Genomic DNA, 54714 nt, shown 5'->3' on the forward strand with positions numbered 1-54714 from the left:
TTGGAATTAATTGGAGGGTGAACCAAACAAAGGACTGTATGGCTAATTGAGTTCGACAATTATTTTTTTGGGAGTGGTAACCAACAAAAATTAATAGTCATAATCACAATCTGGGCAATTTGGCTTTCAAGAAATAAACTAGTGCATGAAGGAAAGCAGCGATCTAAGACTGAAACTGTTACCTTCATTTTGGGATACGTTCGTGAGTTGGAATTGTTGACCGGAGAAAGAGTTGAACAAGCGGCAGAGGAGACGGTGGTGTGGCGGTCTCCCTCGAATCCTTTCGTACAAGTAAATTTTGAAGCAGATTTCTACAAGGAATTAGAAATAGCATTAATCCGATAATTGGTGCAACTTGCCTATGGAATAGATGTGTACGGAATGCCTTGGTGGCGGAGACATTGGCTGGTACCTAGGCCAAGAGTTGGGATTTTGGGCAGTGGTGGTTGAGGGGAATTCTTCAGTGGTTAAAACGAAGCTTTAAGCAACATGCAATAATTGATTTAAAATTAGCAACCACATATGGGAAGTGAAATAAATTGTGTTGGATTTCAAGAGATGTAAATTTTAACATATTAAGAGAGGGGGCAATCGGGTTGCTCACCTGTTGGCCAAAGAGGGTTTTTGTTGGAAACAAGATGTCTAGTGGGTGGAGGATGGCCCGACGGTGATTCAAAGACTAATGGAAGAGAAGGGACAGTCCACTCTTCAGGTCAATTGAGGTCCATTGGTAAGGTGATAGAAGAGGCTAAAAAACTCAATTATAGCTAGTACGGTCAAATTGTTTCAAATCAAAGCGATTCAATGTCGATTTTGGATATCTAAAGTAGTATATTGCATGTGGTATGAGAGGAAAGGCCGTTTATTTAGACTAGCAAAGTCACAATTATTTTTGTTATTTAAAAGCTTTTTTTAGTAAAAAATTCATCTGAGTTTACAGTAAAAAAAAAAAAGGAAAGATTTTGCAAATTCTGGTCACAACCAGAAATTTTATTTAGGACTCCTATCATGTAAAAATGTCATAGTTGATATTTTATCTTGATTATTTTAAATATTTTATTTAATTAAATTTTTGAAAAATGCATTCAAAATTTATTTTATTTAAAGTTTTTATAATAATTTTTTCAAATTTTATCTATAATAAAATTTAAAGAATAATTTATCAATGTTTAAAAATTTGACCACCAAAATCAAACTAATCAAACTGTGACAAAGTTTAGTAGGACGGTAATAATTTTCTTTATTCACCTTTAATTTTAAAAAAATATAATTTTGAATATAAAAGATTTCTTAATATTATTATATTTTAAAATAGTATTTTGAGTTATTAAGCATTTATATGATCACTTAAAATAAGGATGAACTTGAATTGAAGCAGTATCTTGCACTTTTAATGCAAATTGTCTCGGACTCAAACTGCAACTCAAATGCATTATTCAATGGAAAAGTTCCCACAAACATTATTCAGAGCACTCAACTCACTTTGATATTAAAGTTAAGACCGAGCATACCGGACAGGAATACGGCGCTGGATGAGACTCCGACAGGAAGGACAGTCTTTCATCCCTTGTTTCTTGTGGAGCTCATTGCACGTAGTGCAAACAACCTGATGCGCGCAGGGGACAAAAACCACAGACATCTCCTCCGACAAACACATCACGCATTCACGTTCACGTTTCACACCTCCCTCCCCGGAGAAGTCCTGGAAATCTGTCACCACTTCTGAGATAAAAGGGGTTCGAGATTTCTTCTGAGTCATGCTAATATATTTTACATAGCTTCCATCAATGCCCCTCCGAAGTGCAGCTATTTTTGAGGAGTCCATCTTCAGTCTCAATCGAGAAATTTCTTGTTCAAGTTTCTGAATACCCTCTTTGTATTTTTGCAAACTGGTTTCAGCTTTGGACTTAATCATGTCATCTTGTAGTTTTGTTGAAGCCTCGATTTGTTCTCTTTCCTTCCTTACCAAACTAGCCTGAGTAACTACTTCTTCCTTTGCTTTCTGTTCCTGTTGCCATTTAACCTGTCATAGTTTTCCAATTTCAGTGAGAACAAAGTTATCATAGAAAAAGCCATAATTACAGAGAAAAAAAAGCACCCATTTGGACTGCTTTTATTGAACTGGTAGCATACCTTAATACTGATACAAGAGTTATGGGTTGAAATCATACAACTGATATTGTTATACACAAGCGTATACCAATAGTCTTTGATGCACTTAAATGATGTAAATGTCAAACCAACACGAAATACATGACACCCTGAGATGTCCATGCAAAAGATTTTATATCAACATTCCTGCTTCAAGTGGTTTGGAAACTTTTTTTAACCATTCAAAATACGTAAGATGCCAAAAAATATGAAATCTTATCAGGTAGATTCTCGGAAATCTGAGCCGTCTAATGAAACAATGGATGCCTTCCTCACCAAGTCTCATTTTTACAGAACTTGTAGAAGTTACTGATAGAAGTTTATGAAGTATATCAAGGATTACTACTGTTTTCTATGAGAGACAAAACATAAAAAATGCTTGAAAATTATACATTCCTGAAGACACATACCTCAAACTGTTCTTGGATAACTTTAGCCAGCTGTAATTCATGTAGAAGTTGGGTGACCTTGCGCTTTTCGGTCATGAGCTCTTCCTGGAACAAGTTTTTTTGCTTTTCCCAAGACTGAACTTTCATCAGAGTTTTCTTCTCCCTCTTTGATACCTCCTGACAACTAGCTGCCGACTCTGCAGCACGTAATTTTGCAGCCTCCATTTCCTGCCATAGTGCTGCATTTTCCACCTCAAGCCCGCGGACAGTAGCATTAGCGCGTTCCACCTGCCCGCTAGCCTTGGACAAAGCAACATCCATCTCGACGAGCTTCTTCCTAGTGTTTTCTTCCAAACTCAACTTCTCTTTCTTAAGCCGTTCAACTTCTTCTTTCTCTTGCCTCAAAGTCTTAAGTTCAACTTTGTCTTTACTCAATCGACGAGCGGCCTGCATAACCTTTTGATTAGTCCACTCTGTCCAGTCTTGGAGCTGATTTTGCAGTTCCCGCACCCTCGGTACCAGCTTCAAAATCATCTCATCCTTATTATCCTGAGGGACCCAATCCCCCAGTGAATTACCAAATGGCATCCCAACATAGCTAGGATTAGCAACCTTGAAATGTGAAACAGGAGGCACTACAATTGAATTGCTTTTGGTAGGCAATGAAAGGGAAAGCTCAGTATCAGTAGTTGATATTGTAGGTGGGTTATTCATAGGTAGTAATTCAGGTGGCATGTTTACTGGGGGAGAAATAGTCGCTATATCGGTCTTAGGCACTGCAGAAATATTACTATCATTATCTAAGCAAAATGATGTAGAAGAAGACGGGCCCAAATTAGCAAAAAGATGACTCCCATTATCTTGAGAGACATCGGTTCCCATTGCCTTAATTTTCAAAGATGCGCCTTTTATATTAACAGTAGAAGAATTGGAGACAGATTTTAATTTCTTGTCCAAGACTAAACCTCCCAAACTGCTCATTTTAGCTCTCGATGACCCTTTAGATCCATATGTCTTGTAGTTTTTCTCCAGATGAAGTGACTTCTGCCGAAGAAATTCTCTCTTGGTAGAGTGAGTCTTTCTACAAGCCACAAACTTCTCTTCCATTGCTGAAAACTGAGAGGTTCCCACCGCACTGAAAGTTTTATCTGCACTATCAGCAGTGGAGTTTGTTCCCTCTTTCTCCGAGACTATACCACTTAGACCAACAGAATTCTTCGATTTTGTTGTGTTGCTGATTCCCATAGAAGGTACCTCAGGTGGAGAACTATGAGAACAAGGAAAGGATGGAACTGGTCTACACGGATTTGGAAGATTCAATTCAGAAGTTTTGGCTTCAGGCTTCAACTGGGGTTGGTTTGAAGAAAAAGAAATCCCATTAGAACCTCCATCACCAGCAAAACCACTCAAAGGATCACCATCCATAGCACAAGCATGCGACACATTCATATCACAAATCAATAAGCACCACATAGCATCCCCAGTGCTGAAGAAAGGCCGGACTTCTCGAAGAACACAAACCAGTTCCGTTAATATATACTTTTCCATCTGCTGGAGATCCTCGAAATAGTGGTCTCTTGAAGGATTATAATCTTGGCCACTTCTTAGAAATGCTAAGGTATTATCCACTATATTTGAGACCATGTCTTTACAACCATAACAAAGGCCTGATCTCAAGACTGCCTTAGTAGCAATTTCTTCTGTGTAACCGTAAGCAACGATTTTCTTTATTGCACTCTTGAATATTGTATCCAAATTGCTTAAAACAAGTTCTTCTAGCTGAGATTCCGTGAGATCACTCCAATCTGCATCTTGGAATTCATCTGCCTCTAGTTCCTCTTTAGCCCGACTTGCCTCTAGTTCCTCTTTAGCCCGACTTGGCCCAACCTCTGAAGAACCTAACGTGCTAGACAATCTCAGGTCGAGTTTCAATCCGCCGGAATGATCTTGGCTCACACTACACAAGTCGCATGCACTAGCTTGACCATGGACAGGGGTGATTTCGAACTTCTCAGCACAAAACTCATAACTCGGACATCCACTTTGAGGTGTAGTTATAATCTTATTTTGATCACCTAACGGCAGATCAGCACAGAATTTTCGCTTATTTCGGCTACCTTTTTCTTGAATTGACAGCAATGGAGATACATGATTACCACTGCTACTGCTACTACCTTTAAGAACCATTGACGCCATTTTTAAGCTGCATTGGGAATGAACAACAATATCAAATCATAGCACTCAATGCAAAAAACTAAACTATCCAATGACCCATTCACCAAACCCAATCAGAAACACAATTCAAAATCCAAAATTAAAATTTGAAACAATTACATAATAAGCTCATTAGATCATTCACTAGTAAATTAAAAATAGTGATAATTTCATATTAGATATTAGAAAGAAAAAGAAAAAGAAAATTGTACCTTATAATCTCAACTATCAAATTTGACAATAGCAATAATCAAAATTCTGCAACAAAAAGAAAAAAAAATCAATTGAAAATAAAACAGTTCAGGTTCCAAAATTAATTAACATACCCAGCAAGTAAAACCGCAGAACTTGAATTCAATCTATCAGTATCCTCAATTACAATCTAAATTTTAAAAAATAGATCAATGAAAAATTAAAAGATGATCATAATTTGAGTTACTGATGAGGTAACAAAGCATCGTTTTATTTGATAAATGATCATATTCCGATGATCGGAAAACACACCTACCCGATTCAAAGTTCATTCGATTGAGAAAAAATCACCAATCTCAAAGCATCGGTGAAAAGAATAAGAAAATATATAAACATAAGCGACGATTTTTTTTTCTGAGGCTTTTTTTTTTTTGATCATTTATTGTGCATTGAACGTTTTTTAGTCACTCTTTAGAAAAATAATTTTTGGCTTGAGAAGAACATTTTATTTTATTTTATTTTATTTTCAATTAAATATATTGGCACGCTTTTATGTGGTTAAAAATATTTTTAGACGAAAGCTTTCTAAATTCTTACATAAAAAATTAAAACTTTTTTGTCACTATGGATTAAAGGATGTCTGAAGAGCCATTGTTGACTGTTTTCGCTTTTTTGAAATTAATTAAGGTTGGTGAAAAATTAGGCAAGTATTTATTAGTATTATTTAAATTATTTTTAAATATAAATATATATTAACTTGTTGATTAATGGTTAACAATATTTGCTCACATGGTGGAGCTCCACGTATACAAAATTTGTAACTACGTTAACGTATAAATTTAAATTACAATTTATGTGTTTTAAATCTTTTAAAAATTTAAAATTAATAAAAATTAAAGTGATGTTTTATTAATTCAAAATATTTAAAATTTTTAAAAATTAAGAAATTTTAAAAAATTCAAGATATATAAAAGGAAAAATTGGAAAAAATACTTTTTTCGTTTAATTAAAGAATTTGAGGGATATATTTGAGTAATTTAAATAAGAATTTTATATAACTTTTAAATTTATTATTTAAAATATATTAAAAATGAGAAGAGTTTATTTTATTATTCTTATATTTTTAAAGACTATTTAAATTTAACTTTAAAAGGAAGACATAATATACTAATAAATCAAAAGTTGAAAAGCATTTAATTTGGTGCGGCCAGCACCCTTTTTATCAGCCAATCTAAAGGGTAATTGTTTTATCAAGTTTCTGAACATTTTATATAATCACACTTCAATTTAGTGTCACCAATTTATCAGGCTACATTTTAAAAAAAGCCTCACATTTCATTGTTATATGATAAGTAAAACCTTTAAAAGTTTTTTTTTCTTTTATTATAGAAAAACCTTTAAAAGTTTAAGTTCTACAATTACATTGAATTTGGTGACAACTTTAATGATAGAGTTTTACTTTTTGATATAACACTTAAAATTACTTATAATTCCCTTAAATAAGAGGATAAAATATATGTGAGCACATTCAAACCCAAACCCTCAACAATGCCAATGTTAACCAAGCTAATACTCAATTAGCTTTAGTAGTAGAGATGTTCAAATGGTCAGTTTGGTTAATAATTGAACCAAACTACCACTAACTAAATTAACCAACGCTTTAAAATCCTTGACCGTTAATTAAACTGAATTTTTAAAAAAAAATAATAAAGCAATATTTTAGGTCTCAATAAATAATAATTATATACTATACTAATATTAGGTCATTGGCTGAGTTGGTTTTACGAATTTACCAAACACCAACTCAATTAAAAATTATTAAGGTATCCCTTTATTTATAAAGTAAATTATATTATTATGAGGGTATTTTGTCATTTTATATTTTATAAATCAATAAAAGTTCGATCATAAATGTAAGATTTAATCCCGTGACGTAATATAATTTAAACATGTAACTTTACCATTTTAACTAAAACATTATCTTATTTTTATACCAACCTTTATAAATATATTTATAAATATATTTGTTATATAATTTATTTCACCGTCACGGGGATGGTGCCATAATTATTGACCCAATAAGAACAATTTGCATTTGTGGCTGTCAAATTTAACATTTTCTACAATTTGGAATGAAAATGAAAGGGAAATGAAGATTTAGATTGGATTTCAGCTATGTTAAAATTCGCCATTTTGTTAATACATCATCACAACAAGCATTCAGTTTGCTTAGACACCACCATCACCTGTCGGATACATGAATTACACAAACATGCAGGGTGAAAGCAAATCACAAAATTATATATGCAAATCTCAAGACCATCTTAGCTTAAAATTCATTTCCAGTGGCGCTAAGGCAGCACCATTGTGGTAGCATTGTTGATGAATCCTGGCGGATAAAATGAAACAGCTAAGACAGATACCATTCCTGTAAGGAACCATATGGCTTCTACAACAACTCTCTGTTATCCTATAAAAATTTTATCTGCAAATATGTGAGTAACCTCTGCCACTTGCAATTGATATACATCTCAATGTTGGAATGACTGTGGTGATCAAATAAAAGGAGGTAGGGAAAGGAGCTTACCATAACATGAAATCTCACCGATGAAACTTGATACAGCTCGATTACAAAATCCAGATACAATAGAGATTGGAGGTGGTTTACATGACGAAATGGTAGGGAATTTCAAGACCATGATTTTGGTAAGTTAATTGAATCAAATGAACCCACAGCTGGATTCTGCAGCATGGTTAAGACTGCTAAGATAGAAAGTGGATGAATTCTACTGTATCACATAAAGGAAAGGAGCATACCGGTCAGTCTGTCGATGAAAAGCTTACAGCAATGAACTTCTTGCTTCAGTTTAAGAGCTGAAAAGGAATATCACCCAACAGTTTTATAACACATAAACACATACATGAACACCACAAAACAGACAAGCAAGCCTGCAGTCCAAGCCTTTGCATATATGAATAAATATCTAATAGTAAAACACACACAATCCCACCCACCCCCACATATATTTCCATAAATTAGTGTAAAACCTATACTGAAAGCAGCACAATGAAGTCACACGATACAGTGGAAACGAAACAAGAGAATGAATTCAATTGTATATTTGACCTGGAGTGCATATTGGGTACGGATATGATGAATACTTGTATGCTTAATTTTTCTATGATTTGTATAGAGGATCATAAATCTAAGTGTAGACACAAATAGCTTCAGAAACAAGAACGAAACAAAGAACGAAGAGTCCTGATAATATAGGCTGGGATTGACATTTTTATCACTTTCAGAAACAGTTTTCTATCCTTTAGAGTCTGGATATACATTACGTATACAAGGGTGTCTTATGGAGTAAAAATATATAGAGGCATCTTACACAAAGGAGATTGAGAATCAGCTCGATTTAATTTTTGTTTTGAAAACTCTGCTCTTTCCAATAACAAAGCTTACACAACTTTCATGGATATATATATATATATATAATGATTTGAAAAACATCATTCAAACTTATACATATCAAGAATGATGAAATTCTACTATTTCAAAACTCAAAAGCCATTCCATACCTATAATCATTCATGCAACAAAAGATCAAAGATGGACATGTTTCAGCTATTTACATGATCGCATTCTGTTAAAAGCTTATATTTTCATCATCAAATTCGAAAACTCGTCAAGGATAAACACTGAAAAATATTGTCAAGGATAAACACTTAATTAAAAATGTTCATTAAAAAACCCAAAGCTATGTCACTCAAAAAACCCAAAAAGAAAAAGAAAAACGTCAACGAAAAGATCAACATTTCTAAACAAACCCGGCTTAAAATGAAAAACCCACATGATCTACTTACAAATTTATTAAGTACCAAGTATCAGCCTCTGGTTTTCAAGAAATAACCCAAGTGTTGCCGTTTACCACCGCTGGAATTTCTATCATTTACTTGTGTAGAAGATTGCCATTTGAGATCAATTTGATCCAAATCTTTAGGGCTTTTTGTTTGGGTATATATCTGAAAGAAAAATTGTACTAAACCCCCACATGCAAAATAAAGAAACCGCAGCCCACCGGGAAAGCCCATTGACCACCGGGAAAGCCCCTTTGACCAGCATTTAACGTTCAGATATCAGGAAACAGAACAGAATAATTGCAAACACAAACGTGGGGATTAGGTTTTTTACATCTTTGCCCATTTTTTGCCGCCTTTCTGCGAGTAAACAACAACTCCATTCAAATGCCCCGCCGGAAAACTATAGTTTAACGGTCATATTTCAAGAACTATTACTTTTACCTCAAGCACCCTTTTCTTATTTATATACATTAGATAGATATATAGATAGAAATTACATTTATCCCAAGAAAGCAGCATTCTCAGTTTCAAGCAAATACAGAAAATAATTTGTTTTCGGTGAAAACGATAAGATGATGGAGCTCCTCAGCCTTGATGATTTTAAGGATACAAAGATTGATCCCAATTGGGGTCCTTTTGATTACTTGCTGCACGTACTCCATGTTGACCAACAGAAATTGCAGAAAAGCCAGAATGCACCCCCACCACCTCCAACCCTTTGCAAACAAGACCATACGGGTTTCAAGCTGAGGTCCAAGTTCAACAACAGCGTTGGACTGAAAAGGAAACGCAATCTCAAAGCAGTAGAAAAGGAAGACGATGGCGATCAGGTAGCACCAAAACTGAAGCCGAAGAGAATCAAGAAGCAAGAGAAATCCGTTTGCCCAATCCCACCACCAGACTTGCCTCCCCTATTCAGACAACTCATAGTTGAAGAGATGGGTGGTAGGGGTTTGGTTCTGGTCATACAAAAGACCATCTTTTTCTCCGACATAAACCCTACTGCCAGTCGTTTCTCCATACCCTTCTCGCAAGTCAAAACTCATGACTTTCTCAACGAGGCAGAGGCTAAAGAGTTAGATGACAAAAACTCCATGCAGGTGTGGTTGTTAGACCCATCCATGAGGGAAACAAGCATTACATTGAACAAGTGGGTTATGGGATCAAGTTCGCTCTATGTCCTCACTAACACGTGGAACCCTGTTGTGAAGAACAACCAACTCAAGAAAGGCGACATGGTGCAGCTCTGGTCTTTTCGGGTGAATTCCCTGCTGTGCTTCGCACTCGTAAAGCTCTAGTTTCCGATCATATTTGTCACTTTATACAACATTAGGGTTTTGACTTGTTAGTACTCGTTTTTGTTTTCATTATTGCCAAGCATGTTTGGTGGTTAATAGTTATTGAAGCTGCGTTTTACTAGCTTTTTTTTTCTCAGTATAGTTGAAAATTCATTCAAACTGTCTGATATATACTGCTGCTTCTATATATATAGTGTTAAATCCCTTTGAAAGGTAATTATAGATTCCCCAAAGTTTTATAATCTTGAGAATAATGGACAACCATCCATAAGTTTTAGAGAATGCTCATTGTGATATTACTTTGCTCAACAAAGTCCAGTAGCTAAGTATTGTTGCAGTCATGATAAGGGTGATTGGGAAGGGCAGAGACATCAGTGGCAAAAGATTACATATTCATATCTCCAATGCCTCAAACATTGAGTTTGTGTTGTGTAGCGACAAGCTCTAAGGTACTTACATTCGTTTTTGTGTACATCTAATCTATATCATGTACCCAAAAAAAAAATTGTATTTCTCATTAGTGATATTTGTATGTAAGGTATGCAAAATTCGATTCTATTCGAAAAAAATTAAAAAGTATTTCGAATTTTGAATTAATCGAATCAAGTTATTCGAATTATTCAAGTCCACTTGAGTAACTCGATTCGAGTTTCGAATGGGAGTCGTGTTGAATTTTACAATTTGAATAATAGATTGGTGTAAATACTCTTTTGGTCCCTATCAAATATGAAAATAAGAAAATTAGTCTCTCTCAACAAAAATTACAAAATAAATTCAAAATAAATTTCAAATATTCAAAATAAATTTTAAAATTCAAAATATGTATAAAAATTTCAAAATTTATATTTAAAAATTATAGTTTTTTAATTATAACAATATATGTAAGTTAAATTTTAAAAATTTTCTAAAATAATTATCATACTCTCATGGAATTAGTTGTACTGAAATAGTATTTTTATTTGATATGTTTAATTTTTTTTAATTTAACTCAGAACAGTTTCACTCGATTCGATTCGACTCGACTTGAATTTCATTTTACTCGATTCGAAAAAAAATCAAATTAAGTTAGGATGATAAAATAAGACTCGAAAGAACTTGATTAACTCGAATTTTTTAGCTCGATTTATCAAACCTCACCCTATTTATATCTATATCTATCTATTTTTTAATTTTTTTTATATATCTTAACTATTAAAAGTGAGTTATCAACACACTCTTTAAAAATTTAAAACTAACCTATCTATACATATGTATTAATATACTTCAAAATGAATAAATTTAAATATAAAATTTTAATTAGTTTATTTAAATTTTAAATTAGTAATTGTTGTCTATTTAAGTGTGTTCGTAATTAATTTAATTAAAATAATATAGTTCGTTAACGTATAATTAAGCTATTAAATTCTAAAGTTTTAAATTGATAGAAAGTTATTTTTAACATTGAATAATTTATGAATAAAATTATTTTTTATTAAAATGGATCAAAAGCTGCTACCTCGAATTAACAAGTATCAGCAAATATAAGTCAATAAATATCACTCAGATACTTCATGTTACAAGGAAAGGTACATTGTTTGTTAATAGCAAGTTTACAAAAGCTATGAATCACACTATTGCTCGAACAAGCGACCCACTCAATCTTAACATCGATGAAGGACTTCAATAATTTGAAGATTTCCTTCAATTGAAAACCAAAGATTGACAGGTCCTCCTTTCAAGACTTAAATCGATTAACTAAACTCGCACAATCGGTTTGGAACACAGCCCTTGTGACGTTGCTGTTGCAGCCCAGATAATCCCTTACTTTAAGGCTTCTGCCTCAGCACATTCAATATCCATCTAAAGGTCCAAAAAGATTGCACGGCCCCAAACACAAAATCATCATGGTCCCTCACAATAATCCCAATGCCTACATCAACATTAATCTTAATAGCCTCATTCGAAGGCTTGATCCACCTATGGGACTAAGGGGGCCTGGGATTCATCGGGGCAGCGATAGATTATAGATCCTAAAATCATCCCCAAATTTCTCGCCCGCTCCCTGATAAAATTGTATTAAATGTATGTATGAAGGAGTATTTTTTAAAATTTTAAATTATTAATTGTTCTCTATTTAATTAGGTTAATAATTTAATTTAATTAAAATATAGTTCATTAGCTTATAATTAAGCCATTAAATTTTATAGTTTTAAATTAAATTTTTCATAAAATTTGTTATAAGGAAGTTTTTAACATCAAATCCAATAAAATTATTAAACTAAAAGCTATTAATATTTGTCTTTATAACTTTTCTAATTTGGTTTATATGGTTTTCGATAAAATGCCAATTTTTAAAGCGCATTTGGACTTATGCCTTTTAGGTTGTAGTAGTCGCAACCATGCGAACTAAGTTAAAGATCAATCAACATGATGATTAATATGCTTTAATGGTTAAAGAGGTAGACTTTAAATTTGTTGCTAAATGTGTTTAGGTTTAAATTTTATTATTTTATTTTATCTTATTTTCAATATCAATGGAGGAATTTTTTCAAAATTTATACTAATAATGTGTTATAAAAAGAAAAAAGTATCAAGAAATAAAATAGAAAATTTTAAGGAAAATATTATATTTGATGGATAACTTACAAGCTTCGTTAATACCCATGTTACAAGTATCCCATGCACAAAATAAATGAAGATATTCATTTATCAAAGTAATCAACAATGATAAATATTTTTATGTAAAATATTGATTATATTTATAAATAAGAATCTTAATTTTATTAAAATATTTGGTTAATTAAATTTACTTGATAATAAAATTATCGTAAGTATAATAAAATTATGATTTTATTAAAAAAACTTTTAGTAAATAATTTACATAATAAATAAAAAGATAAAATTTATATTGAATTATCTTATATTTAAATTATTATGTTTCCATAGTTAATAAAATATATATTATTTGAGGATTGATCCCTTCTTCGTTGTGTTGGGGTATAAATGGAAAAAGCTCCATGTTAGGTACGTAGCATTCATATGGCGGGTTTAGTGACTTAAAAGTCTTGTTTTGAATAGAAGAACGGATGCCTTGAGAAATAGGTGATGGTGACCTTCTAGAGAAGTAGGTGCCTAGCTTCTTGTGGGACCAGTCGAGGACTGTCTTGAGTGATGATGTCTCGGGTTAATAATATAGCTTGGGATTAACATTTTTATCACTTTCAGAAACAATTTAAAATAAATTTCTATTCTTTAAACTCTAGATATACATTACGTATATACATATATACGAGTATCTTATGGAGTAGAAATATATAAAGACATCTTATACAAATAAGATTGAAAATCCGTTGGATTTAATTTTGTTTTGAAAATATGCTCTTTTCAATCAAAAAGCTTACGCAACTTTCATGTGTATATATATTTTTTATATATATTTGAAAACATCATTCAAACTGATACATAACAAGAATGATGAAATTCTACTATTTCAAAACTCAAAAGCCATTCTATACCTATATTCATTCACGCAACAAAAGATCAAAGATGGACATGTTTCAGCTATTTACATGATCGCATTATGTTAAAGGCTTATATTTTCACCATCAAATTCAAAAATCCATCAAAGATAAACACTTAAAAATATTCTTTAAGCTTTGTCACTAAAAAAAAAATCTCAAAAAGAAAAAGAAAAAGAAAAAAATCAACGAAAAGATCAACATTTCTAAACAAACCCAGCTTAAGAAGAAAAACCAACCTGATCGATTTACAAATTTATTAAGTACCAAGTATCAGCCTCTGGATTTCAAGAAATAACCCAAGTGTTGGCATTTACCACCGCTTGATTTTCTACCATTCACTTGTGTAGAAGATTGCCATTTGAGATAAATTTTCTTAGTTTCTTCATTTTTTCTTCTTCTTAGTTTCTTTTTAATTTTTTCACTTTTTTTTTTTTATCTATTAAGATAAATTGGTTGGAGATAGAATAACTTGTTAATGCATCTTATGGTTTTGTTATTAATTGTTCATTCTTGTAATTTTGCTTTGTTAATTTTATTTACTAAATTTAGCTTTAAAAGAAAATTCCTATTATTGATTTATTTGGATGGATTATAAAGTAGTGATTGATGATTAGTATTATAATTAGTAATAATTTTTATGAAAATGATCTTTTTATATTACTTGTCGCAGTAAATATACTTACTTATAAGATTTTCGTCTAACAAGTTGAAAGTAGACAATTTTTTCATTAAAAAATCCAATTTTTAGTGAGATTTTGTTATGGAATTAGATTGTTACTATTGTTTGATAAGTTTAAATAAAATGAGTTCTATTGAGGGAAGGTTTAGGGGTTGGGATCTCTAAACTTTAGGATTTATCATGAAATGATGAGATGATGAAATTGTAGATGAAATGGAGATGATGGAAGAATCTTTCTCTGTTTTTTTTTTGGGTCTTTTAGTTGTTTAAGTTTGTTGAAAAACATAATGGTATGACAAACTGTGTCTCATGGCAACACTTAATTGGTTAAATAGACGGAATAAAAGTTCAAATATTAAAGTGAAAATAAAAATATCACATTAAAACGAATATTAAAATATAAGAGTTAATTGTACTGGTATCTCTTTTTTAAAATTACTTTTATATCACAAATCTCTAATTAATTATATTCACACGAGAAAGATATTATACACTTAACTTCACTTCAACCTACAACCTTAAAAATCTTTAATAACATCGGTACCAATTGAATCAACTATCAATTAAGAAAATATACACGCATGATAAGTGAATGAGACCATATATTCTTATTAAATTTTTAGGGATAAATCTTAAATATAAATAAGAATTTTAATTTTATGTGATCTACAGATTTAGTTTTAATAAATGAAAACATAAATGTTTAAGCATGCATGGGTCCATACTAGTAATAAGAATGTATTTCAATCCTACAACAAAAAATTATGTATATTATGTAAACAATGCAAATGTGCTTTGTTTTTTCTTTAATGGGGTTACAATTTTGATGATGTAACTTAAGAATGTGACAAGTACTGTGGTAACTTTTTCTCATGTGAATGCTGACATGAAAATTTGCTAAGAGTGATGGTAGAAATTTCTTTTAGGTTTTAGGGTAAAAATTAAATTATAATTTTAAAAGATTGAATTAAATTTTATCATTTTAAAGGGTTAAAGTGTAATTTATTTTTATTAATTTAAAATTTTAAAAATTTAAAGTTCTAAAATAAAAAAAAAATTCATTTTAGGGGGTCGGAACCTGCCATCTAAGGGAGAGCAAAATCCGATTCGATTCGAAAAACTCGATAATTTTTTTAATTTTGAATTAAATAGTTCGAGTTGTTTGAGTTAATCAAGTTATTTGCATCAACTCGAATAAAAAATTAATTTTTTCGATTTAACTCGAATATGAATTATACAATTCGAGTGATCAGAAAATTCGAAAAAGAAAAAGGCAAAACTACGTCATTTTGATAAATGTTTACTTTTTTTAAAGTTAAAAGTCAAAACCATTAAGTTAAGGCAAAACTATGTTGTTTTGGTAGCTTATTACTTATTAAATTAAAAGACAAACCATTATATTGTTTATGTAGTTAAATAATTTTATACTTCGTTTACTAGTTAAATAATATGTTCATGTAAAAGCAACATTGAGTATAAACAATAGGATTCGTTAATTCGACTCAACTTGACTCGAATTTTTTTACTCGATTCAATCTGATTCGAAAAAAATTCAAATTGAGTTCGGTTGCTAAAATAAGATTCGTCAACTCGAATAACTCGAAATTTTTTTACTCGATTCGACTCGACTTGATCAAATACTCACCCCTAACTACCAGCACCTCTGTAAGTATTTTGTTTTATTAATATGCTAGCAAACACTAAAAATAAAAATAAAATTAAAATTCTAAAAAAATATTGACAAAAATTTAAAGAATTATAAAATAATTAAATATCTCGAAAATGGAAAAAATCTAAAATTTAAAAATAAATTACAATTTTATTTCTAAAATTTAGTACAAAATTTTAAAATTTTCTAAACAAATTGTTAAAAATTCTAAAATATCTAAAAAATATAAAAAAGCGCAAAAGATTATTTAAAATTTAAAAATTAAAATTTAGATCAAAATACTGAAAACATTAATTTTTTAAAAAATACAATTTATATTTCATTTAAATATTACTCATATCCAATAAAACTAAAATCATAAACAGTTAAATTACATGAGAAATATTTATATTAAAGGAATTTGATTAAATTAACCAGATTTCATTTATCGAATTATAAAATTTAACAAAATAACTTTATTAAAAAGTAATTATTTTATTTAATCGTAGAAAAATGGGTCTCTTCCAATCATAAACTCCATTTAATATGCGCTATAAAAGAACAGGCGCACACACACACACAAAAAAGGAGTGAGAAACGATGTCGAGATCTGGGATGCTTTAGGTCCTACAACTGCCTCCAAGATCTGTAAACCCATTTCAGTTTCATTCTGCCCTCTGCAATACCCTTCAGGTATTTTGCTTAAAACTTTGGATCTTATGGCTTTCATGTCATCTTTTGATTCTTTCGGTCTTCAAAGTTCAGATCTTTATGTTTAAAAGGAGGAACCCAAATGCAAAAGAGGGTGAATATTTATGTTTTCTTTGTTAGGGTTTTAATTGCTAACTAGACTACGAATTAATTTTTTTATATTCCAACTATACTATTGGGTGAAATCTAGAAGCATGTTACTGGATTAGTTGCAAGTTTTATCTTGTTGTAATGGTTAAAAACTTATGGATTTTGTTTCTATTACAGGGGAATTGAAGCTGTTGATACAGTGATGTCGCCGCAGTCAGCTTTTGAGAACTCCGGTCCTGCCGTGGCACATCTCATTATGGTGAGTCCAAGGGTAAGAACCTAAGCAAATCTGTAGCTTTTTTTTTTTCTTTAATTTGTTTATAAATTTATTTGTAGTTTTAACTACTGTATTATATATGATTTGTTCTCAATTTCTCAGATTATTTACAATGGCAACCTTGAGACTCTGAAAACAAATAGGGAGACTTATGCACTCCCACAAACCAAATAGAGAAGGTTGTGGCCTAATGTTTGGGAGCATCTTGATAAGCTTGAAGTAAATGGAAAGCAAGTGTTTGCATGCAAATATTGTCATAAGTTGTTAATAGGGCCAAGCAAAAGTGGAACCACACTTGAAAAACCATTTGAAAAGATGCTTAGAAAAGAAAAAAAACCAAAATTAAGAAATGATGAAGCTGATATTTTTGGCTCATGCTAATGAATGAGGCTCAATGTTTAGTTAGTAAATGAGTTACCTGGATTTTACTTAAATGAATATTAAGCATCGATATTCATAGATACGGTTGAACAAGAGTCTTTCAATTGTTTTTTTTGTAAGAATTAGCACCACATGTTTGAGTTTCAATCAAAAGCTATCTTGGTATTTGACATACATTTTCTTGCCTTTAAGAAAGATATGTATTAGATATATTTTGTTCGATTTGCTTGTAACTTGAATATGATAGTTAGGAAGAACTATCATGGAAAGATTGCGTTTTGTTGTTTGATCATTGAGAGCACATTTTATTCTTTTGGAAACAAAAGATGAAAATTGTTAGTCTTCAAAATTTCAGAGCATTTCTATGACACAAACTTTAAGTGGAATTGTTAAGAGCTTGATTTTGGAGTGAAATATAGTTGAAGTGTCTCCTTCTCTTTCTTATAGATGTGATGTATGTCTATTAACAAAGGATCTTTCGGTTGAAACTCAAACATGGGTTGCAAATTTTTCAGAAAATTATTGAAAATTTTTGGTTCAGCCATATCCAATGGATATTGAAACTTAATAATCATTTTTGCAAAATCCAAGCGATTCCTTTTCTGATCAAACATTGAGCTTCTTTCATTTGTGGTAGTTGAATATATCAACTTCCTTTCTTGATTTCGTATTTTTCTTTCTAGACATCTTTCTCACTGTTTTTTCAAGCGTTCCACTCTTGCTTAACCCTGTTAACTTCTTATGACTCTGGAGATAAACACTAGAGGTGGTATTTGCTCGTAATGTAGCTAGGTTATTTCCCTTCAACTTTAATCGGCAATGGGGTGTTAAACTTTGTCTAACGATGTAAACTCTTAGCCATTCCTGGGCCTGCAAAACAGGTAACTTTTTCACAATCTATACTATATTCCAGTTTTGATCATCCCTACAGGACGGTTTTTTTGCTGTATTAGAATTTGACTACATTTTGCTCTTGTTTAGATTATGGCATTTACTCTTATGTGCTGTATAACACCTAGCTCTTTTCTCTTCTCTATGATAATTGGGGGTGATAAATTAAGGTGGTCTGATCAGTTATCAATACAGTCTCTTGCTAGTCTCCAGAGCAACAAGACTTCCCTATTACCCGTGTTGCGAGGTGGTTTGGGCTCAAGGCAATGTTTCTTGCCATAAGATGGAAATTACATTTTGTTTTTCAATCTTCGTGTTTAAGTTCTTTCCTATGTTTTTCTACTTCAGACAAAGTAGTAAATATGATTATGCTTTAGAAAGTTTGGTGCCACAAGGAATGGTTGATGATTTAGCAGATAAACCTACATATTGAAATTGATAATCGGGACATAGTAGTGGATAGTCAACATAAAGAAGTTGCCCAAGCAAAACTCAAGTTAATCCTGAGGTCTGTAATAATATTGTTGATTTGATTTTGGCTGTTACCTAGTGTTATATTATTCTTATTGGCATCTCTCCTGTCAGGTTGTGGAGTTCGACAAGTTGCAAATGTCACGGGTTCGGAAGCAAACTTGAGTGTTTACATATTCACCAGATTAAATAGATGGGCCTTCAGTCTCTCCAAGTAATGGGTTAGTCTTGTTGGGCCAAATGATCCCAAGTGAACAAGATGGATCATCAAAGTGTGCTTTGGTCGCTGGTTCTTTTGCGCGGCTTGTGACTTAAAGCAGAAGATGATTTCGTGAACAAAGGTTGTTGCTAGCTGGAGCTGTACTAAGTTAATTACCACTAGGAATGCAGGTTCGGCCGAAAAAGAGCACAATTTGTTTCATTTTTAGTAGTATAATTTTTAGAATGCATAAGTAGTTCTAAGTTTTTCTAATCCTTTTTTTCTTTTATTGTGTAGCAATGGAGCACATTTGGTGAGTTTGACTTTGATCGTGCCACGAGGGAGAGCTGAAAAACAAGAAAGTTCATGGTAGAGGCTGGATATTTCGGATTGTAGTGTCAGGTATCTAGGATCAAAGAAACCCAGATGCTAAATGCCTATGCTGTAAAATTATCTTTATGTTCTCCAGACGACAAACAATGAGATCAACCGATGCAGATGAGCCAGCTCGCCCTTTCAACAATATCGAAGAAACAGTTTCCTAGCCTGTCTGGTGCTGATGGAACCTGGTGCTTGTCTAACAGGCCACAGATCAAAGCCTGTAATCATTGTGCACAGAAAGTTCAATAGAAGCTTATATGCATTGGTGGTCCAGTGAAATATTCAAGTAAAACTAGAGTTACCAAGGTAATTAATGTAAATAATGTAAATTTTAAGAGATAAAGATGTATAAAGTTTAAATCTTTTAGAACTCTTATTTTGTAAGTAGGCACAAATCTCGACCGTCAGTGTAGTTGAATCTATATTGTTGGTTTGGGAGGGGAGCTGAATTATAAATAGTGGCCTTCTTGTATCCACTCGGTTATAATCTTTAGCCTTGGTGACCTAGTATAACATTTAAGTAAAATTAGAGTTATTAGGGTAATTTAAATTTTAAGAGATAAAAATGTAGAGCTTAAATTTTTTAGAACTCTTATATTATAGATAGACATAAACCTCGATTGTTGGTTTGGGGAAGCTCAATTTTTTTGTTTGTTGTAAATTAAAATTCTGCTATTAGTCCTTATACTTAGCAAAAGTTGTGGATTTAATGGTCATTTTTAATTCTGGTATTTTTCAAATTTTAAAATTTTAATTCTCACTAAATAATAATTATTAGATTTATTAAGTAATTAATGATCTAATTGAAGAAATTGAACTAAGTCTATAATTGTATGCATGGTAGAAAACTAGTAATTGAATTTAATTAAACAAAATTAACTATTATTGTTTGGACTAGGACTGATATTTTAAAATTTGAAAAGTACAAGGTCTATAATTTATCAATTAATGATTAAATAAACATATAATGACTAAATTTAAATCTACCACTTTCATAATATATGTATATATATAGACTAATAGCAGAATTTAACTTTTAAAAAATATGAATTTTTGTTGGTTTTAAGCTTTTAATATACAAATCTTATAATTACAAATAAAATTGTGGAAAAATAAAAAATAAAACCAGTTTTTTATTAGTAGTGATTTTATATTAATAAAATGACAATCTAAAATAAATGTATTATTTTCAACCTAAAACATTAACTTGAAGCTTCAATTTTATTATGTTAATCAAACCTTCATTTTGTTCTTCTATAAGTTATTAATAAATATAATTATTTTCGGATGTAACACAATCTAATAGATTATAAAACCTGTAGGATTTATCATTATGTAGTTTTTGTATCAATACAGTCATGAAATTTTCAGACAACATCGTGGGAAGTTAGCCATATCAATGGTATCATCATCCCTGCCTCACTCACTTATCACCCCAGCAATGCTGGAAACAATTCACATAGAAAGTACATGTTTTCCTAATCCCCCGACCCCCCGTTTCATCGAGTTGCAATAATCAACTTCAAGCTGGATTTCTCTGCATGTTTGGATTAACAGGTGCAATATCAGAGCTAAAGTACTTCACCTTGACAAATTTCATTGTGTTCCATTAGCAAGATGTCCTTGGCGCGCTGAAATCATTCGCCATGAGAATCTTGTATGCCAAAAACGACTTCTGCTTGCTCCTTTCGGCTAACCCACATCCTGATACCAGCCAAAACAGAACTGTCGGTTTAGATTCGAACATCTATATTTGAAGAAATATGATGTATCTTTATTCTTCTCTAGACTGATAGCAAGACTCGTGATTATTTAGCATGGGTGCATATTAAAATGATGAAGAAATCGGTATTAAATATCAACTGATGCATTTTGTGTTTGCTAGTAATGACTCAGAGTCGAAGATTCCTTTTACGACAAAGCAGGAAAAAAAGGAAAAAGGAAAAGCTTCAACCCATGTTTTATCTCCTACCTTTCAAAGACATATTCTCTAATAGGTTTCATTTGAAAAAAAAAAAATCATCAAGAAACAGAGATAGTAAGACAACTCCTCACCCAATGGCTGTATGTATGCTGGAACAACTATAAAGAAAATGACACAAGTGGCAGAACAGAGAATCCATGTATAAGGCAAATCAACTAATCTGGTGGCACAGTGAATGAAGAACAGATGGCTCAAATATATATATATATAAACTCAGAAAACTACAGCTCAAGTGACCAACCGATTCCAAAGGCCTCTGATGCATCAGTGGTGGAACAATGGCAGCGCTTTGATTCATGGAACCGCCAGTTTGGCAGGGTCTGGAATGTACTTCACTATCAGTGGTGCCAACACCCGACTGCTGGATCCCAGAGAACATTAGTTAATCACAATGCAATTAATGAAAAAAAGAGCAAAAAACCCCCCCTTAAATTAACAGATATACATCAAGAGATTATACAGAATAATTATAAATTAATCACACTTTTTATAATCCATGACCACTAAAAGAGTTTTTTCAGATTAGAACTTTCCTAAATTTTTCTATTAGGCAGTATGTACAAATGTACAAGTTATATCAACTGCAAGGCACAATAAGCAATTAAGTCCAAAATTCTGCTCCCTTCTAAATCAAGATATGACTCATCATAGTACTTCAACAGGGCTAATTGGACAAATCACTTTGAATTACGTACAAGGCGGTAATTTCTACAGCACAAATTTAAAAGATCTTCACTCACTTCTAAGAAAGATACAGGACCGGGAGACAAAGCCATACGACAAAAAATGTAACTTTAAACATTGAGAACATGAATAATCAGAGAAAGATTTAAATAGTTCATACATCTGATAGGCCTTTGATCTGTACAATTATGATTGTAATATCATCGGTTCGATTTTCAAGCTCCAACCAACGTTTATAGGAGTCTCCAGCAATTGCAGTACAAGCATCGCTGGGATCTTTGTATGCCGTCGCCTGAAATAAGAAAATTATAAATTTGTCAATGAAATGCTCAAGTTCTGTCTCAAATATCTTTCGAAACCAGCTGGAACCATGGATTGTTACATCTGAGAGAAGCCACTTATAAACGACAATGAGTTAATTTACTGATAATATCAGTAATTGGAGCGGTCAACTAATAGTTCAAAAAGAAAAAGACAGAAAATTCTTTTGAACTTCCCTTTTCGGGTTTACTTATAAAACTCAATAGCGTAAAACAGGTTTACAAACATTGTTTTGCAATAAACATGCATTAAAATCTAATGTATAAGACACTTTAGCCGTGGCCTGCAAATCAAAAGCAAGTATAAGCAAATGGTTGATGTATAGATAGATATACCATGGCATTATAAAGCAAATGGGAAAAGTAAGGATAATTTATAGATTCCAAAGATTCACATGTATCGTACCATGTTGACAACAGTTTGGCTTGAGAGAAACTCGAAAACTCCATCACTTGCAACAACAAAGAAAAGATGACTGGGTGTAAGCCTAACAATAGAAATCTCAGGAACTGCAATCACACCAATCTTCTCTGCCGTGCTATCTCCTACACTCCTTGTAAATGCAGTCCCAGGATACATTCCGTTCGGAACCCACAACCTCGGAGGATCGCCACCATGACTTTCTTCATCACCCCAATGTTGAATATCTGGGTCTTTAAGGCCTTCCACTTGATCAACACTCAGAACCCTGGCCCCAAAGAGTTTCACCCGATCGTATTCATCTTTCCTAAATGGTGTCTGATCCACGGATAAATCCTCAGCCAAAATTCGATCCCCATCCTTAACAGCGATCACAGCCCTTGAATCACCCACATTAGCAACATAAAGTGTATCCCCAACAACCAGTACAGTTATCGCTGTGGTACCACTTAGAGCATCATCAATCTCACTATCACGTAACTCGGAATTCGTAGCTAAAAATGCTGAATTATAAGCTTTTAAAGGATCATCCAATAACGTGGGGTCACTGGATAATATTTCTACAAGTTTATCCTTAACAAAATTTGAACATTGAGCACCATATTGACCATGTCCATCAAATACTCCAAAGAAATGAACATTCGGGTTACCTTGAATTTGTGTTTTGATGCAGAAACTATCTTGGTTTTCCCTATCAGTTGTGTCTGGGTAATAACCATGTTGTGTTAAGCTTGAGTACTGCAAGGTGAAATTGTGAGATGGAACATGAACTAACTCCAATGACCTTTGTGTAAGACCGTCTTTGTTTTTATAAGGTCTTATTCCTCTCTGATGATGACCTGCATCCTCATCTGATGTTGATGAATCTCTGTTACAACACTTTCCATGAGCACAACCCATTATTTCAAAACACACACTGACACACACACACAAAAGAAAGAAAGAATAATTCTTTTACTAAAAGTGCAGCTCAAGCGTTTGATAAAAGGCCAAAAAGAAACTGGAACTGAGACGGGTCGAAAGAAGAAGCATTTTTAGGTGAAAATGGACAGATGGGTTTCTCTTGAAGCTGACATTTTAGATTTTTATGGGAATTTGGTTAGAAAACATGCTTTAAAGAGAACAAATCGAAGGGAACTTGGGGAAAAAAAAACTCTAAAAAGAGGGGGAAAAAACGTGATTTTTATGGGGTCACTGCAAACTGCAAAACAATGGAGTTGGGGTTTTAAGACAAACAGGAAGAATAAACCCTTTAACAAGCAAAAACAAAAAAGTGAAACCCTAAATCAAGGCTAGGGAAAAGAAGAAATCCTTTTTAGGATTTAGGGGATTCCTTCTTCAATTCAAGGCAAAAGGATCTCTTTCTTGAGAAAAAAGGAAGAAAGAAAGGGACCAGCTGCACAAGAAGGAAATTAAAGGGACTCAAACAAAAATTAAAAAACGTAAACCCTAAAAGTGAAGGGGGGTGGGGGAATATGGATTTCTTGTGCTTCAAAGCTTACAACTTTAGAAGCAGAGAGAAGATGCAGAAAATCGATGTGCGTGCCGTACGTGCATGGATGAATTTGGCTTTGCCCCGTCCCCCGGCCAAAGGGAAAAAAGGGTAAACTATAAAATGGTCACCTAACTATTAGCGTTTTTCTGTTTTGGTCATCCAGGTTTAAAATTTTTATTTTAATCACTGAGGTTTTCGAAATTTAATATTTTGATGGCTACTCCTTAAATCAGTGACGTTGGCTTTTTATTTATTGGTATAATAGTAAATTTAGCCCTCCAATATTTATAATATTTATCAATTTAGTCTTAATTTTAAATTGCTCAATAAATTTCGTCCTCAACTTTACATATTCTATCAATTTAGTTGTACTTCTTAAAAATTTAAAATTAAAAATTAAAAACTTAGAAAAATAAAAATATTTAAAAGTTTATTTTGATAAAAATACATACAAAATTATAAATAAATTAATAATCGTTTATTCTTTTTCTAACATGTGATTATTTATTAAAATATTATTTTATAAATAAAATATTAAAAACCCACAAATAAGACTTAAACTAGGATCAAGTTATTCCTTTTTTTTTAGTTTATATTATAAATAATAAGTTTTACTATACATCTAACCTTACCTCTTGGTCCTCATCAATTTTGCCAAACATTGGACACTACCTTTGCCTACAATCACCAGCACCAATAACTCTTGCTCTAAACTTGTTAATTTTCACATCCTCCACCATCGCACCATCAAACTAGAAATTGATCGTGGAATTGCTGGCATGACTTTCCATCTATTGAGTCTCAAAGGCCTAATCCTCACCTATAAATCCTCATCTATAAATCCTTAATCATAATAAACCCATTCTGGGCAACAATCTAAAAACATTGATTTTCATTCTTTTCGACCTCATTCTGTAGTTTTTGACCTAATCTAAACATGATGGTCACTAATGTTGAAAAAAAGAAAAAAATATCCCTATAAATTGTTTTATTTACAAGATTATCATTTTATTTATAAATTATTTTAATAAATAAATTTCATGTTAGAAAATGAGAAAATATATATTCTTTTATTTATAAATGCTTTTATAATTTTTATGTATTTTTATCAAAAAATGAACTTTTAATTTTTTTTTACTGTTTACAAGGTTTTTTTATATTTCTAATGTTTAAGAATAAATACTAAATTGGTAGAATGTTTAAAGTTGAGTGCTAAATTTATTGAAATTTTTAAATTTAAGACTAAATTGTTAGAATCAGTAAATATTGAAGGGCTAAATTTATTATTATGCTAGTAAAAAGTTATCGTTAGCGATTGAACTTATGAGTGACAAAATATTAAAATTGGATAATATTATTGACTAAAATAGAAAATTTTAAATCAATGTGTTTAGAAAACAACATGCTAATCGTTAGGTGATTGTTTTAGAGTTTACCTAAGAAAATATAAAAGCAAAGAAACGAAAATAAATTTAAAAATCCTTATATTTGATGTATAATTTTTTACTAGAATATTGGATTTTTATTATTTATTAGGTAAATTACACTTAAGGTCATTAAATTATTAGTAATTTTACGTTTTGATCACTCAATTTCAAAAGTTACAAAATGGTCATTGCACTATTCGAAAACTTTCATTTAAGTCATTAGGCTATAAAAATCATTGTTGTATAACTTTTCCTATTCGCACTGTCTATATCAATCTAAAGCTCTCCTCCTTCTCTTTTACAATTTAGTTTTTTTTTTTCAATAAAATAGTTTTGAACTCATGAATCTACAAACCAAAATCAAAACAATTTTTTCTCTGATCTCTAACATTGATCATTAAATTGACTTGGATCTAAGGTGTGTTATTTTACTCGTCGATTGATATTGATCCACTATATCGATCATCGAATCGTCGCTTAAAACTCGCTAGTAAGACTTTTTTATTAGAAAAAAACCTTAACAACCCATTGACTTAAATAAAAAATTTTACATAGTTCAATGAGTCAAATGAAAACTTTTAAATAGTTCAGTAAATATTTTGTAACTTTTTGAAGTTAAGTAACCAAAACTAAACTTACTAATAGTTTAGTGACCTTAACTGTAATTTATTCTATTTTTTTTTTTTTTGTAACCAAGCACCACCAACAACCGTGATGTGATTAATTCTCTCGCCGCAAGTACTCCCCTAAGAGGTAAACAACTTTTTTCAATTCCTCTTTTGTTTCCTTATTTTTCTAAGCGAGGTGCTTCCATTTTTCTTCTCATTGGAAGATAATGTGTTAAATTTTTTTGCCCCTAAAAACCCATTTGCCCCTAGAAAATCTTCTTTCTTTGCTATTGTTTTCCATTTTGTTGACCGAATTCTCAATTTAGTTTTGCTTTATATATATATATATATATATATATATATATATATAGATATATATGTATATATATACATTATATCTCTTACAAGGGTGGAATTAAAAAATTGGATTGTGGGGTAAATTTTTAAAAGTTATATAAATTAATGTAAATATTAACTATTGATAAATCGATATATATATATATATATATATATGATAAAATTATTACAAAACTATTAAAACAATAACTAAAAGAAAAAGCACATCGAATAAATTTGAATAACGCATACCTTTTTTACAATTGTCCACGACACTTTCTCATGTATTGAAATCATTGAATTATCTTCTCTTTGTCAATGTTGTTAGAAATTTACCCTTATTATATTATCTCTATCATTTGCATGATAATCTATAATCTTAATTCTTAATCCTAGATGGATCGAAAAGTTTTCAATGTTAAACTCGACTTGACTCTTTTGATCTTTTTTCAAGTTGACTTGTATCTCACTTTAGTTGTTCAATATTTTTTCTTATTGTTTTTCCTCTACTTCACTAGTAAACTTTCATTTAAAATATTTTTCTATTCCTATTAAACATTGATAACAAATAAATCTAAGCCATAGACACAAGTGTTTTTATGAAGCCAACATACAATTAGTAATTTTCTTTCACAAAATAAAAATCACTTAAGTGTTTTTTGTTGTCATGAAAATGCTACATCTCAATATTCAACCACAAGATTCACAATAATCACAATAATGACAACAATTTCTAAATAAGAATGCTACAATTATGATCAATATTTAAGAAATTTAAGATTATATAAATACAATCAATCTTAATTTCTTGAAGGATTTGTATTAGTTAACTATTAAAACAATTACCCAATCAAGATATTAGTAATATCATACAAAATCAATATCTCAAAATTATTCAATAAATAACTGAATCGCATAAAGATTCTAAACTATCACAAGAAAATCCACAATTCTAAAATTTCTAAAGATTAATCAATAAAACTAGAAAAGAAAATAAAGTTATTACCAAATTAGAAGACCCACTTAAAAATATTAAAAGATTGATCACTTTCTTGAAGAAATTTTAGGGTGCTTGAGAGAATAAGATAAATTTGAGAGAAATATGATAATGTTAAAAGAAAATAAAAAAAGGTAAAGTACACCATTAGCCACTTAACTTTGAGTAAAATAACAAATCAACCACTTAACTTTGAAAAGTTACAACTCAATCACTAAACTTTAGAAAAAAAAATAACAAACCAGTCACTGGTAATCATTTTCTGTTATGTCTATAACGGAAAGTTGACCTATCATGTTTAATGGTCACCTTGGCTTCCCATGATGGAAACAACCCCAATTTAAGAACCCTAGTTGGGTTGGGCAGTAGAAGAAGAAGAAGAAGAAGAAAAGAAGAAATGGAGATACCCTAGCTACGGTCGTTTTGATCCTCCAAGGTAGATTTACCACCCAGTTCGCTGTTGTCCCTTTGAATCATTGTGTCCTAAGCAACTCCGTTGAATCTTTGTCCCTTTTTTTTTCTCTTCTCTTCTCCTCTCTTTTCTTTTTCTTTTTTCTTAACTCTAGTCGTCATCGTTCATGGCCTTCTCCGGACAATCATCATCTCCAAATGGCTCATCTTTGCCTATTCTAAAATTTCACTTTAGTTTTCCCAATAGGCCCTCAAAATCCAGAGATTAAAATCTCAAATCTTCGAACAGGACTTCAACAAATCTTTGCTGTCCACTGTCTGATCACCACCATATTTTGGCCATAGCTCTTCTTCGACCAACCATGACTCTTGACCGCTCGGATCATCGAACTGGTGGCCTCCAACCCGTAAAACCCGAAATACGTGTGGGTTTCTTCTTTTTTTATTCTCTTTCTTTTTTAGTTTTTTTACTTCTCTCTTTTGATGCAGACCAATTTGGGATTCTTGTTCTCTTTTAGCTAGTTTGATTTTGGATGCTTGCTATTTGGTATTTTTGTTTTTAATTGGGATTTCATGGGTCTAGAATGTTTAGGGGTTGGGATTTGGTGGTGGTGTCTCAGCAAAGGAGTGATAGTGTTGGTGTGGTGATTAAATGATAGTGAGCTTGTGGAGGTGGCCAATGTCAAAGGTGGTGGTGTGGGAGCTAAGAGGGATGAAGAAAAATGGTGAAAAAGCCCCATGTTCTCTTTTTGTTTTTGTTGTTTAATGGGAGGTGGCGTGTGAGAGGGATGACAGGAACATGTCCAACATGGCAAGTTAATTGGCACGTCACCTATTCTGTTAGCTTGTAATGGAAAATATTAGTGGGTAACTATTTTATTATTTTTCTAAAATTGAGTGACTGTTTTATTATTTTCTCAAAGTTGAGTGATTGTTGGTGTAATTTACCCATAAAAATTTAAAAATTTGTAAGGTTTTAATAGGCGGATAAACATTCTTTTATTTTGTATAAAAGATTTATTTTTAATTTTTTTAAAATTAGGTCCGTCATTTTCAATTTTTTGTCAAATCAAATTTTTGGTGAGGTAAAATTTTTTATGGGGATCATTTTTCAATTTTTGGTGAAATAAATTATATAAAATTTAAAAATATATATAACTGAAAAAAGTTTCCTTTTTTGATGAGGTGAATTGATCCCACAATTATTAAGTTTCAAGCATGATTTCTAGAGAAAATAAAAATAATCATGTATCACAAAGTGGTCAAATAAAAAGGAATTTAATTGTTAAAAGAAGTAAAAAGTAAAAAGTAAAAATAAAAATATTTAATTAAATTAAATTTAGTTAGTTATAAAATTATTCTTTTTATACAACATAATTCAAAATCAGGCTATTTCTAAAGAAATTAATTTGCAATTGTATTATATTTCAATTAATACATACAAATTTAAGTTAAGTTACAAATATAGTGATAATTACAATTACAAAAATGCATTCTAATAACTATAATTAGAATTGATTATTATAAAGCGCGATTGGATTGCTAACAAAAATATTCTTCAACCTAAACCAAACTATATTTACAAGGCTCACACAAGGTGAGTCATAAACCAGAATAAATAGGGGCAATACCAATAGGAGTTTGTAGGGCCAATCCCCAGTGGGAAAATAGTATTTTCTCCTTTAAATTTTATAAAACTATAAATTAGTAAATCATCAAATTGTACTGTATCCTGAAAATTATATTTTTTTAAATTTAATCTTTTAAAAACTATAATACAATGATAAAATTACATTTCAAATCACATAAAAATATATAGTTTCAGCCCCAAAAGATAATTTTTGGCTTCACCGCTAAGAATAAATATAGATTAATAATCCACACATGATTTACATAAGATGAGACTCGATCCTGTAGGTTTAAAAATCCTAGAACCTTAACCTTACCATTAAAATAAGGCATTAACTTTGAGATAATTCAATTTTTTTCATTTCTTCCTTTATGTTATTTTAGGATTTATTTGGTCATATAAAGTAATTGGATGAAAATGCAATTATCAAGATAATAATTTTATTCTTTTGTAATTGTAAACAACTCTAATTCACTAGATATGTTTAATTGGAAGAATACAATTACATTGTAATTTTTAATATTATTTTGGTAGTGTGATATGTAATTACATAACCCGTATTTATATTCTAAAACAACTATTAATTTTATAAAAACAATTATCAATAATACTTAAGGACAAATATTTTAAACAAATATCAAAACCTAAAATCAAATTATTGTATACAATGTATTAGTTGAAGTGGGACTGACAAAATAATTATTAATAAAATTAATAAGAAAAACCGCAATTTTATTTATTTACTTTATCAGTTTATATTTCTTAGGCTATCCACATATCCCTCTATAACATTAACGCATTGTCATCAATGGTTAGTCATTGATAAGTATAAATAATTAACAATAAAATATTACATAATTTAGTTAAATTTAATAAGGGTGTGTAAATTTCGGCTAAAAGAAAATTAATCGATCAAATTAGTTTGGTTAATCGATCGATCACCGAATTTAATTCAATCAGAAATTAATTAAAAGTTTTTTTTAAATTTTAATTATTGATTAATTTGATTTGAAATTAGGTAATTAATCAATTAACCAAAATTAATAATAGTATATATTATATATCTACAAAACTATGAATATAAACCTAATATATTTACATAAGTCTAATATCTATAAGACTAGAGTAAATATATCAAATATTTATTAGACTAGATTATACCATTTAATTTAGATATCAAATGAAGCGAAGTCGATATCAAATATATTAACCCTAATTTGATATTAATGAGTTTATAAAGTCTTCTTAAATGGGCCTTGTTTTTTTGTTGGACAAACGTTGACCAGTATTTCATTAAGCAATTCAACCTGTATTTCTTTTTCTTTTCCATTTTATTGTTTTCAATTCATTTAAAAAAAGAAAAAACATGAAATCGACTAGCTTTTTAAAAGGACAAAAAACTATGTCTTTATAATATGATACGTGGTGATTTGCATGCGAGCTACGTATATAATCATTGTAAAGATTTTTAATGTATATGAAGGGTCTCATGCAAAGTTCACAATTATTTGACTCATTATTTTACATTAAATATAATAAATTTGGTTAAATACAGAGACAAGACATTATAATTTATTATGAAGTTGAGTAGAGTGGATCAATTTCGAATATTTTCACGTAGCTCGTAAATTTAATTAAATAAATTCAAAATTTAAACATAAAATATTGAGACGTGTTGATACAAGGTATTAACGGTAATAAAGAAAGGGACGAGTGTTCTGGTTTAAGAGTAGAGAGAAAGAAGATAATCCAAATAGGATTATTTTCAGTACCATCCTTCTCCCTTCTTCAAAAGGGTCTTTAGAGTTTTATTATATAAAAAGATTAATCTGGTCGGATTCTGAGCTGAATCTTGAATCGGATTATTTTTTTTTATAATTATATACAAGATGTAAGAACGTATATAAAGAGACACAAAGAAGACAAAATGGCAAAAGGCAAAAATATAAAAGAAAATTTTTCATTTTCATATAAACCATCAAAAAAGAAAAAAAAAAAAGGGGAAAAAAACCATGAGCATATTCCCCACTAAATATATAACATCAAAATTCTTTTAGGCGTGACAAAACTAAGTGGGGTGCATTATCATGGTTATCCCAATTTCCCACATATCCTGCTCCCCACCTTTCTGATGCTGCCACGTCATGCATCCAAAACCATCACCTTTTCTTTTTTTACTTTTTACCTTTTAACTTAAGTCAACCCCACATTCATCACCCTTTTCAACCAATCAAATCCATTCACATCATCATATATATAATTTTAAGGTCAAATTCTACTTTTGGTCCCTCTACCATACTCAAAATTTAAATTTAATCCATATATTTTAAGTTGACATAATTTAATTATCTATTTTATTATAATTAATTATTCAAATAACTAACACAATCAACCATTCCAATGCTTATATGATTTTTTCTTAAAATTACCTCCTCCATTCAATGGGTTGAAAATGATATTTTTAAGAAAAAATCAACATTAACATTTTAATAAAAATAGTTAATTATGTTAACTATTTGAACTAATTAATGATATTATAAAATTAGAAGATCACGTTATGTCAAATTAAAATATAGAGAATAAATCCAAAATTTGAGTATAATTGAGGGACCAAAACTAGAATTTTACCTTTTTTTTCTTAACCCCTAGATTTTTCATACAAAAAAATTTCCCCCCCAACTAAACCTCTCTACTCCACTGGTTTTAACGTTTTATCTACCTTTGTTGTTGTCGTTGTTGTTGATGACGTCTTTTTCTGGTTTTATTTCCGGCGAGCCGCCGTGAACGTTTGGAAGACCACGGTACCGGCGGTGGGGAACTCATCCATAGCAAAACTCCGGCATTTGAGTCCTAATGGTTCCATGGCATGAGCTACCCTGGTCCAAACTTCACGGCGATGGCTCGTCGTTGAAACAGAAACTGTCGCTGGCTTGAAAACTTGAACCGCCTTCTTCAAGGTCTCAACAATGTCGTCTTGGTCATCGTAAACGGACCCAACATACTCGAAGCTAGCGTAACTGAACCCATCTTCAGGTGTGACATGGATCGTGGAGTACCGATCACCGTCGACGCCATTCATGGAGTACCCACAAGGATCAAACACGAAATCGCAAATCAAAGCTCGAGGGTTAATGTTGCCGATCCCAGTCAACTCGGTCATTTCTTTAGCAGCTGAGTCTCCACCGGTTTTGAAGAATTTCCGAGCCAAGACTCGGTCGAGCTCCGTCATGCAAACTTCCATGGTGAATTCACCGTCGGAGAAATGAGCTCCGTTGTCAGAAGCGGCGGAGAAAACATGCCACGAATACGAAGGGTTCTTGGAAGGCATAACGGAAGCTTTTCGAAAGCAAAGATTGTTGGGGAGATTTTCTTCAATGTAAATAACTTCTTGTTTGAAGTTAATATGAGGGAAAGGCTGTGATTTAGGGAAGATGAAAGTACCTCGGGTGTACCTACACCCGCATATCGTAAGGCCGAGATTTTTGGCCAAGTGAATCAACGGCCGAATCGATTTGAGTAACTGAGTGGTCCCACATGTTTTGATGATGATCTTAGTGGGGTAAACAAACAAACTGGATTCAGACAACACGTAAGCATCGAAGAAATGGTTCCCGACAGCCGAAACGACAGTGCATTGAACGACACGTAACACATTTTCCAGTGATTCAAAATCAAGCAGCCTAAGTCCCATTGTGGTGACCGTTGGATCATTATCGTCCCCAAAGAAATGGAGCTCTAAGCGTTTCTCAAACCCTTCGAAACCTGAAACAGCCATTGCTAAAAAAAAAAAAAACCCTCGACCAAATCGAAAAAAAGAACAAGGAAAACCCAAAGTGGAAGTTGGGAAAATGGATCAGAAGGAAGGAAAATAGAGAGAGAGGGATGAAGATTGAAGAAGAAGTGGAGAGAGTGGGTTTTATAGGGAAGTTTTTAGAGAGAGAGAGAAGTGGGAAAGGCATGCGGGTGAGGCAACCAAGATTCATGATTGCAGGCATATAATGAAGTGAAATAAGATGATGATGGTGATGATATATACATATATATCTTGTCTAAAAACTTTCTTCTTCTTTTTTTGATACGATATACAAGGCTGTGGCGAAGCAAATTTACCTTTTTTTTAAAAAAAAAATTAACAGGATTTAAATTAAATTATTAATAATTGATAAGCTTAAATATCAAATTATCCCATTTCTGTTGATATTTAGATGGTTTGATATTTTACAACTGCCATTGCCAACTCTCTTTCAATCACTGTTCTTCCATTAATTCATGAGTACAAATAAACACTGTCTTAGCTTCTTTTTTTTCCCTTTTGGGAGTAAAGTAAGCCAATAACTTGTTTACTCAAACAGATATACCATTAGTAGCATCAAGGTATTTTTAAAATGATTTTTTGGTGATAAAAGAAGAGATTACAAGAACCAAATTACATTAACAAGCCTAACTCTCCAAACGGGAATATTTTAAATATTCGTAATCTTTGGCTTCCAAAGTCACCCATCTTGGCCAGATTATCTGCTTCTTGATTCTCTTCTTTGGGTATATAATAAATATTCTAATAAAGAATTTGAAATCGAATTAAACCCTCATATAAGACTTTTCAGGATATTGATCGTAACCACTTCAAAACTATCAATTTGGATCAACAATTTTTAAAATGCTTTTAAGACCATTTAAAAGTCTAAATTGTCGGATTTTTAGTATGATTCATATAATTTATTGAATTCATTGTTATTATTTGAATTAGTTGTTATTAATTGGTTTTCCAATTACTTATCAAATATCTATAATTGCAAATGTAACGAACGATATTATAATAAATTCAAAGTATGATAGGTAAAAGTCTTATAGAAGCTTTTCTATTATGAGTTAGATTGTATTTTACTCTCTACTCGAAAAATGGGTAAATTGGTCATTGTAAGTTAAATTAAAAAGTAAATTGATCTTTATGTTAAAAAAATTGATTCATTTTTACAATTAAAAACTGGTTCATGTACTTTGATATAATGTACAGGAATTAATTTACTCATTTTTTAAATAGAGGGAACAAAATGCAATCTAAAACTTAATATAAACACCTTCATGATATTTTTACCATATATGTTGCTACAAGCAAGCCAAATTATGAAAACAACTACAAAACAACTACACTATCCCTTTCAGAAACAATCTCATTAATCAACCATATGTAATATGTATATGTGTGTATATTTATCATCTATATAATCAGATTCATTAACTAGTGTTTGATTGTGAATTGGAGTGTGTTTCAAAATGTTTGGATAGAATATAATTGGTGGCACTCATCAAAGGATGATGGTGTTGGGGTGAGTTTGTAGCAACATGAAATCATAACCATAATCCTTAGTTGTTTCTTCATCAACATTTCTCTCCCAGAGTTATCAAGGATTTTTGTCTCAATTTTTTACTTCACATGCAAACGTCTAATTATTCCAACATTCCTGTCTGGGTTTCATTGTAAAGTAAAACTAATTACAACATGAGTTTGTATAGCTCGAAACGTCGTTACTCGAATTCGTGCCGAGTATGAATATTTTTAAGTTTTTTCATTTGAGAAACAAATGTTCGGGAAAAATAGAATAAAATTCGGTTTTTGGGTGCCTTTTTACTGTTAACAGGCAAACATTGACAACAAGCTAATTAAGGGGAGTTAGCATGGGATAATCAAAATCATTGAAAACTTTTTGGCATTTGATTTTGTTTTAGGTCAAAACTGATGGAGGATTTACTGTATCAAAAGTCATTCATGGCAGTGTTCAAAGAACAGAAAACATATATAATCATAGGATGGACCAAAATGTTTGAATGCAGGACAAACAAAGAATCATCAGCTTTTGTAAATTAGAAAAATGTCTGGTCAGCTTGGTTTTGCTATTTTTAAATTTGTTCTCAAGTAGTGAATAGTTTTATACCCTGCCAAGAAAATAAAATTTAATTTAGTTATATACTATTAACGTATTAAACAAAAATCCAAATCTTATTTAAAGAATGTTCGGTTTAAAGAATGTACTTATGATCATATGATTATAAAATATAAATTACTTAGCATATTAATGGATATGCAAGCTTTTATTACTTGGTTGATGAAATCTAAAGTTACTTAAAATTAAGCGCATTTTACTAAATTATCTTTATGATAAACATTGAAGTTTAAAATATTTTAGCTTCATGTTAAATGAATACATTTTATAATAAATTAATTTCATTGGTTGTTCGACAAGGAATGAAGTTTATTCAAAAAAGATGCGGTATTCAGGTTACCCCTATACTCTAAAATCTTGATACGGTTGAAAATGCGATATTACCAACTCAAGGTACCGTTTGAAATAAACCAAATGCACCCTTAAAATAATACTTCCATCCCATGCTTTAATATAAAGCTATTACTAAATAGTTCCCTTCAAGGCGCATTATATTCCTAATAAGAAAATTCACCTTCAAATGTTGGAAATGACACCATTTCAAATAATGAATACCAACCTCAAAAAAATTAATTTTTATGAACCGTAAATCAAACATAAAAGATACATTAATTTTACCAAAAGAAAAAGAAGAGAGTGCCTTTAAAACCTATAATAAATTTATTTATTTTAGAAAAACCTAACATTTTAAACATTCGAATTTACTTAACTCATTAAAGACTTTACTCTCAATTTTAAATGTTTTGTATTTAATATACCGATAATGTTTAATTCTATACATTATTAGTGAACCAAATAATGACATGTCATCTAAAACTGATGGTGTATCTTCAAAATTTTTAAAAGATGCGTTATCATAGTACTATACTCTGCGAGTAGATCAAATGTTAACTTTTTTAAACAGAAAAGATTTTTAGAATCGAAAATGAACTAAAATTAATTATCGTGTGGATCAACAAACATTAATTCATATAATATATACTAAATTATGGCACAATCACGATGTTTTATCTGCATTTATCCCAAGTCGGTTTCCCTATGCGCATTTATCCTAAGTTGGTTTTATCTGGTTATATTTTGTTCTTTGTCCATTTGTATTTTTTATTGATTTGATTCTACATTATAATTATTCATATATATATTTGTATTTGTAATCTCTAAAAAAAATGACACGCCCAAACAATATCATTAAATATTAGAAGATGAAAAAAGACTTAACCTACAAATTAAATTGGTACCTAAACTATACCATTTCCCCATCTTGATGCTTAAACTTTTTTTGTCACAAAGTGGTACCTAAATTACCTTTTTCTCAAGTTGCTACCTTCGTTAGTTCAACAGTTAGTCAAACTTTTAAGTCTATTTAAAACAAAGGCGTAACCTATAATTTAGTTCTTAAACTATACCCTTTCCCTCAAGTTGATACTTAAACAATTCTTTCGTACCCTTTCAACACCAAAATGTTTTAATTTTTTTTCTTCTTTTACATCTATTTTTTTCCTATATAATGTCTAGCAATGCTTGAAATTTGCCCCTCCCCAAGCACAGACAACCTAATGTTTTTTAAAAATACACTCAACGGATTTACTAATTGTTGGACTAACGAAATTACCAATTTGAGGAAAAAATAATTTAAGTACACTTATCAAAAATATCAAATTTAAAAAATAGTATAATTTAAGGATAACTATATAAGTTTGAAGAGAAAATAAAATATATGAAAAAGGATTCAGGCGTGGCAACTAAATAATGAGAATATCCTTGAATTAGGGAGACCCCGTACGTGAAAATCAAAGGCAATCTATAACATCATTTTATTCTCCATGAACCAAAAATAAATAAATAAATTTATACAAAAAATGAAAAATCAACATATACATACAACTATCTATAATTTATAATATCCACATATAATTAAAAAATACTTTTTATTTATGTAAAATATTCTAAAATATTTTTAAAATAATCTCATTATAAATTTTGATCATATCTCTCTTTTAACGTACTCAAATCTACATCCTCCTCTTACTTATTTTATAATTAAAATTTAAAATAATTTGTTTAGTGATAATCTAATTAATTGAAGGTTGGATAAACAAGATGTATGTATCCCTAATTCAAACAAAATCTTCAATAACTTTTTTTTTAAGTTGAAAAGAAAAAGAAAGAAAGTTTTAAAAGGTTAAATTATGTGAATAATCATAACTTTTTGGTCAAAATATTTTACGACTTTTTCCCTCTTAAATGCCTCTGTTAGTCATAACTTTTAATTTGAACTGTGATAGTATTAATTTGTACATTTTTTAAATCATTGTTTTAATGTTGAACATAAATACCTATTTTAGTCCATAAATATGACGAAAAGTTATGATCGGAGATTTTAAATTTGAGTGTTGTAGATAGAAAAAATAACATTGGGAATTTTGTCACTTGTTTTAGGAATCCAATTTATCTTTATTTTAATTTAGTTGAAACTTATGGAATAGTGAAAAATTTTAGGAATGAAAACAAAATCCTTTGATATCAAATAAAAACATGTAATTTAAACTTTACACCAAAGATTATAGTAATAATTAAGCATGATAATTAAGCTGTATGAAAAGTATATATAGAGAAGAATAACCAAAGGGGAAATACAAGAAGAGTAAAAGAAGTGTCATAATTATCTCAAAAGCAAAGGTGGAATTAGAATGAGAAATGGTGATCTGGTGACAAAAGCAATGATGCTACTATAGATGTCTTTTAAGTTTTCTTTTTTTTTTTTAAATTATTATTACAAATATGTTTTAAGGGAAGATTTTGTGATTAAGTTTAGAGGATTTAATTAAAATTTTGAGAGACTAAAGCATCCCTTAGCTCCCATGAGAAGGGATTGTATAAAATTATTTTTTCACGTCATTCCTATCCTTTTCTAATAAGAAAATGACAAATCAAATTTTTTCCATCTGATTTTCAGGTTTTTCCTCCTGCAAAAATTCAAATCAAGCTAAGAATACTAAAAATCAGGAGAAAAAATCTGATTTATCATTCTCTTATTGGAGAAGGGATAAGAATAACGTGAAATCACAGTTTCGTACAATCCTTTCTCTAACTTCCATTACCATACGCCTTGAGATATTGCAATTTTATTTTGGAATTGAAAGGAAAGAGTTGAAGATGATGGTATTTTTAACTTCATAGTTATTAAATATAGTTGGATTACTCGTTAAAACTCGAAATCTTGATTAATATTTAGGAGGATTTAGATAAAAATATTAACTTTGAAAAATGAATTAAGACAAAATAAAAATAGATACATTTAAAATATGAGTTGACTTGAATCTATCATTCAAGACCTGAATGGTCAAACCCTTTAATTGCTTCAACGCTATAATTTTTAATTGATTTAGAAAAATTACATGAACCTATACGATATTTGTACATATTCAATTTGTTTTTTTTAGATTATAATAATATTGATTTTTAAACAATTTCGTTAACCGAACTGATATAAAATTAACTCGAGACACCAATTTAATCGATCAATTTATATACAATATAGATATATAAATAAAAAGTGAATCTAATTGTAAGAAATACAAAGGGGGGTATAGGACAAGAAAGTGAAGACAAGAAGATGATGGAGAGGCAATGATGGGAAGTGGTGAGTTTTAGAATCAAATTTTTGCAGTTTTAAAGGAAGGAAATGATTGAATAATGTTAATGTTAACTTATGGGTGGCTGGCAGCCCCCCCATTATTACCACATTCCCCACATCTTCAGCTGCATGCGCACCCCACTCCTCTCTCTCATTTCTCTTCATCCTATATCTTAAACAATAATTTATCTTGAATATTTCGATCGATTCGGTCCGTTAACATATTTTATGTTAATTTATTAATATTATTTATTAAAATAATATTTATAAAAAAATATTAAACCTCAAACATTAAACATAAAAATTTGAATTGATGTTCATAAAACATGTTATTTTTAATTTTTTTTTTAACTATCATATCAATAAAAATGGTCATAACACTAGTAATAATAATACCCATTTATTGAAATCAAAAGCTTACTTGAAAAGACTCAAACAAAATCCCACCTTTTACATCAAAAGATGAAACCAAAATCTTCCTTGTTAGGGATTTAAATGCCTACATGTAACTCTAAGCTAAGCATATTCATATCACCCTACAATAACTATATATAGTGCAATAAATTAATTCAAAATTCAAAACTATGTAAGGTCCATCAAGATAATAAGTAAAAAGCACACTTATAAATGATGAAACCCCTAAGTAATGCCTAAATATGATTGGATGGATAATTACAAATATTGTAATTTAAAAAATATATTGTGTAAATTGAAATAAACCCAAAGCTAAGCACAATTATTGGTCCCACTTTCTTACCCTTTTTAAACCATTCCCACCAAAACTCACCACCCCAAACCCCAAATCATGCAAGCCCTAAGCTAAGCCACCAAGTTTGGTCCCACTCATGAGTTTGAATGTGCCTCCCCCGACAACCACCATGGCTTGGTCCCATTGCAACTACACACATAATCTAAGATGTGCCCCAACATCTTGGCATATAATTGGTCCAAACCTTGGGGTTTTATATGTTTTTTATGGGGAGGGTTAGACAAATAGTCCCCACAAGGTCCCTTTGGTTGGTCGACATATGAATGTCTATAGGGGCATCTAACAAGTTGCCTTTAGCCGCCACACATATATGATTTGCATGCGCAACATCTGCCCACACACATGTTGCACTATTTGTGCAAAAAATTGCTTTCCCAAAATAACTTAATGGGTAACTTTTATTTCCCTTTTCTTGGCTTTGTGAGTCTCTACTGAGTGCCACTGTACCATGCGCACAAATTTTGGTTAAAATTTTGTACAAATGGCCCACTATCTTTTATTTAGAAAAATGATATTATCCGCTCAATGAAAATTAATTTATTTGAAATTTGTGATTATCGCTCCAATAATATTGTCTTTAATATTTAAATTTAAGTTCTTATCTTGAAGTATAATGTGCCCCATCATCTCATTTATCTTGGATATGCTCTCATTATAATTAAAGTACTTGGCAGATCCTTAACCTTATTAAATAATCAATCTCTGCTAGATCAATTTAGTTCATATATTATTAAAAACAATCAAATAAGATCAGATTTTTAATGAAGTAAACATTTAGGCTTCAATTGATAGAGTGGAAAGAAAATTAAAATGATAGGAAATTGAAAGAGTAGAAAAATAGAATGATGAAAAATATAATTTTTCTTCTTTTTGATGTGCTTGATGGGAGGGATAGAAAAATTGAAAGAAAAACTAAATTTCTTTCCGATTATTGCTCAATAGAGTTAAAAAGTAAAAGGAAAGAAAATATAATATTTGAAAAATGCATGCTTTTGAACAAGCATGCATGCACCTAGACCTGCTCATGGGTTGGGCTACCCGGCTCGGCCCGAAGGCCCGCTCCAAATGTGGGAGGGTTTGGGCAAAAATATAAGCCCGAAAAATGGGCTTAGACAAAAAAATAACGCCCGTTTAAAAAATAGGCCGGGCCTCGGGTAAGGTATTTTTGGCCTGAGCTTGGCCCGACCAGGCCCGAATTCACTAAAAAACAAAAAAAAAATCTGCTATTTTTTTTTTACTTTTTGAATGTTATTTTCTTGTTTTTTCTCCTATTTTGCTACCATATTACTATTAGTTACTATTATTTTATTGTTATTGTTTGGATATTGTATAAAACTTATTTTATTATTAATTTTGTTATTATTTTAAAGGTATTTGTTAATTTTGTTATTATTTTAGAGGTATTTGCTTGTTAAGTTGCATCTATCTTAGTGCTATTTAAGTCTACGTATTTTTAAAATTTATTTTCAATTTGTTGGAAAATATTTATTTTGATTTTTTTAGTATTTTGATGTATTTTATATATTTAAAAATTATATAAAATAATATAAAAATAAATACGGGCGAGCCGGGCTAGGCCCGAGTTTTAGTATTTTTATTTGGTTCGGGCTTGAACAAAATTTTAGGCCCATTTTTTGGGCCCGACCCTACCCGAGCCCAATGAATGGGCCTAATTTTTTAGTTGAGCCCGGCCCGGCCCATGATCACCTCCACATGCACCTCTTTTTTTTTTTTTTCTCTCTCTCTTCTTATCATTTCAGTCTCTAATAATTTATTTTTATATATTAGGATGAAAAACAGACTTCTCTCTTGTTTTTTTTTCTCTCGTTTTTCTTTCATTTACTTTTATTTACTAGTTATCAGATTTGATATTTTAAAAGGTTTTATGATTTTACAAATAAAATATTTTATTTGGAATTGAACTGCAAACAAAAAAAATATTTTCATGCCATTTTTGAAACAGTAAATATTATATCTATTAAAAATTAGTTTTGTTTGGTTCTTATTAATAGTATAGTAACTAAATTGACTTGTTTATTAATAGGAGAACTAATTTAATCCTGTCTATATAAAAGGAGGACTTGTCCAATACTTTTACCTTCCGTTATACTATAAGGCCAACATGAATCTTATTCGAATCCGAGTAACCTATGCTAGATCTACTAAACACCGTCATATGATTGTATAGACAATGTGAACTAAACTTAAGTTCCATGACTAAATGCTTTACTCTTGGATTCATTTTCATTGGGTTGAATCACTTCTATTCCAACTTATAGAGCAGGTCTTTAGAGACAATTTAAGTCACAAATCGTATCAAATTTGGGTCCTATAATAAAAATTAAGTCATTTCGATAACTTTGTTAATAGATTTTTATTAAAATTTGAATATATTACCTTCTTATATTTAAATATTTAATTTTAAAACTAAAATTCAATTGATAACGCATATTAAAATTTAACATAAGTCAATCGATGGAATAAATAAAAAGATTAAAATTCTAAACTTAAAAATCCAAAGAATATAGCGTTATCAAAATTTGGTTCTGAAAACTGTAGTAATCCAGTTATACTGGTACAACAGTATCATACCTCGTAGATGCTAAAGATTTTTGAGTCAAACAAGACATGATGTTAGGGATAGTTTTTAACATAAAATAAAATTGGTAGTAATAATAATGATCTTGTCAGATTTAGCCCCACAAACACATTAAAGAAAAAAAAAAAACATCTTTTATCATTTTCTCACATTCTTACTCAGCCCTATGAAAATGAGTGAAAGTTATATTTAAATATAAGGATATATCATTTTTCTTTGGTATTTTTTTTCGGTATTCGATTGTTATACTGTGTTTCATTTAAATTCGGGTAATTTTTATTTTAAACTATTTTTTTAAGAAAGAAGAATAAATAAACTAATTATATAAATTAGACTATTCCGTTTAGTGGGGAGATCTCAAACAAGCGTAAATTATTTATTCTATGTTAGGTTAAATTGACCAAATGATTAACTCTTTGATTATCCCCTCTAAAATTGTGGCGAATGTTCAGTTGTCTAAATCGCGATAAAATCTGATGAATTCTCCTGACTAAAGTAGAATTACACCTTTTTGGAGAACCGCCTTAAAACTATCAATCTAAATTAACACACTATCATAATCTCACTCAATTAAAAGAACCAGTCCATTCAAAATATCCCGTGGCTCAGTATCAAAAACAAAATTTAAGTATTAGCACACTGCTTTCTTTATTAACAATATTCAATTTAAAATTTTATTTAAAAAATATTAAATTCTTCATTATTTGACCTAATAGATAACTAAATATTACAAGAAATTAAGTCTTAATTTAATCAATATTAACAATTAAGAAAACGTAAATTCATTAGTAAACTTATAGTGTACTGTGCTGTGTTTAAGTGTCTATGGTGTCTTAATTCGTTTCCCTTCATCCCTACAGCTTTTATAATAACTTCCCGTAATTGTACAGTGTACAGTACAGCAGCAGAGCTTTTCTGTCGTCTGTCCCACCCAATCATGCTTTGTCTACGTACACGTCTTAAAAAGTTAATTTATTCTTTTCATAAATTAAACTTATTTAAATCAGTTCAGTTGAATTATTATTTAGGATAAAGAAATATTTAAGTTTTGAATTTGATTTTTTTTCAATTTAATTTTTGAATTTCTTTTATCTATATTAAATTTGAAATTTGATAATTTTTTTAATTTGGTCCCTGAACTTTGATTTTTGTTAGGGTGTGATGAAGAGAAACCTTGGTGTACTTAATTGAGTTCAAAACTAGAGGGATGAGAGAAGACAATGAAAAAGTGGAAAGAATATAAATTTTGAGTATGCTTGGTTAAAAAGAAAAGTAAGAGGAAAAATAATACGAGAGATGATCATTTTTTATTCTAATGTGTAAAAATCATTCTTCCAAATTAGAATGATAAGAGGAGAGAAAATGAGAAAAAAATGCATGTTAGTTCAAAATTATTCATTTTTCAAATGCTTTATTTTTTTTCCTTTCATTTTTCAACTCTACTAAACAATGGATGGAAAGAAAATTACTTTCTATTTTTATTTTTCTATCTTTCTTACCAAACACCTATGGAACGAAAATTTATGTTTTACATCCTTGTAATTTTCTATCCCTTTAATTTTTCATCATTCCAATTTTCTTTCCACTTTATCAAGCAAAATCCAAGAGTGTGCAATGTTCTCACCTAAAAATTTTGAAAATTTTACATAAAATATAAAAATTATTCAAAAATTAAGAGATTATAAAGAAATTGTGATTTCTTTTATAAATCTTTTAAATTTTTGAAGTGATGATACGGCACAATCATACTTTAACAAAATCTAAGTTCAAAAACCAATTTTGAGAAAAGTTGGTAAGTTTTGGGACTAATGTGAACAAAAAAATTTAGAGACTAAGGTGAGTGAAGTTGTTAAGTTCAAGAACTAAAAATGTGATTTGTTGGGTGGAAAAGTAGAGGGATGGAAAGTAAAAATAAAATAAATTTTAAGTGTGCTTGATAGAAAAGAAAAGTATTGAGAGGAAAAAAAATGTGAGAGATGATCATTTTCCATCCTAATGTATCAAAAACAATCCTTCCAAATTGGAATGATGAGAGGAGAAAATAAGCGAGAGTTGTATGTTAATTCAAATTATGCATTTATCAAAATTTTTATTTTTTTTATTTTTCAACTCTAACTAGTAATAGATGGAATGAATCATTTTTCTTTCAAATTTTTCTATCTTTCCTACTAAACACACCTATGGAAAGATTGGTTTTTATCCATTATAATGAAAATGATCATCCTAGTAGTACATAATTTTGAACTAACATACATTATTCTCTCATGCATTTTCTCTCCTTTTATCATTCCTATTTAGAATGATTGATTTTTATTCTTTTCCATTTTCTTCCCTACCAAGCATACTCCAAATTTATTTTCTTTCTATTTTTTCACTCAACTAAATACACTCTAAATTTAAAAATACAAAAATTAAAAACATATTTTAACTTTATATTAATACATAATCTAATATAAATATAGAAAATATATTTTAAAATTATATAATAATATTGAGATACATATAATATAATCCTTGGAATGGATTAACACCTATACTTATGAAAAATGGAATTCTTATTACAATTAGTAATGACATAACCATACTGTCATTCCTTATGCCTAACCCCAAAGGGTTGCACCAAAAAAGAGAGAAAAAAAAAACAAGTGGACCCATTGAAAAGTGAGTGAAAAGAAGTGCAATTTTTTGTTTCATTCTTATTTATATTCCTAATTAAATATTTATTTTTAAAATATAAATGTAATATTGTAAAAAGATTAATTATTACTCATGCATGGGAAAGAAAGTGGAGAGATTTTGTAAAAAAATTAGAGAGAGCCCAAAAGACCTGGTTCTTGATGGCATTAATAAATGCACATTGAGGAGGGGCCAAAGGCATGGCATATCCAAACATGGAGGCTATCATGCCCCTCAAGGCCTCATCTCTAAACTCTTTTGTCTCTTTTCATATTCGATAATCATATTTAGAGATAATAAAATATTAAGTATTGATTTTTAAAATTATTTAAATTTGAAGCCGTTATTTTACTTATAATTGGAATATATAAATTAAATATTATTATTCATTGCATATATGAAATTGTAAAAAGAATGTTAATTCAAATTGAAAATATCCAAATTTAAATTCATTAAAATTTTTATATATAATTGAAATTATAAATCTTTTATGACTAACGGGTTTAGATTTGAATTTGCATCCATTATCTGAATAAGTAACGCATTTTAGATAACGGATGTTTGGAGTATCTATTTCCATTTGCAATGAATAATAATTTTAAGATTTGAATCCAAATATTATTTGCATATACAATATCTAGATCCAAAAAATAAATTAAATATCCATAAATATTTAAATTTGTAATCTAAATTACTATTCATGATTTGATTTAAAAAATAAACTTTTGATAATTAATAATGACATTAAATTTTAAATAAATTTAGAATCGAATGGAAATAGATTTAATATTCTTTCATAATATACAATGAGATTTTAGTTGAAAGATCCGTCAACTTTAGATATACATGGATAATTCAAAAGGTTTTAATAATATATTATTTGGGGATGTTGGAGTTCTCATCTCTGGACAAACAAATCTCTTGGAAAAGTTTCCTACACTTTCAACAATGGAAGACAGGGTTTGGGTTTTTGGATTTTGGAAGAACAAAAAAGTGTTGGATATGGTGATTAGGATTTTGGGACTGACAGTGAACCAAAAGATATGAGACCACACTGCCCACATCTTGGAACTTGGGAAACTCTTATTATTTAATTAAATTAATACTGCTTTTATTTACTTACTGCTTCCACCAACTTTTTAGGGTTCTAATTACTCTACCACTTAAAATCATCTCCACCATTCTACAAAATCATAGGTGGTAAGATGGAAAGTATTTTTTTCAAAAAAAATTTTAAAAAAGAAAAGGTTATTTCTCTTATTCTAGTCTCCTCAACCGTTATAATTATATTTAAATATTTAAATAAGATCGAATTATATATTGAATCAAACTTAATTTAACTCAATATTATGATATTCATATACGTCAAAACATAAAATTATAAATATTCAAATATTTAAATATTTGATTTTATTTTCTTGAAATTTAAAAGAAAATGAAGAGAGAGAATCACAAAATTGCATATGAAATAGGTTTTGTTGATAGATAATGATATTAACACTTTTCCTTTTAGGTAAAGAGGGTTTTCTTGCATCCAAAACAGGCACTTAAAAAGCCCCCCCACCATCTGGTTTGATTAGGCAGACAAAAGAATCTATTAATGAGATAAAGAAAAGGCTAAAAATGTGACATAATGATTATAATGTTGATATTGTTATATGATCAAAATATATGCTTTTAAATGTGACATGCATGATACAAGCATTGCATCAACTTAACCAATTTTATTATTATTTTTAGCTAAGTTATAGGATTGATTAAATGTTAGTTCTATTAATATGGAATTGTTGTCAATATAAGAGGATGTATGTTCTAGTGCGTTAAAACGTTTATCCTCCTGAGTTGGGGAGAGGCTATGGATAATTTTAGACATTGTGTCAAATAAAGCAGATATAATCAGAACCTATAATAAGATTGTTAAAAAAAAAAAAGCTATATAATAAATTTTTGCTATTCAATGTTCTTAGTTTAATCTATAAATTTAAACAAAAACATTTTAATTAATAAGTAAATTAAGTTAGCTCGATCGAGGTGTTTATGAAGCAGATTGGAGCCGGGTCTAGATAATATTCAAGTCAAGTCAAATATTGTATAGTATTAGAATAATTTATGTTTGTTCAAGATTCATCTATATTTGTAATAAACTATTCTAGTTCTTTTTAAACTTGTGATTTTAAAAATAATTTATGTAAATTTTAATTTAATATTTAATAAATTTATATATTTTTCTTTTATTAAAATTTTAATGTAATAAGATATTTATTAAAAATGATTAAAAAGTAAAAAGACTTTAGTTGAAATGATATAGTACAAATGTTTAAATATTTCGTGTTTTAGGTTCAAATTTTATTATATGAGTGTATTTTTTTTTATATAAAAGATATAAAAGGACAAAAGCATCCTCAAAATGATGTAATTTATTAGAGGCTTAAGGGTGTAAAAAGCTTGCAAATTTTTTAACAAAAAGCAATTAAGCCACTCCTCTTTTTTTTTTTTTTTACTCAATTGAGCACTTGAACTTTTAAAATGCATAAAAAAGGCCCTCAAACTTCTTCTTCGAAAAAAATTAAGCCCCTGCTTTCTTTTTTTCACTCAATTGGGTGCTTGAACTTTCAAAATGCATAAAAAAGACCCTCAAATTTTTTAAAAACTATTTAATCCCTGCTCTTATTAAAAATTAGTAAAAATTTATAAAAAAATAAAATTTAAAACTTATCAAAATTATATTTTTTATAAAAATCGTGAAAAAGTTATTAAATTTTATAAAAATCATAAAAAATTAATGACTTAGTTTTTTTCAATTAAAGTCATCACATGCTGCAACATAGCGTAACATGTGGCAAAAATTAAAAAATAAAAATCAATAAAATTATAGAAAAATTATAAAATGCTTCTTTTGGAACGATAACTTTTATAATTTTTATATTTCTTTACATTTTGTATAATTTTCTCATGACTTTATAAATTTATATAATTTTATATTTCTATATATTTTTAATTTTTACAATTTTATAAAATTTTACAATTTTTAATATATTTTTATAATTTTTAATAATCGAATTTTTATTAAAATTAATAATATTTATAGCTTTTATTGATTTTAAAATTTTATAATTTTTTCTAATTTTAATAAAAGCAGGGGCTTAATTGTTTTTTTTTTTTTTAAGTTGAGGGTATTTTTGATGTATTTTGAAAGTTCAAGTACCCAATTGAGTGCAAAAAAAAAAGTAGGGGCTTAACTGCTTTTTTTTGAAAAAGTTTGAGGACTTTTTGCAGCCTTAAACCTTTATTTTATAAAGCAATAAATGTTTTAATATGAAGTTCTTTGAAGAATTTTCTCATTTCTCAATCTACACCCCTCATTAAGGGAAAGAATGTGTTTTTTTTGGCCAACTTAACCGGTTATAATTTTAAAGAAATAGATCCAGTTAAATTAAAGCTCGAGAGTTAAGGTAATCGAATCGATTTTAAATCAATCGGTTAACCAACTTTAATTATTAGATTTGAATAATTTATGTTTATTTTTATATTCTAAATAATAAATATAATATAAATGCTTAAAAATATTAAATTAAATCAAAATTTTTAATTAAATTAATTTGAAAATTTAAAAATAAATAACAATAAAAATAATCAACAAAAATCGAATCCATAAATTTAATTAATTTCCTCAATTTTAACCTAAATCAAGAGAAGTTGGGTAGGGACTCAAGATAAATGAATTTTGGGTCATATTATTCATTTAACTGTTGATACTGATCTTGGCCTTCTCAATCTTGAAGCCGGTAAGGCCCAAAACCGCACAAGAGGTAGCCGAAGCGATCAAGGACAGCTCCATAGCACTCTACATCAAACCCCTTTTCCAAAGTTGAATATCTTGAGAAGGTCTTTCTTCTTTTATATGTTGGCATAATTTCAAGCATTTTTATTTTTATTTTGGAGTTGGCCGGAGTGATGGGTTTCATGAATTATTTCATTTGATAATAGTTTTAGCATTGAATTTACTGGTTTTATCCTTTATTACTTCACACGTTATGCCATTTACATTATTGTTCTTCTCCATATATTTGATGCTCTTTGCTTTCCCAACTGGCATGAAATGCTACGAGCCGTCAACAGGATGTCAACAATGGAGTTTTTGAAGTAATTGTTGATTTATTACTGCCCATATTTGAAATTGGTAATTCTACTTTGAATGAAGTTAATATTTTGGAGGTATCTATAACAATCAATCTATTTGAAATAATTTATCTTAAGAGATTGAATGGAATCAGATTAAGGAATTGGATCAATTGGATTAGAATAGCATTGAAGACATATCTCCTATAATTCACTTTATATTGGTATTTATTATTATATTGCATCTTGTTATTATACTTGTTTAATAGAGAAATTAATTGTAATTGATCTCTAGTATGTTAGCAAGTTTCAAAAAATATTATATATTGGGAGGCTTATATAGATTTTTGTATTGAGTATCGAGAGCACTTCTCTATTTATTATGGAACAATTTGTGTTTACTGCTTAGAGGTAAGTGATCTAAACCTTTTATGTATAAAAGATAGTTTGCTATACTAGGATGTGATAAGATTTGGATTACTTGTTGTATTGGGTTGAAAAATATTAGATTTATTTATTAAGTGAGGATTTACAGATATAAGGAAACCGAACTGAGTAAACAATTTGTTGTGTTCTTGTTTTTTCTGTTTTATTGCAATGCCACAAAATAACCATCACTTCCATTCAAACACTCTGTTTTCCTAGGCAATTAGCGCTGATTTGTTTCAAAAATTGGTATTACACTATCCCGCTTAATGTAACTAGTGGTGTTTTTTTGGTGTTGTTAATTGCTAGACATGGAAGGATCTTTAGATTATTATCTCCCTATGTTGGAGGTTCCAACTATGTTTATCAAAAGGCAAGAATGAAAGCATTCATCAAGTCCATTGATGAAATGCATGGCGCTTTGTAGGGATGAGCTTTCAATTAAATTGAGTGACAAAAATTTAAGTTAGTTGAGTTGACGAGTCTTATTTTATCATCTTAAATCGATTTAAATTTTTGAAATTTTTTAAAATCTGGTCGACTGAAAAGAAATTCGAGTTTAGTCGAATTGAGTGAAATTGTTAAAGTTAACTTAACAAAATTAAATATGCTAAATTAAAATTTTGTTACAATATAACTAATTACACATTAAAGCACATAAATTTGAAACTATATGTATTTGAAAACTCTTTCAAAATAAAAAATACTTTAGTATAATAAACTTAGATTGGTAATGTACTTGTTTAGGTCCTCAAAATATTATTTTGGAAATTTTATAAATTTTTTATATATTCTTTAAATTTTTTAGGATTTTCAATATTTTTAATTTTAAAAATTATGAAAATTTAGAATTTTTATAAATAATTTAAAATTTTAAAAATTATTTTGATCCTTTTTTGTAATTTTTGTTAAGAAAATCAATTTGCTCATTTTTAAAATAGCAAGGGCCAAAGGGGTATTTGTATTAATATGTTATTTAAGTTATTCGAACATTTTGAGTCATTTGAATTGCAAAATCAACTCAAATCGAACTTGAAAAACCAAATTATTTATTTGAGTTTACTTGAATAATTTGATTTGATTAACTTGATATTTAAAAAAAAAATCAATTTATTCGAGTCAAATTGAGTTTTGCTCACACTATCGTTTTGTCCTGACTTAATTAAATAATCTTAAATCCTTGTAAAAAAATAAATTAAGAACTAGTAAAAATGTAAAATAATACAATTAACTCCTCCACATCATCATTTTTCCACATCAAACTGACTATGTTTACTGTCTCGTTATCATTTTTTCCATGCCATTTGTCATGTTAACTTATCACTTCAGCACTTAACGTTCGTCAAAGATTTCGACAGAAAAACGAATTCAAGAAACTCGATTGGGTACATTTAAAAGCTCAATTTATTGTACTTTTCGATGGGGCTTAATTGATTTTATTAATTATTTTCAGTAGGCTTATTTGAAAATTTACCAAATTAAATAATAATTGGAACGAACAAAGGTCCAAAAGCCTAGCCTGAACCGGGTTCCGTATAATTTGAAATTTGGCGTCAAAAACATTCAAAAATAAAAATGAGACACATCTCAAAACGGGCAAACTCCTAATTCCCAATTCTCCTCTATCCGTCCCTTCAAAAACCCTAATTTCCCATTAATAAAACATTAGATTTGATATAAAGCCAAGAAAAAAGGAGGGTTTCTTTCTTTGTTTCTCTTACAGTTGAATCTGTGCAATCCACAATGGATTTCTTCAAAATTGTATTCTCCGACGATGTACAACCCCAAAGCCCCGATCCCCCCACTGAACCGTCTCCAAACCTGGGATCGTCCTCCACGTGGAGTTTCGGCGGCCTAGTGAAAACCCTTGCGAGCAAGTCGGAATCGGTGATTGAATCCTACCGGAAGGATTTCGAGGAACTCGGATCGGGATTGAAGAAGGAAACCGAAATTATCAGGAGCGTGGCCTCACGCGCTGTCACTGACTCCCTCGATATCGGCGCCTCAGTTGCTCAGGAAAAGCTCGAGTTGGTGGGACAGGCTATTGATGACATCGGTAGCTCCGTTTGGAAATCAACGGCTCAGATCATCTCTCACGGTAAAGATACGTTCTTATCACCTTCCGACGATTATGATTCCGATCCTGAAAATTCTAGAAACAAAAAATTAAATATCAATAGTAATAGCGTTAATGAGAAACGGTACAGTCGTTTTGAGATGCAAATTCGAGCGCTTCAATCAAGTAGAACTACTTACTGTACGGAACCCGATGATTTGGAGGATTATGGGAATTGGAAATTAGGGATTAATTTGGAAGATAAAAGAGGTGAAATTGAAGATTTGTTAAATGAAAATTCAGCTGTTCAAGATATTTTTAGAGAAGTTGAATCAAATGAATTTGAATATAAGAGATACTGGAGTAACTACTTTTATAAGTTAAGTAAGCTAATCAAGGCGGAGGAGGCGAGAGCTAAGCTCGTTAAACGAGCAATTTCGGGGGAGGAAGACGAGGATTTGAGCTGGGATATTGATGAGGACGATGAAGGAGTAGAGGGTGGAAATGTTGATTGTGAGAAAAAGGAGCATGATTTGCGTGAAGATAGTGAGGAATGTTCGAAAAAGGATGAGGATAAAGTGAGTTCGTGTAAGGATAGTGATGTTTCCATAATTTCGACCCAACATTCAATGGCTGAGGAGGAAGGGTGGGATGAGATTGAGGAGATTCGGAGTAGTAACGACAATAAAGGGGACAATGTTGTTGGGAGCACTAGTAGGATTGATCTATGTAAGCGGCTGAGTGTTGCAGAGGAAGAAGAGGATTTGACTTGGGATATCAATGACGAGGAAGAAGATCAGCCTGTTAAAGCTTGATTGAATACCTGTAGTAGTATTAATGATTCTTTTAAGATAGTTTTCGTTTTTAATTGATAAGAAACTTAGGTTCTTGTAAGGATAGTGATGTTTCTGTAGCATCAAGCCGACACTTGCTGCCCTAGGGGCTAGGAGGAAGGGTGGGCTGAGATGGAGGAGATTCGTAGTAGTAATGGTGATAAAGGGATGACGTATTGGTAGCACTGATAGGGTTTATCCGTGAAGCCGCTTAATCTCGCAGAGGAAGAGGAGGATTTGAGTTGGTATATTGATGATGATTTTGAGGATAAGCCTGTTAAAGCTTAATTTGATATTGATGTAGGGAATCAAAATAAACCGTTGATGCTAGCAATATTATCATTTAGGTTCTTTTCGGATGATTCTTTTTTTTTTTTTTTAAAACCCAGCTTCCATAGTTTGTATATGATAAAAGATCAACCAAATATTTAGTTTATTATGTAAAAATTTCACAGTTATTGAATTCAATTGTCTTTTTTCTTTTTTGAATGTTTGGCATACTAGAAAATTAACCCAAAGATAAGATAATCTGTAAATTGATCCATGGACAATGAATATTACATATAATAAAGCAACCTCATAAGCAAAACTTATTAAGAATAAAAAAACGTGGTATTGAACAAGAAGAGAGAACCAATGATATAAAGTTAGGATAGTTCCAATTATGCATATCCCCCATATGATACTGATCAGGTTAGAAATACTGCAAACAGAAGTAGCTGGCTTGGTACTCGTGAAGAAACCACCGGCGAAAGTATTTTAGTGTCACCTTGTTTCGGTTCTTGCCAACCTGACCTTGTGAGTGAATATGATACAACTAACTGTCACCTGATCTCAGAACCCGCATAATGGAAATGAACAAGTTCAGGATGTCTAAATAGAGAGTGGCGGATGCTAATATGTAATCGTCGTATGTGAAGCGCTTGATCAAGTTGTTGGTGTCATAGACTATGAACCCGCAGAATACCAAGGCGCTGATTGCACCATAGATGGCAGTAGTGGTTGGGCCGAGTGGGAAGAACATCTGCATGATAATAAAACATGTGTTAGGTCGGAAGAAACCTGCATATGAGTGTGTGAAAGCACAAGTGATGTTATAGTGTTGAACTTCTAATTGCATAGAATGATGACCAAGACACATGAAACCGTACATACGAGCATGTGCAAGCACAAATAATCGTATATTGTTGAACTGAGACCGAGATATCTCACCTGGATTAGACTGGTTAGGACGAGGATCACAAGGCTGGTGAACAAAATTGGCCCAAGGTAGTTAAAGTCCTTGCCATTCTTAGATGCCCAGAAAGTGTAGCCAGTAAGAGATGTAACCACAGCTGCTGTTAAAATTAGTGCTTCAAGCACTATTCTTCCTGAATCCATGCAATGAAAAGCAGTTTAGTTTCAAGAATCCCAGATTTATAACTAGACCTAGAACTTGTTGACAGCAAGTATGGAGTAGGGATACTAACCATCAGTGTTGGCGCAGCTCACACCGACTGTGAGACTCAGAAACACGGTGAAGGCGCCAAGGATGATAAAATTCAGTGGGTGCTTTTGGTGATAGACGTGCAAGGGCCACACCACTGCATGGATTGAGTTTTGTAGGTAAGAAATAAAGACAAAGTGTGGTAATGTGACATAATAAATGAAGAACAGCTCCTAAAATTATTTGAAGTAATTGCTTGGGAGACAAAAGAGTCCTCTATGAATCAAGCTAAATGCATTATAACTACTAGATATGTTCATGGCTAGGTTATCTGTCCAGGCCATCTGTCCAGACCTGAAGGCCTGTCTAAAATTTGAGAAGATTTGGACAAAAAAATTAAACCCGTTTAAAATATAAGTTGAGCTCAAGCTTAAACATTCAAGACCCGAGCACGACCTGTTTTAAGTTTATAATATTTTATATTATGTTATTTTTATATATTATGTAATTTAGAACACATTAAAAAAAAATCTATACTAAATATATGATACTACTTTCTATGTAAACATTAAAATAATATTAAGA

The 54714-nt window shown here is 30.4% G+C and overlaps 6 protein-coding genes and 2 long non-coding RNA genes across 14 annotated transcripts in view; 3 read left to right on the forward strand and 5 right to left on the reverse strand.

The window, feature by feature from the left end:
- Positions 1 to 1400: 1400 nt before the first annotated feature.
- Positions 1401 to 5570, reverse strand: LOC108489716 (putative E3 ubiquitin-protein ligase RF298). Of its 2 annotated transcripts, none has more exons than XM_017794423.2 (4): positions 5263 to 5570; positions 4967 to 5012; positions 2562 to 4743; positions 1401 to 2023 (listed from the first exon to the last, which is right to left on the reverse strand). In XM_017794423.2, exons 3-4 carry the CDS (start codon positions 4734 to 4736, stop codon positions 1496 to 1498), a joined length of 2703 nt encoding a protein of 900 aa, XP_017649912.1. In that variant the 5' UTR covers positions 4737 to 4743; positions 4967 to 5012; positions 5263 to 5570; the 3' UTR covers positions 1401 to 1495. The 2 variants fall into 2 exon arrangements, with proteins under 2 accessions (XP_017649912.1, XP_017649913.1); XM_017794424.2 differs by having other exon boundaries at positions 5259 to 5480.
- A 1526-nt stretch (positions 5571 to 7096) lies between these two features.
- Positions 7097 to 8938, reverse strand: LOC108488945 (uncharacterized). Of its 2 annotated transcripts, none has more exons than XR_001871844.2 (4): positions 8811 to 8938; positions 7764 to 7820; positions 7534 to 7689; positions 7097 to 7416 (listed from the first exon to the last, which is right to left on the reverse strand). It is a non-coding gene; the product is annotated as an uncharacterized LOC108488945 (long non-coding RNA). The 2 variants fall into 2 exon arrangements; XR_001871845.2 differs by having other exon boundaries at positions 7097 to 7431.
- A 441-nt stretch (positions 8939 to 9379) lies between these two features.
- LOC108488082 (B3 domain-containing protein At1g05920-like) lies at positions 9380 to 10105 on the forward strand. Its single transcript, XM_017792393.1, has one exon. It carries the CDS (start codon positions 9380 to 9382, stop codon positions 10103 to 10105), a length of 726 nt encoding a protein of 241 aa, XP_017647882.1.
- A 6348-nt stretch (positions 10106 to 16453) lies between these two features.
- On the forward strand, positions 16454 to 20056 carry LOC108486989 (uncharacterized). 4 transcript variants are annotated; one of them, XR_001871585.2, is made up of 6 exons: positions 16454 to 16625; positions 16911 to 17004; positions 17113 to 18272; positions 18453 to 18790; positions 18868 to 19143; positions 19250 to 20056. It is a non-coding gene; the product is annotated as an uncharacterized LOC108486989 (long non-coding RNA). The 4 variants fall into 4 exon arrangements; XR_001871583.2 differs by having other exon boundaries at positions 17113 to 18790; XR_008280257.1 differs by lacking the exon at positions 18453 to 18790.
- Positions 20057 to 20640: 584 nt separating this feature from the next.
- On the reverse strand, positions 20641 to 24356 carry LOC108487363 (probable protein phosphatase 2C 35). Of its 2 annotated transcripts, none has more exons than XM_017791685.2 (4): positions 22728 to 24356; positions 22162 to 22293; positions 21559 to 21675; positions 20641 to 21037 (listed from the first exon to the last, which is right to left on the reverse strand). In XM_017791685.2, the coding sequence occupies exons 1-4, from the start codon at positions 23640 to 23642 to the stop codon at positions 21026 to 21028; spliced, it is 1176 nt and encodes a 391-aa protein (XP_017647174.1). In that variant the 5' UTR covers positions 23643 to 24356; the 3' UTR covers positions 20641 to 21025. The 2 variants fall into 2 exon arrangements, with proteins under 2 accessions (XP_017647174.1, XP_017647173.1); XM_017791684.2 differs by having other exon boundaries at positions 21559 to 21678.
- A 7824-nt stretch (positions 24357 to 32180) lies between these two features.
- On the reverse strand, positions 32181 to 33629 carry LOC108488764 (S-adenosylmethionine decarboxylase proenzyme 4-like). Its single transcript, XM_017793049.2, has one exon. The coding sequence runs from the start codon at positions 33419 to 33421 to the stop codon at positions 32408 to 32410; it is 1014 nt and encodes a 337-aa protein (XP_017648538.1). The 5' UTR covers positions 33422 to 33629; the 3' UTR covers positions 32181 to 32407.
- A 17717-nt stretch (positions 33630 to 51346) lies between these two features.
- Positions 51347 to 53150, forward strand: LOC108489561 (uncharacterized). The gene has a single exon (XM_053025946.1). The coding sequence runs from the start codon at positions 51558 to 51560 to the stop codon at positions 52683 to 52685; it is 1128 nt and encodes a 375-aa protein (XP_052881906.1). The 5' UTR covers positions 51347 to 51557; the 3' UTR covers positions 52686 to 53150.
- Positions 53151 to 53211: 61 nt separating this feature from the next.
- The window catches only part of LOC108489562 (BI1-like protein), a 2579-nt gene continuing 1076 nt past the window's right edge, over positions 53212 to 54714 (reverse strand). Inside the window, exons 2-4 of the mRNA XM_017794201.2 lie at positions 54173 to 54286; positions 53916 to 54073; positions 53212 to 53727 (exon numbers count right to left, since the gene is read on the reverse strand). Coding sequence (XP_017649690.1) covers positions 53521 to 53727; positions 53916 to 54073; positions 54173 to 54286 — 479 coding nt within the window. The 3' untranslated portion in view covers positions 53212 to 53520. The remainder of the gene's footprint in view (positions 53728 to 53915; positions 54074 to 54172; positions 54287 to 54714) is intronic.

The sequence above is a fragment of the Gossypium arboreum genome, chromosome 3 (genome assembly GCF_025698485.1).
Source record: "Gossypium arboreum isolate Shixiya-1 chromosome 3, ASM2569848v2, whole genome shotgun sequence".
Classification (NCBI taxonomy): Eukaryota; Viridiplantae; Streptophyta; class Magnoliopsida; order Malvales; family Malvaceae; genus Gossypium; species Gossypium arboreum.

Coding starts and splice junctions, on each gene's coding strand:
- LOC108488082 (XM_017792393.1), top strand. CDS start 9,380: ATGATGGAGCTCCTCAGCCTTGATGATTTTAAGGATACAAAGATTGAT.
- LOC108489716 (XM_017794423.2), bottom strand. CDS start 4,736: ATGGCGTCAATGGTTCTTAAAGGTAGTAGCAGTAGCAGTGGTAATCAT. Junction 2,024..2,561: donor TTATCCAAGAACAGTTTGAG/GTATGTGTCTTC, acceptor AAACTATGACAG/GTTAAATGGCAACAGGAACA.
- LOC108487363 (XM_017791684.2), bottom strand. CDS start 23,642: ATGGGTTGTGCTCATGGAAAGTGTTGTAACAGAGATTCATCAACATCA. Junction 22,294..22,727: donor GCCAAACTGTTGTCAACATG/GTACGATACATG, acceptor TTCTTATTTCAG/GCGACGGCATACAAAGATCC. Junction 21,679..22,161: donor AGATCAAAGGCCTATCAGAT/GTATGAACTATT, acceptor TCTGGGATCCAG/CAGTCGGGTGTTGGCACCAC.
- LOC108489561 (XM_053025946.1), top strand. CDS start 51,558: ATGGATTTCTTCAAAATTGTATTCTCCGACGATGTACAACCCCAAAGC.
- LOC108488764 (XM_017793049.2), bottom strand. CDS start 33,421: ATGGCTGTTTCAGGTTTCGAAGGGTTTGAGAAACGCTTAGAGCTCCAT.